Source organism: Pinus tabuliformis, chromosome 2_2 (assembly GCF_031772625.1).
Source record: "Pinus tabuliformis cultivar Carrire ecotype Pingquan chromosome 2_2, CPIR1, whole genome shotgun sequence".
NCBI lineage: Eukaryota > Viridiplantae > Streptophyta > Pinopsida > Pinales > Pinaceae > Pinus > Pinus tabuliformis.
Window position 1 is genome coordinate 813,090,972 of NC_142300.1, and position 65,101 is coordinate 813,156,072.

Below are 65,101 nucleotides of genomic sequence, written 5' to 3' on the forward strand. Positions count from 1 at the left end.
ATCTGTTTAGGATCTCTTAGATCCTTGATTACAACATCATGAGGTGAAAATTCAACAATTTTACCTTCACCTGAATGAGTTATCTGATATACAGATAGAAGGTTGCAGGATAAGGTTGGAACACATAATACATCATTAAACTGACCATTGTCTAGATGAACAGTTCCAGTCCCTACAACATTAAGAGATCTATCATCACCAACATATATATTTTTGGTGTTACAATCATTTAAAGAAGAAAACATGGCTTGGTTTTTGGCCATGTGATAAGAGGCTCCAGAATCAATGAGCCACTCATGAGAAGGAGAAGAAGAAGATACATTTAATGCATAACCAGACTGAGATGATTGACAACGACATGCAGAAAGTGCCATTCCGGAAGTTGAAGTTGAAGTAGGCTCCACATGGATGTTATGTTTCTTCATTGCGGCTTCCAAGGCTTCCATCTTCTTAAAGCATTTAGATTCTAAGTGGCCATCTCGATTACAAAAGTTACAATGTCTATCAGTCTTCTTCCATTTGTTTTTATTGGTCTTATCATTTTGCTGAAATGATTTTCATTTTGAGGCTGAGTTGGTTTAGGACCATTCTTTTGAGGATATGACTTCTTAGGATTCTTTGAATTTGGTTGCTGCTGGGCGGCTAACGCTTTCGTGGAAGAGTTTCCAAGATTAAGAAGACCAAGGTGTAAGAGTTTTTCTTGTTCTCTTATTAAGGAATCACAAAAGGAGTCAAAGGAAGGGGCCTTGTAGTCTTTTCCTTGACAAATGAAAGCTTCTCTTGTAGAATGGAAAGTGGAAACAAATACAGAGTAGGCTGGTCCCAACTTAGTAAGGATGGAATAAATAAGGTTACCATCTTCTTTCTTAACCTTAACACCTTCCAAGAGATATCTAAGGGTCTTGAATTTGGACAAGAAATCTTCAATGCAAGAAAAATTATTAGGATCAAAAGTAAGCAACTCATTTTCAAGTTGATGGGCTCTAATTTCATTTTTAATCCCAAAAACTTTAGCGATTTTTTCCAATGCTTCATGAGGAGTCTCAAGTTCTGCAATATGGAATCTAAGATCAGGAGAAATAGACATCCCTATCAAACCACGTGCTTGATCTTGTCTATTTTCCCATTTTGCAGCCTTGTCTTCATCTTTTGGTTTCTTCTCTTGGTCTGTGGCTATTCTGTAGAGACCTTTACTTCTAAGTAAATCTTCCATGTAGGCTATCCATTGGAAGTAGTTAGTGCTGCAAGAATGACTTGGCATGGACTTTCCATTTTTTTTTTTTTTAAACTGAAGCTGAAGATGCTGAAAGTAAGTGTTCCAATGGATAGATCTCGAAAAATTAGGCTGTTTTAAAAAAACGGCTCTGAAAAAGGCTTCTGGATGAAGAAGTTATGGCTTTTTGAAAAAAAATTGTTGAAGTTGCCGGCAAAGTGCGCGAATGAAAAAAATCCGCCCCCACAAAATGGAGACTTGAACCCAAGACCTCTACTCTCTTAAAATAGCTTTGAACCAATTGATCTATACAAAAAATTTGAGAGAGAGAGAGAGAGAAAGGGGGGGGGGCCTCGGTTTGCGTGCTTGCCTTGAGCTCTTTTTCCCTACAAAACACAAAACACAAAACCCAACACGAATATGCAAAGAAAAACGAACCTTGCGGCTCGAAGTTAGCTTTAGCCAAAAAACTAGATATTTTTAAAAAAAATCTCAAAGTTAGCTTTAGCCGAAAAACTAAATATTTTTCTCAATGTTTCTGATTTTCCGAGATCACACTAAGGTGCAGGGAAAAGAGCATACGCATGAGAAAAATCCTTCCTTTCTGTTTCTGATTTGCCCAGATCGCACAGAGTCGCAGGGCAAAGAGCATACGCAGAAATGAAAGGTATAGATCCGGTTAAAAAAAAGGTAAATAAACCGAAACCGAAATAAGCAGAGAGAAAATAACAGTAAACTGCAAAAACACTGTATACCTCCCAATCTGAAAAATGACGCAGCTAGGGCTACCGGAAACCTTTTCGCGTGAAACGAAAGGGGTTCCTCACTGGAACAGATGCTCCGAACGGAACAGAGCAGTCCTCTCGGCCCGAAAGCAGTCAGAAACAACAGATCTAGGAAACGACAGCCGCATGCAGTTCTACCGACTTCAGATTTGGATCACCAACGGACGCGGCCCTCAAATAGCTCTAATACCATGTAGGAATTTACAGGGTAAGTTCCTCAGAAAGAACACCAAAAGGACACTGCTCACAACCAGATCACAGATCAATACACCAGTATTTTTGACGTGGTTAAAACCCTCAAAGAGGGAAACAGTCCACGGCCTGCGCCAACGTGGCTACTACAGGCAATTTATTAATCAAAGAATGAAAATTTACATAAGCTTCTCTCATGCACGGATTACTCGAACAATGACCCTCCATGCGCTTTAAATAGAACTCATGGACCAATCGGGTGTCAAGCCACGGATCAAGTGTCGGTAATACCGAGGAGAGAATGAACCGTCGGATCACTACATATCGTGACCGTCGGTTTGTAAGTTACAATATGTACAACACACTTTACCTAACTCTAAACTAGACCAAGTTGTACTTAACTATTTCCTATGTGTCGGAATATCCTAACAATGTGGAAGTTTGTTTGTACATTTTTTGAAAGAATGAAAAGTTGATTTTGGAGGAGAAATTAGATGGGTATGTGTGAAATTGATTATATACAACCGCTATTTAATTCCCAACGATTGTGTGATTTTATGCTTTGATCTAAATTTTAATTTCCAGATTAATTAAATTCAGATATTTACTTGTTTAATTGAGATCTTAAGGATGTCAATCATATAGCTAGGATCATTCCCATGTAATGCTATATCTATGTTTCAAATTCAAACATGCTACCCTTCCATCTCCATCATTTTGGTATTAAAGCAACTTGATCTTCAGAGAAGAAGATGGCCTAGAGAGGAGAGCAATTGCAACAAATTTACAACTAAAAGCTTGGCCGCCAAAAATGAGTTAGTTCAAGAGAAAAACCAAAGAGGGAAACGGAGTCAGTTCAAGAGAAACCAAAGAGGGAAACATGGCCTTGGGTCTATTAGTGCATTTTAAACATCTTTAAGAGAGAAATCTGTTGAGAAGCCAACAAGAGATTATTGAGATAAATTTAAATTGCAAAGCAAGAATTCATTTGCTTCACTAATCCTTGCAATGTCTTTAAGAGCATTAAAATGCACTAAGGTGCATACAAGCATCTAAGAAAATCAAGTCGGCCAAAGACATCCAAATGGAGAGGAACGATTGGTGATGTGTTCCGTGTTTGCTTCCGAAAGTTAAAAACAGTGAAGAAGAAGCAAGTAAACCAAGAAGAGAAGAAGTGGATCATCGAAGAGATACATGCTATTATGCAACTAATCAAAGAGTGTGAGGAAAGAAAAAAAAGAAAAGTGGAGGTCCAAGTCATGAAAAGAAAAATAAGGGCTTTATAGAAGAAAGAAAGACAATGAATTGAAACGAGGGAGATTTCAGGGGCGGTTTTAGTTGTGGAGGTTCTTTGCAGCTTAAAAGAATGTGAACACTCGAGGAAGAGTGCATAAATACTAAGAATGTCTATGTTTTTTCCAGCATGTAAGAAGAGGCTAAGAGAATTTGAGCATGTAGAAATGTGAGGGGAAGAATGATGTTGCAAATTGCATCCTAGAAAAGTTTGTGGAAACTTTGGTGATGAGCACTGGAGAAGAGAATAAGCTTGCAACTAAAGACCTCTTAAATGAGAAGATCAGAGAGGATAAAATTGCTTCAGATAAGGCTGATTTGCAGGTTGAAGAAAAGAAATGCTTAGGAGAAGCGGGGAATGAGATCTCTCTTGGATATGGAAGAAAGAGACATCATTCACAACAATAGTGAACAAGGGACCATCACAAAGAAGATTGTCATAGAAACCAAGGTGAAACTTTAGTTAGGTATGGTGAGATTTAACTTCATATGAAGGAGTTCAGTTGCTGAGGTGAACACAGTTTTGGAATCAAAAGTAAATGCCATAGCACTTCATGTACTTGATAGATCATACCAAGTGGATTAAGATAGCCCAACATTGCTTGATGGAGATGAACAACATATGGAGAGACTGAAATATTGGACGTGGACATTCAGAGTGCATGAGTGGGGCACTGTTGAGAGTGAATCATGGTTAGATAGGTGGAGAAAGCGGAGGAAAACAGAGCACATTGACTACTAACCAGCTTATAGTCACAATTGAGAGATAACCGCAAAAGAAAATCAACACATGTTTCAGTATTCCAACAAATATAACTAAACAGTTCATTCTGCAACATGTAGTGCATATTTACAGATTTTCAAATAATATGTTAACTATTAGTAACAAATGCAACTTTAATGGACAAGAGGAGCTCACAACTGGAAAATGTGAAAAAAAATATCATAAAATGACGTTCATTGAAGCCTAAAACTGCAAAAATCATGATATTTTTTAATGGATACCTCATTAAAGCAAACATGTGTATCTTTTGAATTTCAGATATGGCTTACAATATTCACATAGTTAACCTATCTCATATTAGCTTCTGTAGCTTGTATATTCATCCACAAATATGGAGCTACGGCATTGCATTACATTATTCAAATATGTGTACTTTCGTGAACTTCAGATCTGGCTACATCATGCAGAAGCCTCCTCATAAGTTGCCGCGGGTTCTCTATTGCCATACCACATTACGTTACTCAAATAAAACATAAGAACTGATTCATAAAGACATATTTTTCATAACAAAAATCCAGATGTCTAACCTAGTCTGTATGTGCAGTAGAATTTTTATAACCAAAGATTAGTCTAAAATACCTGCCCCATCCCTACATTAAGGCTGCAACATTGGGCTTAAGACTTGTGGCTAGGTCTTCAAAGCTTCTTGCTAATGGCACTTCATCAAGACTATGTTGAAATGTTCCATTGCCAATATTAGCCATTTCGATGAGGATATTGGTCGTAGCTTCAGTTCCAAACATTATGGTATGAAGAATCATCCTCGGCTCTTGTTGTTTCATTTTGTTGACATAATATAGAGGATCCCCTCCCCCACCATTATCTCCATCACTCAAAAACACAATCATCGGTCTTTTGTGATCAGTTGTAGGATCTTTTGAGGCTTTAATCATCACCCTTTCAGCCAATTCCAACCCAGATGAATAAGTAGTTCCTCCATCTGCATCATAAGGAAGAAGCAAATGAACAACTTCCTCCCTCATCTCTTTCATCTCTACAGCAATAAATGCACTGCAGTCAAAGAGAATCACTGATACTGAATCATCAGATACTGTCCTCAGACGAGTTCTTATAAACCTTATTATTGCCTCGTATACACAACCAAGCCTACAATCATGCAAAGGAGAAAACATGGACATTGTTGGCTTAATATCTAGACTACCCATGGACCCCGATTTATCAATGACAAAAATGACATGATGGGGAACATTCTTGGAATGATCACAGCCAAAATAGTGCCCATCATCTGTTATATAGCCTGCAGAACTGACACTAAATCCAGTTCTTTTGATGGGAGAATGCCAAAGTTTCTCAGTGCAATAAGATTTCTGAGCTGCACCAGACTTTTTGTCTTGAAGATCTTCATGCTCCTCTGATCTGCAATAGTGATTGCAGAGGCCAAACTCAGTCTGCTCTTCCTCTGTGCAGGGATCAACGAATCTAATATACTTCCAATATGTTTCATGGCTCATCTCATCCTTGGGTACATCCAGGTCAGGACCATATTTCCTAGTCTCATGCCTGGAGCCATCGTAGAGCTTGCTGGTGCAGTTTTGTGGGCATGGGATCAAGTGAATGTGGCCCCTGCCTTGTTTTTTACAATGCATATTGCACATTTCTGCCAGCCCTGTTTCTCCCCATGCATATTTTCTGTCATCAATATCAATCTCCTCTGTTTCTGAAATAAATTTGGCATTTCTCATATTACCATGCACTGTGTTATGCAAACCAGGGTGATCGATTGGAAGTTGGCAAAAATAGCCACAACTATGGCATCTTGTCTCACAATAATGTATAGCATCCTCCTTAGTTGTATGAACATGGGGTCCTTCATGGCTCCTCTTAAAGGCTGGTATTGGGACACAACAATCCTTTCGTAGACCATTCTGCTCTGATACATGCTCATACTTGAAAGACCCTCTGCAGCCTTGGAACTGCCTTGTTTGGTGAACTAATTCAGTAAAAATCTCACATATTCCAGGCACCTTGCATTTATCAAGGCACACATGCTCATTCCCACACAGATGTTCTGCATCACGATTGAGGTCATGAAAATGGTCCTTGTGACCACATGTCCTCGTACATCCTTTCATGAGGCATGGGGCTTGACAGTATCTTTCATGGCAAGCATGCTTATCATGATCCCCAAACTGAATTGGGACAACACACTGATTTTCGCAACTGGGAAGAGAACATTTTTTCTTGCACATGTGTTGAGGAGAATTGCACTTGTGTCGACCCTCATGCCCAAGCTTAATAGAACAAGATTTATTACAGCTGGATGACTTCTGAAACAAGTCACAAACTTGCCCACAGGTGTGGTTTCCCATTTTACAGTCATGGGGGCCTTCATGGCCTGCCAAATCTTTGCATTCCTCAACTGAATTCCCTGCTTCCTCCATGGTGCAGAAGGTACATTTTTCTGAACATACATGGCTACCCATGCAAGAATGAGAGCAGACATGACCTTTTTCATGCACACATCTCCAAAAGCATTTGGAGCATTTACATCCGCAAACAGACAGCCTTTGCTTCATTTCTGCAATACCCGCAGCAGCCTCTAACTGTAATTTTTGCACCTCATCCGAACCGAAAAATTCCACTGTGTTTGACGTCAACCATTGGTCAACTCGCTTTCGCCTTCGATCTGCCACTGCACCCAAAAATCTTTCGAAAACGGAGTGCCACCATTCACCATCATTTCCTTTTCTCGGCACAACAGTTTCTAATCTTGACCTGAGCTCAGATAAAATGTTTCCAGTAACGGCCGTCGGTTCTTGTGAAGGTGCCAATTCTAAGCCAGTATCAGGGAAATCATTTAATGTGAACTCCTCAACAGCAACTGGAAAATCTGAAACTTCTTGCTGCGTATCCAAATTAACTAGCATTTGAATTGCCCCTGTAGTAAAAAGGCATCCTCTATCTATAACAGACTTTAGATTTCTCCTTAGTATGTCCACCCTGAGGGCTACACGTTTACTATTTACAGAAGCCCAGTCTTTAGCTGCAATCTAAGCAATTACTAGCTTCACATCATTCAAGAAAGCGATACTGTTGTGATAGCATGAATTCATCTCTTCTACTGTACATGCGATCTCCCTTAAACTTTCTGGTACTCAGGTCGATTATATGGAGGCATTGCAGCTATTTCAACCTTTCCGCCATACATTTTTGAGAGAAAGTTTTCATGAGTTTTGGAACATATTTTGGAAAATTTTTCTTCGAATTCATGTTTCAAATCATCCACATCCGAACTGTCCACGTCCTTGATGGCAATATAGAAAATTCCCTTGAAGAGCTTTTTGTCCTTGTCCTGCTTAACAAGGCTGATCCCATTCTGGAAGCGGTCAAAGACTACTTCTGTCTCTTTGTCCAAATGGAAGTCCTGTTACATAGGAGTATTATGCGAGTTTTTAAAAGCATTCGAAAACAACTCCAACAAAATTCAATTTCAACCAGGAGGGATTAAGTGGAGATCATTGAGCCCAACAATTCAAATTTCAGATATATTATTTAAGATATTAGCAGCCAATTGATTTATTTTTGCATTCACAGAAATCCCTTTTTATTATCCCAATTCAGAGACATGATTTTAGAAGGAAAAGATATGGGTGAGCTTCATAAATTTATATGTTTCTCATATCATTTCAACTTCCTATCTTCTAAATCCAAGACTCTTGCAATTGGGAGATCTGGAAGAAGTTGAGACTTTCCTTTTAAATCTATTTGGTATTAGAGAACTACAAATACGTACTATTGAAATCCTACCTTTTAAACAAGAAGATTAAGCAAAAATGTGTTTTATTGGAGCGAACTATACAATATAGAAAACATAACATAGCTAAAATGGAAAACTCATCCACACAAAAAGCCTTTTTGACCTTACACAGAATTAACATTAAAGAGTTGCAAAATCCTATCTCCATTGAAGATCACCACAAATTAAACAATTGTCTTCAGGATTCAGGATTCAACATGGAAAGAATACAGATGGACTTATGATATACCTAGCAAGAACCTCTATCTCCTCCTGCACACAGTATTGACTCCCACCGTGTTCAGTGGTCTTCTTCAAATGTTTAAATGGGTTGCCAAGCTATGGTCTTCTTCAAATACAGAGTTTAAATGGGTTGCCGAACTAAACAAAGTTTGGTCTCACAAGATTTTATACAAATCATATGTGATTGATTTTGCATCAAATACCACCTCCAAAAACTTAGTTCACAAAGAGTAGATTCACCAATGATAAATGCCCTACGATTCAAATTGATGACTATCAAATATATATTTTGAAATGTCAGTTTCCTAATCAATATTATGATACAATTCACTAGAATTTTGCATTAATATTTCAATAGAATTTTGCATTTGCATTCACCAAAGCCCATCTTGATGACGGGCATCAACTTACTCTCTTGTTTTCTATTTTTTTACTGTCAGTAAAAATTCAGATGTTACTCAGACAGAATGGCTTTGGACAACATTCTCAACATCTTTTGGTTATATATTTCTCTAATGAAATAGTGCATCGTAGTCTGACTTGACAAACCTATCAATGCAGGTTGAATGAGCAAGTTTCCAACCTTGCCAGATGTTTTTAGGTTGTCTCCCACTCAAAATGTATAAAATGTATACTCTTTGAGGAAAATGAGGATTACAACCCAAACAGAATTTACAAGTAAACCATTATGCCACCATAATCACCTCTAAGGCTTTATATTTTGACGCGAGTACTTACAAGTAATGGTCCCATACATAAAGCCAGATGTTAATCCCGATTACAGTGTAACCTCATATTCCATATTCAATAAGAAACTTATTATCTTGACTTATAGATGATAACATCAAATTTTTATTCTCTTGACTTATGAATGATAACATTAAAATTTAATTTGTTACTATTCTTTTAATTTGAAAATTACACTGTAAATTTCTTTGTAAATGGTCTTAGTGTCATCTTCTTAAAAAGTCTAATCAAATACGGTACCTGACCAAACAGTTTATTAATTAAAGAAGGGAAACAGATTTCAATTATATTGCAGCGATTATCTCAATGAAACGGAAATAATCTATTACACCATATTTTACTTTTATACATATGCTTCCATTTGTAATTTTTTTTTTTAATCAAAAACACTTCAAAAGAATTTAAGAACCTACCTTCTTGTTGAAGATTGTTAAATTGCTTATGGCTGCATTAAGAACAGATAGTAGCATATCTTCTTGTTCTGTCCGCTCAAAGCTACCCAGTCCTTCAAAGTCCAGCATGACATAAATGCGTTTCTCTGCTGCTCTCACAGTCATCCACACTCCATCGGTACACCTTCCACCTGCAACATCCAAAAGAGACCCTGACAAGTGGTTTAACAAATAAGATTTCCCGCTCCTTTGTTTTCCCATGGATGATATGACCATAATCTCGCCCTCCCAGTTACTAAGAACTGTGTCATAAATGCCAAAAGTTATCAAATTTGTCAGAGATAAACTGTCTGTATAACTCAGTTCCGGTGGCATCTGAAACCCATCCTTGAGAGCAAGCAGTCCATTGTTTTCTGCTCGGGCTATTTGGATAGGAACAAGGCACGCAAGCCTGCGAATCCATGTTCCCATAGCCTTGGTTACCAAGTCCGTTAGATCAACTGAACCCCCAGATATCCATGGTTCAAATCTTTTCACATCAATTCGAATCTCTGTATTTGAGAAATCTTTACCTTTTTCCTTCTCCAGTTTTTGAAGAAGAGTTTTCAAGGCATTTTTACAGTCATCTTCATTACATTTTGTATCAATGTCTTTGGTGCTTAATATTACATTGATAAAAACAGTCTTCTTAACTTCACCGAAGAGAGCGGGACTGGTTGCAAACTTATCGAAAATATGGTATATATACTCTAATTGGGGACAAGATCCAGAAATTCTTCTTTCTTCGGGCACTTGAACTACCTTGTTTTCTGTACTTTCTATTGCTTGCAATTGGACAACTTCCTTTGCTGAAATAGTTTTCAATATGTGGGAAGAAATGCTATGAGGAACTGATGCACTGAAGAAAACAAGATGACTCTGTGATCCAAAATTTACAATCTTCACTTGAAGCTCTCCCAAATCTCTGATTCTTTTGTTTAGGGGAATGGTCCTCAAGTAGCTCATGACATCAGCCAAGACATATATCTCCACCACGACAGAAAAGTCAATAGCTTCTACTACTTCGTCATTGTTGTCTGACTTGCTAAAGGCAAGTAAAAATGATCCATCCACAGAAACAAGAGCTACTGAAGCAGGTGAAGGAAGAATTAGTAGCCTAGGTTTCATCATCGGCTGCTGATGGAGTTCCACCACCCTGACCCTGTTTGTATCATCAATCAGAATCAATTCCCTTTTACCTGGTATCAGATGCATCCACGTTAAGATTCCCATGCCAGAAAATTTATGGAGATCCACATCTACCCCTGTCCAATCTAGTTTGCGGAAAGAATCATCAAACTTGTGTACTGCAACCTTAGAGGTTAGCTTATCATATAAGGCTACAAATCGAGTGCCTTCATCAAAAGACAATAAATCGTAACCCCTCCTGAATCTTCGAATAGGATTTATGCCATCTAACCTTGAACCCATGCGCGAGCAGCTATAAACATACAGACATGGATCAGCCAAATTCTTAATGAACGCAAACAAGAGCCCGGACTTGAGGGCCACCAATTGTAGTATTCGTTCTATCTCAGGGTCAAGGGTAACTAACTCAAATAGATTAGTGCACGTAGGAGTGATCCGATACTCGGCATTTCGGCTTAACTCTTCCAAATCATTTTTCCTTGGCATCAGCTCAGAAATCTTCCATGCAGTGCTCGGTTTCTCAAGTCTTTCAATTGAAACCTTCAGAACAACCTGTTCATAGTAAGTATACCAGACACTCTGAATTTCACAACCCTCGATGGACCTGCAAACAGGTTTGCCTGTGATCACCGACATGTCCCGCTTCATTTCTGAGAGGAATGCGTCTTCCTCCCTATGCAGGTTTTCCTGTAGCAGATTCACAGTTTCGTTGCCTTCAGATTCGAACTTCTTTTGAAGAGTACTCCGCAACTCTTTCCAAACCATGGCTTCAATGTTTTTTACGAATTCTTCTCTGGATGTCTTATAAAGATGTGAAATTACTGTTCCGGCCTGTTTATGAGATCGGAGTGTCACCCACGTCGCTTGATCAAGAGGAGCTCCAACTGTTGACACGAATTGTTTGAAAAGCTTGCAAATCCCATCTGGTAGTTCGTGCTCAACACTCTTTAAGTTCTCTGTTGTCAAAATATTTTCAATGAGAGGCTTTTCAACTGAAGGCATATGTTCGTCACTAGCTTCTTTGGCAAGCAGAAATGCTACAAAACCGATGTTTCTACCCAAACACCGCAATTTCTTAGGAATCAGAGACTTCACCCAATTTTGAATAACGATGGAACTGTCATTGACAACTTCAACGGTTCCCTCTACGCTCCCTTTAGTAGCTTTAGTACTCAATTTTACCCGGTCACCTGAAAATGAAAATGACGCCACAGTTGTTCCTTCGTTGAATTGCAGTAGCGTGACCTTCAATGTCTCCTTTGGATGTGAACATTTCAAAATTAGTTCTCTTCCATATCTAACAGGCCCACTTTCATTCTGGGGCCCTTCAATCTTATAAATATGACCAGCATGATAATCACCAGTAAATTTAACCTCCGATCCAAAAAAGACGAGCTTCTTATCACAATCCTTGCCTGCTAAGATCTTACTCAACTCGCTGTGCAGTTGATCAAACCTATCAATGGAACCAGAGCCACGTAATTCTTCATGATGTTGGGAGGACGCAGTCCCAAGTGGGTCAAAAGATTGTGCTCCATTAAAGTATTCTGGTAGAATTTTCAGAAAGCAGGCAACGACACTCTCCTGAATTGCTCCCATAGAGAACTCGGCAGAAGCGCCTACTCGGGCTTCCGCCATGGAAGCGTTGAGAGTTTTCATGAAATTGCAGTATTCATAAAGTCTTGGAAATTTACCATGTTGCAGCAAAGAGACGAAATCCTTATTGCTCATTTTGCAGAAGTTCAAATCACCGTCCTTCAACCAGCTGTCGATTTGACCACGAAGTTGATGAGTTCCTTTCAGAGTTTTCCACTCGGGCCTTGTAGAAACTCTTGAAGGCCTGTAATCTACAATCAAGAAAGCACATCGATTATAACCATCACAGAATACAACATTACTTGGAGCTACGGGAGGCGCCGAAGCCGTTTTCTTGAATTGCCTATCAATGGCAACATTAAATCCATCAGAAAGCCTGACATCGTTCTCAGCCTTCAGGAGGAAGCAAGACTTGATACAGCGATTCGAACGTACCAAAACCTCAACCACACCCAGCGCGGACGACGAACTACGTTACTGTTCGGTATATAACATAAAGGAGCTTTAGTTACAGAGTTACGGATCCAGCTGTCCATTGAACTTCGGTACTGTGAAGCGTTTGGGAATTTTTCGCGTACCTCATATCACCTCTATTACTTTAATGATTCCAACGAGCCATCGTTTTTGGCCGGGAAATTAGGGAAGAAATGGTGGTGATTTTTGGTTACTGGGATAAAATTGTGGACTCGGTTGACAACGCTTTAATGATTTTGTCCAGTTTATATTTTTGGCTTACTGAAGCTATAATTTTGTTAAAAAAAAATGGGCTGTAATGAGTTTATAATTTTGGGAAATAATGGAAATTTTAGTATGGTTTTAAGAGAATTAGATAGAAATTTTTGGAAATTTTAGTTATTATGTAATAATTAGTATTAAAAATATATTAAATCTATTTTCACTATTAAAAAAATTCAAATACGCTTAAAATTAAATTTCTCAAAAATTCAAACATAAATCTAATTAATAAAGTGAAATTCTAACCTCATTGCCCAAAGTCATATCTTTGGTTCCTTGCAGCGTTCCTTCTCTCGAACTTAAGTGTGGACCGGAAAAGAATTTCTTTTAAGAAAGACTCTAGCAGAAGAGTAAGGATTCGTAATTGAGTTGTTTATTTAAGTATTTAATAAAATTTAGTTTTTTTTTTATGATATTTATTTGATTATATGGAAAATTTATTTAATTGTGTTGAGAGGTGATCTATCCAGTATAATAGAGATATTATAATGTGATGTTTCTTAAAAATTTTTGATTAAACAAAAACAAGGGTTACATAGCAACTAGTACCTGCTGTTTAGTTTAAATATAGTTTAATTAAGTTAAAAAACAATAAACACAAAAATAAAACAACTAATAAAATTTAAGAAATATGATTAACTAATATTGTTTATATTAACATATATATACTTTAATATATATATTTATTATATATGTGTATTTTTTTTATTTTTTATTAATATATATTTTTTTATAATTAAATTTATTACAATATGTTTTTAATATAATAATAAGTCACCATAAATTGAAAATATGGAGAAAAAATTGTAATTCATGGAAATGGAAATAATAAAAATAAGAAAGTTAAATAAAAATAAAATAAAATAAAAAAAGAAAAAAGAAAAATTAGTAACTAAAAAAAATGGACTAAACAACCTATAATAAGACATCAACCAATCACCTTACAAATAAATAAATTTAGATAATAATAAAAAATAAGGAAAATTGAATTTCTAATGTTAAACTATGGATAAACAATCTAAATTTTTGCTCAAAAGAAAACTAACATGTAGTCAAAGGCAAAACTGAAAATACCATGTTCTACAGGTATAATAAAAATAATTTCATGTTAAAATAAATAAAAATAACTTTATGTTATTATTGTTTTAATTATTTTTTATGTTATTATTATTTTAATTATTTTTTGTTGAGTAGTTTAGGTAAACTTGACTTGGTCAAGTTACTAGTGGCTTTTGAGCTCTAAGTTTATGAGAACCCATGATATTGACCCATGGTATTAGTGTGGAATATAGTATGTTTAAAGAGGGAAATTAAACTAGTTTAGATTCATCTTAACTCTTTATCTACCAAGCCTAGAGAGAGATCAAGTCTCTTGAGATGTGAAAAGAGATTTGATCCTTCTCTATGCTTGGTAAATTAAGATGGATCTAGGTTGGTTTGAGTTTCCACAAATTTTATTAATCCTTGCCCAAGACAGGGAAGTATAGTAATACATTCATATTTAAATTTTACATTAATTATGTTTCATTAAAAAAAAATTGTCGACCAAATGAATTTTATTAACTTTTCAAAATGTTATAACAAATTTGCTTGAATTCCACGTCACTCCTACCGAATTTGTTGGCCAGGAGAGAGATACAAAAAATTATAGCAAAATTCCAAAATTTACATCGAACCCTGAAATAAAATGCAAAAAGCACCCAAAACATAAGGAGAATACAAATGTTGTGCACCGCCATCACAAATTTTGAGGAGGTATTAGTGTCTGGCCAGCTTTAGGAATGTCTAGGGGTTGAGGATCCCTGTGAACATGGAACTCTAGGTAATCAATCCGGACCTCAATCTGATCTAGTCGTTCATTAGTTCGTCTTTGGCTCCATTTAAGTGAGGATGACCTGTCAAGGATTTCCCATTGATTGTGTTACAAATCATTAAGGAACATTATTACTTCATTTCAGTCTTCATGCCTTTGTTGCCCCATTTCCACTAGGAGTGCATTCACATTCCAAATCTACATGTCCAAAGAGTCTAGGGAAGGTGGCACGACCACATGATTGGATGACAGAACACGATCATGGACCAAATCTCCCTCAAACGCAACTTCGTCACCTCCATCACCCTTCATCTCCCCACATGGCCTCCACATCCCACCAAATGCCCACAAGGCCCCCCTTTATGTCAGGCATGCCCCCGTTGCATTAACATTTTTCCGAGCAACACAAACTGCCAATATTAGCTATGCACACCAATCTAAGAGTTGTGAACCAACAATAGAGCCCCACTTCTAAGCTCAACAATATCAAAGCCACCAAGCACCATGCACACCTCCACCAAGGTCACCAAAAGAACATACCCTAAAGCCCAAGGGCACTCCTTGGGAATAGAACCCCCAACAACCAAAGGTCTAAGCGCCCTGGAACAACAACAAATGACCTCTCCCCCCGCCCTGAGGCAACGTAGAGACAAAATTACACTATAGATTCGATGATGAACAAAATGAGCCCCATTGAATTATGCACGACGCGTAAAGGAACAAACATAAAAAGAACAGACACTCACCACATTTAAACTACCAAAGTCAAAGAAGCCGGACCAGAGAGCTTACCAGACTATCAGAAGAAAAACCTCAACCCCTCTTGATTTTCGCAATGACACGATGCAAAAGAATGCTCTTCCTCTTAGCTCCTAACCAATAGCAGGGAAATTCACCAGCCTTCTACTCACCAAGATCCCAAACCCTACGAATTTGCACCCCTTAGCAACCACAACACAAATCCCTCCAACTTGCAATGTCCTTGCACTCAGAAAAGACTAGTTTGGTAAGCATGCACATGTTTGTGACCTGTGCATACTCGACGTTACCTTTTCCACCCTCACTATCGCCCATAACCACAGATAACCATTGCCAAAGTCAAACCACCATACAGACTATAAACCCCGCGCTATGTCTCTTAAACTTTCCACGCACCTTACGCCACTTGCATGTTATGAGTACCATATGTCAAGTTATGAACATGTGGGACGATCAGGACCGATCCCAACCTCATCCATACCACCACGCTTATCCACCCCATCAGAGTATGTTTCATTAATTATATTTTAATTGTAAATATTTACTTATTTGTTAATTTAAAGCATTAAATAAACAATTTTTTTTTCTTTTTTATGAGTTTTATTTTTACAATGTTTTTCCCATGGAAAAATCATATTTTTCATTAAATTAGAAAATTACATGCTGAAAATGGTTGATAGCATATGACGTATCAGTGGTCTGGCCACTATCTGTGCTATTTTGTCTCAAAAAATGTGTCAATCCCATCTAAGGGAGACAGTTATAAATATTTACATATGAAAAGTTCAGTAATATATATACATAAGAATATGCTATAATTCAAAAATTTACATCAAAATTGTGCCAAAAAATACTCATAAATTAGGGCCCCTGGCCCTGTCAATATTGCTCATCCATGAATGGGCGATGGTAGTAGCTATAAGTGTCCAAATCCTGCTCTTCTTGGATCAACCATACCCCCTTTGGTTGGTGTGAGGCCTCCTTGGATAGCATGTCGGAAACATAGTTGTGCTCCCTGTATATATGATGCCAAGAAATAGTGTCAAAATGTGTTCTCAATCTCAATGCATCATCCAGTATGTGATAGAGTGTGTGTGCGTGACAAACAGTTTGTTGATTAAGCCATTTAATAATGATATGCAAGTCACCAAATATCTGCAATTTGCTACATCCTTTGACAAGAGCAAAGTATAATAAGTGGCAGAGGGATATTAATTCTGCAAAGTTATTTGTCCCTCCCCCCAATCCCATTTGAATCTTGAAAATGTGGGAGTGTGTGATATGAAGGAGTATGCCTCCTCCACAACCATGTTGTTGTGTCGAACCATCAAAATAAGCCTAAGGGATGTCATAATCTATGTTTTCTACAAAGATGTTGTGAGCAAGTGGTTCTCGGGTTTCCTCCAATAAACAATGGTATGTTGTGATGAGGTGAGAAATGGCATGAGCCCAACATGGTGCAGTGTCTATGAATATTATCTTGTTCCACTATAGCCAGATACACCAACTAACCATAACAAGCATGTTCCGACACCTTTGAGTGTGAGCATTTGTCCACCATTGGTGCCATGCCACCTGAATATTGGACCCTGCCAATTGTTCTGTATCTAAAGTTGTGCAGTGAACTCATCTAAAGTTTTGCAGTGAACTCGACCTATATGGAAATAGTGGTAGTGCAATTTAGGAATAGATTCTCACATGTTTCCAATTCCTCTTTGCATAAAACGCACCATGATGGGCCATGAAAGGTTTGTTTTTGTAAATTCTCTACAGTAGGAACCTTATTTCGGAGGATGCACCACATAAACAGATTTGATCAGGGTGCGACCTTCAGCTTCCATAGTATAAACCACCACCATTCCAAAGCGAAGGGTCTGTGATCTGCAGTAATATGGAGGTATCCGTATTTGGGAGAGTATTTCCCATTTGGTGAGTATGACCAATTTAGTTCATAATCCATCTCAGTTACCCGAACATGTGATTCCTTCAATGCTATAATATAGTTCTGCCAATTGTCAATCCAATGTGGGGGAATGCCCAATGTATTAGAACTTTTTCATGTCTACCGGAACATATCAGTGTGTTCCGGTCTACGATTTGTGCCAAATTGGTGTATCCTGTATCTGAAAGATGTTGTATCAACCCTTGTGGTAGTAGGTGAGCATTCCCACATACTATGCAAGGGTCAATTCCTATCCTGTCTGAACTTCCATTGCCAATCTTCCACGTCAATCCATCCCTCACGTAGTCCAATGTATTGAGGAATGCCCTCTAGACTGTTGATATGTTGGTCATGTCCCATGTAGGAAGCCTGATCCAGTCAAGTAGTTGTAGGGGAGAGATGTATTTTTGATAAATAACATCTGCCCAAAGATTCTTTGATGATAGAACATTCCATCCCATCTTTGTTGCTAGAGCACATGCAAAGGAATCTAGATTTTTCAATCCCCATCCCCCCCATTTCTTAGGAATTGTGATTTTATCCCAGCTAGCCCAGGCAAATATGTGACCTTCTTGTTTGCCCCTCCAAAGAAATCTACAGCATAGTTGTTGTATTCTTCTAATAATACCCTTCGGGATCCAGGCCAATGACATCCAGTAAACCGGGGTGGCCTCTAGGACTGATTTGATGAGTATCAGTCTCCCCACCCTGGACAACCACCTGTGATGCCATATATTTAATCTTCTTTCAATTTTGGCCACCAACCATACCCAGTCTACAATCTGGTAGTTGGATGGTTTTAACCTGTAGCCTAGATATTTGAGGCCCTCCTCAATCTGTAAAGTGATAAATGGGAAGTACTGTAGTGCCATATGAATCTCATATGGATTACAACCAAAGGATGATAGAGTGGATTTATGGTTGTTGCATTGCATACCAGTAGCGTAACAGAATAATCAAAAGGCGGCTGCAAAAGTAGTGGAATCCCCCAATGTTCCATTCAGAAATATGAGAATGTCATCCACGAATAGAAAGTGGGTGAGAGTGCAATTGTTTATGATCTTGATACCCATCTGTATTCCCTGCAATCGATCTGCCGAGATGAGTCTGCTTAGGCCTTCCATGATTAATAGAAATAGAAGGGGAGAGAGGGGGCATCCTTGTCTCAGACCTCTTTCTACATGGAAAAAGGATGATGTTGATCCATTGATCAACACACTATAGGATACATTGGATATGCAACACATAATCCATTGTATGAATGATAGAGGAAATCCAAGATGGGTAAATAACATTCGAATATAGAGCCAGCTAGTTTGGTCAAAGGCTTTTGCCAAGTAAATCTTGAGAATCGTGCCTTTGAGGTTCTTGGATTTGATGGAATGGAGGGCTTCTTATTGTCTAGTCAATTTAACGTCTTAAATTGCTCTACATAAATTATCAATCCGGGTATTGTAAACTGATGAAGTGTGGTGCACCATATGTGCTTAGTTAACCTTTCTCTTACTTCGTCGTTTTATAGTTTATGTTGTTTTTGGGGTTTTGTTCTTGTTGCTTTTCTAAAGTGTTTAATGCAACTTAAAACATGTTATTGATGGAGTTAATATTTAAACAAAAGTGTAAATATACAACTAGTTCAATCGAAATAAAATGCAATAATCAAATAATGAGAGAATGACTATGAGACCCAGTATCCTTGCTGCTTCAGCAAAAGGACAAGACGATTCTATCACGTCATTAGTTCATTAAAAGGCTATGTGCATCACTAATCTACAATCAACTTGAAAGCAATTTATGTACAACTAATATACATGAGAAAAATGCAAAACAACAATAATAAAAAACCTTTGTTATGTACAGTTAATATACATGGTGAAATAAAATGCAAAATTAAATGACAACTATACAAGGCAGGGGCCCTCTACCACCTATGAAATCAAATGCTTAAAGGAAAATAAAGACATCAAATAAAGGACTAATGACATCGGCCCAGTATCTCTGCTGCTGATTTAAAATGAAAATGAAATCTATATTAAATTCAATTAAAAGTGAGAACAACTATCTCACACTATTTTAACTCTTCAACTTAATCTAAGCAATGTGAAATCTAAGTGACACTACATAAAGGAGACAAATCACACTACTTTAACCTTTTCTTAACCTTTTTGCCTTTCAGCTAGATTTATCATGTGAGAACAGTTATGAACAAGTCAGCAATGTGAGTCTTAAAGCAAACTAAACCAAGCTGTACTAAGTGATATTTTGGCTCCAATAAAGTTATTAGATTATGGAAAAAGAACCATCAATAGATGAACAACTTGATATCTAAGAGCAGAAAGTAAAGTGCAAGTTAAAGAAATGATACTAATGAAAATCAAACTGCAGAAAAATAGAGGTCAGCAACATAGACAAGATGATCACACATGCCACTAGTCATGAAATCAAAGCAAAATTGAACACACTTGCATGAATTTAAAATTGCATGAATGAAAAATCTAATCTACCTTACATTCTACAAAGCAATATTTACAAAATGAAATCTACTCTACCTTACATCCTAATATGCTCCATGACATCTACTTCACATCTCCTTCCATGTTGAGAACATCAAAGCTTTATTCAATTTCTTCAAAAGTACAAAGTACAACAAAGTTCTCCAAAGCTTTCAAAAGCCATCAAGGAAGAACTACAAACTTAAGAACTAGGGACTAAAAAGACTAACAAATGAAGGAGAGAGATCTCCTATTTATACAAAAAGATGAAAGTCATCTCATTAATGATAGTCCATGAATCTCTCCCTCTACCTCTAGAGTCCTAATCAAAATAGGAACTGATAAGACACATGTCTTTTTAGAGTTACAATACAATTAGGAGATGTGACACATATCCTCATGATCCCATGATTCTTTCCAACCAAATTCGAATTTGGCCTTAGAGTGCCACATAAGGGTCTTCTAGAAGCCTCCTTTCAACCTACACATGTCAACAATCTCAACCCATTTGTTAGGTATAAGCATATGCACATTATTTTCTAATGTTTAACCACAAATTCACTTAAAAGGCTTAGAAATAATAAAGATTGGAAAAACATAAAGGTGGTCCAATGATAATGAAAGTGGGATGAATGTGGTGACATAGTAGTGAAATGGAGATGAAATGGAGGTGATATAATGGACATAATAGTGAAAGTGTAATGGAAATGAATGACATTTTCAAGGTTCAACATACCCCCCAACTGAAGCTATTGCATGTCCTCATGCAATATATATTACATTAACTCTTTTGATCCTTGAGCTTTGGCTTAACTTTGCATGATATCATTTGATAACTTCATATTTCTGCAAAGTGTTTTACTTGAATTGCAACATGGTTGGTTCTTGTGTTACAACCATTTTTTCTTTGTTGTTTCCTTCTACTTTGATCTTTGAACTTTGCATAATGATATTTTGATTATTGTTGCAAAGTATATATTTATTGGATTGCATGATGGTTGGTTCTTGTGTGACAACCATGATTTTGTTTGTATCCAATTTATCCTTTAAGCACTTTTTCAAAAGTCATTGTATGCTCATAATAGCAATGTAATAATTAGTATATGTTGGAAGTATGTGAGCTCCTGAATATGATATGGACATGGCAAGATATGAATATGAATGTATTCCCCCCCCCAACTGATAGTATTGGCAATTTTATGAAATGAGGAAGAGAAATGTTTTTCCAACAATTATCATTCTAGCTTTTTATGGAATTCTATGGTCAAAAGTTAGAAAATGTCGTACCGTCACTTACCCTTTGGAATGGATGAGTTGTATGTGTAGTGGCTGAAAATTTCTGATCATATTCTTCTTCAAGTGGCTGAACAAGAGGAGTCATGGATAGAGAGATAAGATGACTTTTTATTGCTTCTACTAAAACTTGTTGAATCTGCTCCAAAATGCTGAAAACAATAGTCTTCATGTCTTCAAAACTCATTGGCACAATTCATACTATGTGAAAAGATGTTCTGATGTCGAACATAGTAGGAAATTGTTGGCTTAGTGGCCATTAATGGATGCCACTAGTCAACACGAGAACTCTCACCATTGATGACAATGAGAGCCAAGATGCCCAAACACATCTTGCTAGGTACGAATGAATTTGTTGATGTCGAGTCACCTAGAAGATCTAACGAACAAGGGACATTACTGTATTCCCATTGTTTGTCAGCATGAGGACTTGCCATTAAGGCATGCAAGCCTCAAGGTGTTTTTACAAAGAAATTAGACTCAAAGGACTATGGACTCAATAATTTGCATTGAAGCAGGGCTTATTTGCGGAATGAAAATGACAAGGAATGGAAAATGAAAATGGAAGATGGCAATGGAGAGTAGAAATGGCAATGGGCAATAAGCATATGAATGAGCCTCTTGCTTTTATTTGTGGGTTATGAATGGACAAAAAGAGATGGAAAGTGTATGTGAATGTAAGTGGAAAGTATGGAGTGGAATAAGGTGAATGGTTTATTATGAAGTATGGATGTGATGGAGACAATAGTATCTGAAAGTTTTTCAAGTGTTTGGATCTGATTTTGCATCAGCATATTTCCTCTTTGTTGTTGATCATCCTCTTATGAAACAAATTGGTCTCTTAGAGAGACACCATTCTCTTGTAGTCATTTGTCCTTCCTCCTAGAACCTGCAAAAAAAACTAATACTTCTTCTGCAATGGAATGTAAGATTATCAAAGGAGAGAGATGGCCAATCTCTCTAGTTATGATATTTACACAAAAAAAACTAAGAATTTGTATTAGTGAAACAAGTTCTCAAAGGAAAAATCAAAAGAATTTATACCTGATTTGGAATTAGTGCCTTAAGTTGATGTTGCTTCTTTTTAGCAATTTATTTCATTATTTGTCATTTCAAACTCAAATTATTGATTTCTCATTGTGTAGATCTTGTTGAGATCTTTCCAATGGTACTTAAATCATCAAAATCTGATTTTGTATGAAAAAGTTAGGCTGATTTGAACAATGAGGTTTTTCTGGCTGCGGAATCAGAGAACAGCTGCGGAATTGGACTTTAGCTGCGGAATGTGCACAGTTTCTGTAGCTAAAAATCTTGAATAAAAAGTTAGCCATTCATCTTTCATCATCAATCCAAAATTAATCAATACCTTCAGAAAAGTGAGCAAATAACTTATTCATTTCATTGATTCAAAATTATTATTTTTTCTTGACATGCAGCGACTTAGTGTGGCGACTTTGTGATAACACTCAACTTGACTTCCTTTTGACCGGGGTCTTTTTCATCAAATTTGACCAAATGAATAGGACACCATCCATGTACTGACATTCCCCTAGCTACCCATGTGACTTGTTTTGCTTGATGACACCTGCAACCTAGAGTTTAACAAAACAGCTGCGGAAAGTTGGGCTAGCTGTGGAAAGTTGTGCTAGCTGTGGAAAGTTAAGCTAACTGAAACAGTCAACCATCAGTTTTACGCACATTTTGGATTTTTTTTTTTTTTTTTTTAGCAAATAAAATTCAAGTCAAATCACAGATTGAATTCAAGTCAAATCACAGATTGCATCGAAGACGGGTCAATTGTTTGAAATTAAAACAAACATACCAACTGAGGCATTCAGTCCCTTAAAACACTATCCAATGCACGCAGAAGGGATTCATCTGTAATCCTCCACCTTTCATCACCTTCAGCATTTCTATCACCGGTTTAATGTTTTGCATTCGACTTTAGGGAGCAACAAGAATAAGCAGTCTGCATCAGTGAATCGTACATCCTTCCAACCCTTCAAGAGGCAACTACAACCTGAAGAAAGTTTCCAAAGTAAAATGGTAATAACCTGGACTGCTCTATTGCTCCTCCTTTGGTGAAGTAAAGGCATTATGGACATGGGCTTTTTCGTCAGTAATATTGATGCAAGATTAATTTAGTAGGATAGCCCTAACAGGTTTCCCATATGTAGCAGAGCCATAACCACAAAATTCATGTGAAGTGGCTATAAGATGGTTACAAATGACGGCATGTCTTTCCGTGGACCTGCTACAGTGCGATAAGCATAAAGTCTCTCAACAAGAGAATCATTGCATTCATTTTCTCTGATTATTTCAACATTAAGTCCAGGCATCTTCTTGGCCAGCTCTGTGCATCCCTGTAGAGTAAGTCTGCAATCAGAAATCCACTGATGAACTGTGTTTTGGCTCTTCGCTGATCAGAAAGATTCAATTTATAAGTTGCTCCACTTCTGTTCCATTTCTTCCCAACATTTAACCGGAAGTATCGAAACATGTACAGATGGGTGGCAGCGTCCTTGATGGGATTTAATGACAGAGAGTCGTGTTCAATTGGAACACGTCCCTAAATAGGTTTGAATTGAATAAGATGGAAGGCGTGTAATTGGTTTTAGATACCAGCATGCAGTTGATCCCAATTAGAATTCCTTCCCTCAGGCACGCAGAGTTGAATCACGCATTCAAACTATCAGTTAATCAATTCAAATCCAGTTTTTTTCACGCGGCAGCAAAAAAGAGGCTCCAAAGAACCGAAGATTTCTCCCAGACCGCCACAAATTTCTTCAAACGGTTTCTGGGTTATCTAATTAACCCACCTGGAAAAAAAACCCATGTTTTAGTTTTTTAAAATTCGTCTCCATTTGGGCAAATCGAACGTTTGAAGTTTGACGTTTTTTCTGTGTTTACGTTTTTTCCTGAGTTAACAATTCTCTGTTCTGCATTCTTTCTGAGTTGATGTTTTTATTGCTGCATTCATTTTTCTTGTTTGATCTACTGTTCTGCAGGTGTATTACACAGGTTCAAAAATTACAAGAAGCTCAAAATCATCATCAATTATATACGATATGTATGAAGAGAATAGAGAAGCGCTGCACATGAAACTGATAGGAAGGAGGCAAGTATTAACACTCCAAAGTCCTTAGGGTCTGAGACAATCATTCCCATGACATAACCCAACAAGTCCATGCATGATTGAAGAGAGTTTTGAACACCACCTACAACACCACGATCTGATTCAGGGACAGAATCCTGCATTTCTTGTACCACAGCAAGATCAAACATCCATAGTCCCAAGCGAGATGCAGCCACTCCTCCCATTAACATCCAATATGATAGTTATTGCTTTTGAACCCAAATTGAAGCCACACATGGCAACAAAATCCACCACTTGGAATACCTCTCCATTCTAAGGCTGCTGTCATCAAGGTACCAAAACTTAAGACTGTGAAGTACAGCAGAGCCAAAGAAAAACCTGCAGGTGCCACATCTTGCTGCATGTATACCAACCATCCTTATGATATAAACTCACTTCTATATGCATTTTTTCTCTAAATTTTTGAATTTTTATATTGCTTAGTCATACCTGCATTTTCATTTTATCGCACTAACATCTTGACTGTAAATGTGAAAAACAGAGTGGTGGCTGCGGAAACTGATTACAGCTGCGGAAACCAGTGTCAGCTGCGGAAACTTGGCACAACAACCACTTAGATAAAGGGAGATAGTTAGGCAATCCTAATGGAAATGATCATGGGGAAATAACTTTTATTGATGAAATGGATGGCATGGAGTGAAAATGGAAATGAAATGAAGTTTTTTTTTTTTTTCTTCTTCTTTTTTTTTTTTTTTCTTTTTTTTTCTTGAATCACTTGAAGTGATGAAGTTTATTTTGTCTCCTATTTTTTTTTTTTAACAATTCTTTTTCTGATCCTCCAGATCACACAAAGTGCAGGAGGAGAACATACTAAAAAATTATTATTTTTCTTCTTTTACTTAACAATCCTTTTTCTGATCCTCTAGATCACACAAAGTGCAAGAGGAGAGCATACTCAAGAATTATTATTATTATTATTATATATATATATATATATATATATATATATATATTTTTTTTTTTTTTTTTTTTTTTTTTCAGATGTAAGAAATAAGGTCTCCTAATTACACTTCCCCGGCAACGGCGCCAAAATGTCTAGTCAATTTAACGTCTTAAATTTCTCTACATAAATTATCAATCCGGGTATCGTAAACTGATGAAGTGTGGTGCACCATATGTGCTTAGTTAACCTTTCTCTTACTTCGTCATTTTATAGTTTATGTTGTTTTGGGGTTTTGTTCTTGTTGCTTTTCTAAAGTGTTTAATGCAACTTAAAACATGTTATTGATGGAGTTAGTATTTAAACAAAAGTGTAAATATACAACTAGTTCAATCGAAATAAAATGCAATAATCAAATAATGAGAGAATGACTATGAGACCCAGTATCCTTGCTGCTTTAGCAAAAGGACAAGACGATTCTATCACATCATTAGTTCATTAAAATGCTATGTGCATCACTAATCTACAATCAACTTGAAAGCAATTTATGTACAGCTAATATACATGAGAAAAATGCAAAACAACAATAATCAAAAAGCTTTGTTATGTACAGCTAATATACATGGTGAAATAAAATGCAAAATTAAATGACAACTATACAAGGCAGGGGCCCTTTACCACCTATGAAATCAAATGCTTAAAGGAAAATAAAGACATCAAATAAATGACTAATGACATCGGTCCAATATCTCTGCTGTTGATTTAAAATGAAAATATAATCTATATTAAATTCAATTAAAAGTGAGAACAACTATCTCACACTATTTTAACTCTTCAACTTAATCTAAGCAATGTGAAATCTAAGTGACACTACATAAAGGAGACAAATCACACTACTTTAACCTTTTCTTAACCTTTTTGCCTTTCAGCTAGATTTATCATGTGAGAACAGTTATGAACAAGTCAGCAATGTGAGTCTTAAAGCAAACTAAACCAAGTTGTACTAAGTGATATTTTGGCTCCAATAAATTTATTTGATTATGGAAAAAGAACCATCAATAGATGAACAACTTGATATCTAAGAGTAGAAAGTAAAGTGCAAGTTAAAGAAATGATACTAATGAAAATCAAACTGCAGAAAAATAGAGGTCAGCAACATAGACAAGATGATCACACATGCCACTAGTCATGAAATCAAAGCAAAATTGAACACACTTGCATGAATTTAAAATTGCATGAATGAAAAATCTAATCTACCTTACATTCTACAAAGCAATATTTACAAAATGAAATCTACTCTACCTTACATCCTAATATGCTCCATGACATCTACTTCACATCTCCTTCCATGTTGAGAACATCAAATCTTTATTCAATTTTTTCAAAAGTACAAAGTACAACAAAGTTCTCCAAAGCTTTCAAAAGCCATCAAGGAAGAACTACAAACTTAAGAACTAGGGACTAAAAAGACTAACAAATGAAGGAGAGAAATCTCCTATTTATACAAAAAGATGAGAGTCATCTCATTAATGATAGTCCATGAATCTCTCCCTCTACCTCTAGAGTCCTAATCAAAATAGGAACTGATACGACACATGTCTTTTTAGAGTTACAATACAATTAGGAGATGTGACACATATCCTCATGATCCCATGATTCTTTCCAACCAAATTCGAATTTGGCCTTAGAGTGCCACATAAGGGTCTTCTAGAAGCCTCCTTTCAACCTACACATGTCAACAATCTCAACCCATTTGTTAGGTATAAGCATATGCACATTATTTTCTAATGTTTAACCACAAATTCACTTAAAAGGCTTAGAAATAATAAAGATTGGAAAAACATAAAGGTGGCCCAATGATAATGAAAGTGGGATGAATGTGGTGACATAGTAGTGAAATGGAGATGAAATGGAGGTGATATAATGGACATAATAGTGAAAGTGTAATGGAAATGAATGACATTTTCAAGGCTCAACATACCCCCCAACTGAAGCTATTGCATGTCCTCATGCAATATATATTACATTAACTCTTTTGATCCTTGAGCTTTGGCTTAACTTTGCATGATATCATTTGATAACTTCATATTTCTGCAAAGTGTTTTACTTGAATTGCAACATGGTTGGTTCTTGTGTTACAACCATTTTTTCTTTGTTGTTGCCTTCTACTTTGATCTTTGAACTTTGCATAATGATATTGTGATTATTGTTGCAAGGTATATCTTTATTGGATTGCATGATGGTTGGTTCTTGTGTGACAACCATGATTTTGTTTGTATCCAATTTATCCTTTAAACACTTTTTCAAAAGCCATTGTATGCTCATAATAGCAATGTAATAATTAATATATGTTGGAAGTATGTGAGCTCCTGAATATGATACGGACATGGCAAGATATGAATATGAATGTATTCCCCCCCCCCCCCAACTGATGGTATTGGCAATTTTATGAAATGAGGAAGAGAAATGTTTTTCCAACAATTATCATTCTAGCTTTTTATGGAATTCTATGGTCAAAAGTTAGAAAATGTCGTACTTTCACTTACCCTTTGGAATGGATGAGTTGTATGTGTAGTGGCTGAAAACTTCTGATCATATTCTTCTTCAAGTGGCTGAACAAGAGGAGTCATGGATAGAGAGATAAGATGACTTTTTATTGCTTCTACTAAAACTTGTTGAATCTGCTCCAAAATGCTGAAAATAATAGTCTTCATGTCTTCAAAACTCATTGGCACATTTCCTACTATGTGAAAAGATGTTCTGATGTCAAACATAGTAGGAAATTGTTGGCTTAGTGGCCATTAATGGATGCCACTAGTCAACACGAGAACTCTCACCATTGATGACAATGAGAGTCAAGATGCCCAAACACATCTTGCTAGGTACGAATGAATTTGCTGATGTCGAGTCACCTAGAAGATCTAACGAACAAGGGACATTAATGTATTCCCATTGTTTGTCAGCATGAGGACTTGCCATTAAGGCATGCAAGCCTCAAGGTGTTTTTACAAAGAAATTAGACTCAAAGGACTATGGACTCAATAATTTGCATTGAAGCAGGGCTTATTTGCGGAATGAAAATGACAAGGAATGGAAAATGAAAATGGAAGATGGCAATGGAGAGTAGAAATGGCAATGGGCAATAAGCATATGAATGAGCCTCTTGCTTTTATTTGTGGGTTATGAATGGACAAAAAGAGATGGAAAGTGTATGTGAATGTAAGTGGAAAGTATGGAGTGGAATAAAGTGAATGGTTTATTATGAAGTATGGATGTGATGGATGGATGTGATGGAGACAATAGTATCTGAAAGTTTTTCAAGTGTTTGGATCTGATTTTGCATCATCATATTTCCTCTTTGTTGTTGATCATCCTCTTATGAAACAAATTGGTCTCTTAGAGAGACACCATTCTCTTGTAGTCATTTGTCCTTCCTCCTAGAACCTGCAAAAAAAACTAATACTTCTTCCGCAATGGAATGTAAGATTATCAAAGGAGAGAGATGGCCAATCTCTCTAGTTATGATATTTACACAAAAAAAACTAAGAATTTGTATTAGTGAAACAAGTTCTCAAAGGAAAAATCAAAAGAATTTATACCTGATTTGGAATTAGTGCCTCAAGTTGATGTTGCTTCTTTTCAGCAATTTATTTCATTATTTGCCATTTCAAACTCAAATGATTTATTTCTCATTGTGTAGGTCTTGTTGAGATCTTTCCAATGGTACTTAAGTCATCAAAATCTGATTTTGTATGAAAAAGTTAGGCTGATTTGAACAATGAGGTTTTTCTGGCTGCGGAATCAGAGAACAACTGCGGAATTGGACTTTAGCTGCGGAATGTGCACAGTTTCTGTAGCTAAAAATCTTGAATAAAAAGTTAGCCATTCATCTTTCATCATCAATCCAAAATTAATCAATACCTTCAGAAAAGTGAGCAAATAACTTATTCATTTCATTGATTCAAAATTATTATTTTTTCTTGACATGCAGCGACTTAGTGTGGCGACTCAGTGTGGCGACTTTGTGATAACACTCAACTTGACTTCCTTTTGACCAGGGTCTTTTTCATCAAATTTGACCAAATGAATAGGACACCATCCATGTACTGACATTCCCCTAGCTACCCATGTGACTTGTTTTGCTTGATGACACCTGCAACCTAGAGTTTAACAAAACAGCTACGGAAAGTTGGGCTAGCTGCGGAAAGTTGTGCTAGCTGCGGAAAGTTAAGCTAACTGAAACAGTCAACCATCAGTTTTACGCATATTTTGGATTTTTTTTTTTTTTTTAGCAAATAAAATTCAAGTCAAATCACAGATTGAATTCAAGTCAAATCACAGATTGCATCGAAGACGGGTCAATTGTTTGAAATTAAAACAAACAGACCAACTGAGGCATTCAGTCCCTTAAAACACTATCCAATGCACGCAGAAGGGATTCATCTGTAATCCTCTACCTTTCATCACCTTCAGCATTTCTATCACCGGTTTATTGTTTGGCATTCGACTTTAGGGAGCAACAAGAATAAGCAGTCTGCATCAGTGAATCGTACATCCTTCCAACCCTTCAAGAGGCAACTACAACCTGAAGAAAGTTTCTGCTTGAAAGTAGTCAAATTTAGTAACTTCTGCTAGAATGTAATCCTGTTGATACAGGGCCCATAGACATTTATAATCCTCAACTCCCTTCCAACTTCCGCTGAGTATATATCATCACCTATGAACCCTTCCCCTCCCCAGGTGTTCAATAATCTTATGGACTTGGGATCATGTCCCGATATCAAACCACCAGAATGCCCACGTGCATCCAGTGCAATGAAATGCCATCCAGGAGAGATGGCCTCAAGTATGGGAATAGTTTGTAAGCCTGTCACAAGTGTTTCCTGAAGAAATATAATGTTTACCACTTCCAATTCCATCATCCGACAGAGGGTTAGTTTCTTAGCAGGGCCAGCCAATCCCCGATAGTTGTATGAGATCCACTTCATGGGGGACCAGGGGGGAGGGAGTTCAATGCTCTAAGGACCTTGTCAATGGGTTGTTGCCAACCTAGTGCCACATCCAGTCCAGCCTGGAAAATGGCTTTGGACATGTTGGAGTGTCTACCCCTGGAAGACTTGGATTGTGGAGGCAAGGAGGTAATACCAATTCCACTACTGTCCCCCGGGGTTAAGCGGGTCAAAGACCTAAGATTATAATTGTGACCCTTACTAGATTCAGTGGATGGCTTCGCGGGGGAGAGTGGAGTTTTATTTTTACATTATTTTAAGGGGGAAAAGAATAAACCATTAAATAAATATATTTTTTTAAATTTTTTTATGAAATATTATAATTTTATTTTTTTATGTTATTTTATGAGAGAAAGAATTAAAATTCCAGTGCAAAGCTTAAGAAAAAAAACCCAAAACTTAAAAGTAATAAATAAATAACACTATTACATAGGAAATGTTAATTTTATTTTTTCAATGTAAAATTTATAGTCTTCTTAGTTTTATATATATATATATATATATATATATGAGTATATGATATATATTTACTTTAATTTTTTATAATATTAAGAACTAATATATAAATATATTTTTCTATTAAAAATATTTATAAAATATTAGGCAAATAATTTTTAATATACTCTATTACTATAGCGTCAATACCTAATCAACTTTTTAGAAGATGTAAATGGTTCAATTCTCATTTACAAAGTCTATGAGAAAATAATGTTTTTCTTATTTTAGTTATCTTCTAACAACAAATATTTGGTTAGTCATATTATGTTTAACTATTCATTATGTATTTTCTAACTTCTTTGATAAGGACTAAAGTGACATACAATACTTCTTATTATTAATAACTTTTTGTCTTTTATTTATTAATATTAAATATCTTATTTTAAAAATATATTAGAAATAATAGAATAATAATTTTAAAATATAATTTAGCAACTTTTAATTTTTGCACGAGAGTATGGTAGTGATGTTGTAATGTAATGATTAACAATTTGACTTGGTCCAAATAAAATAGTATTAAAACTAGACTTAAAATAAAATTGAAGTAAAATAGTTAGTTTAATTGCGAAAGAGGCTCTCCACCCGAGTATGATAGAGATGTTGTAATGTAATGTTCAACATTTTGATTAGGTCAAAATAAAAATAAAATAAAATTGAGATAAAATAACTGTGTAAGTATTGGTGTCCTTTTTATAGTATTTATTGTTGGTTTATTCTTCATTAGAGTTTATGTTGTTGATCCTTCATGTTTTCTTAAGTATTTTATCATCTTATTCGTTCTTAACTCCTTTTAGTATTTTTATTATTGGTTTAATGAGTTTTCTTTGAATATATATATATATATATATATTTCTTTTGACTTGTGTATATTTTTGTTTTATTTTGTTTATTGTGCATTAATTATTTTTATTTTATTTCTATTATTATTATTTTTTTATCTTGTCTCGATTAGGGGTCTTGACTCCTTTTTATAATTTTTGACTTCCCTCCTTGTTTGGAGTTTGACTTTGATTTTTTTTATTTTTTTTTACTAATTCCCATTAATAGATTTTTTTAATAATATTTGATTTTAATAAGTTAATTTAAAAATTATTTTTCAAAAACTAGGTTAATATAGTCATTACTTCATAATATTTGTTTTTAATAAATTAATATCATAATTTAAATATTATGTTTCAAAAACTAGCCATTTAATATAGCCCTTACTTAATAACATTTGTTTAAATATTAATAATAATAATAATAATAATAAATTAATATCATAATTTAAATATTATTGTTCAAAAATAGTCGTTATTTGAAATTTTGGTCTCTACATTGCTTTCTATTTAAGCCTTTGCCATGGTTTGCCTCTTCACCTGGTCCTTATGATGAAGCACACTTGTTGGTTCAAAATGTGTCGGCCAAAATGTGATTTCTACCAAAAGACTTTTCGTAATAAAATATATAGTTTAATGTTAGATCTAAGACTTTTGTGTTCCATATTAATTTACCATTGTTGTTTTTGTGTTATGTAAAAGTTTTGACTCCAAGTTTTCACAACCCATGGTTTTTACCCATGATATTATTATCTTAGGTAACTTATTTAAAGTCATAAAATCTCTATCAATTTTACACACTTAAAGAGATGTGAATCGTTTTGTCTAAGAGCTATATATAAGCACAAATAATTCACATAGATTCATAAATTGGCATAAGACGCCAAAATGTGATTTCTATCGAAAGAATTTTCTTAATAAAATATCTAGTTTAATGTTAGATCTAAGACTATTGTGATCCATATTAATTTACCATTGCAGTTTTTGTGTTATGTAAAAGTTTTGACTCCAAGTTTTCACAACCCATGGTTTTTACCCATGATATTATTATCTTAGGTAACTTATTTAAAGTCATAAAATCCCTATCAATTTAACACACGTAAAGAGATTTGAATCGTTTTGTCTAAGAGCTATATATAAGCACAAATAATTCATGTAGATTCATAAATTGACTTAAGACATTCACTTATCAACCGACTATTATTGATAAAGGTAATTCGGAATCATATTTTTTGAAATACATTTTGCTTTATTAGTGAATAATTAATTATCTCTTATGTAAATATAAAATTTCAAACTAGAAATTTCTCTTTTTATTGTTATCCTCTAGCATGAAAATGTCTATTTGTGTATGGGTTTCCATTACACCTCTCATTTTCTTTTACCTTGGTCTGATTCCACTAAGATCCATTACATGTTTGCCCAATCTAAATCCATGATCAATAACAACAGTAATGTGATTATCTTGATTGGTGTTGGCGTGATTCCACTGAGATCCATTACATGTTTACCCAATCTAAATCCATGATTGAGTCGAGAGGCTCATTCTACAGCCCAATATGATGTGTAACCTTGTTTGTCTATCATCAAAGTTAAAATTTTGCTCATGTCGGCCCAAAAAAAAATAAAAATAATTAAATAACTATACAAAATATTTAAATAATGTCGATTCATAAGAAAAAATTGCACGTGAAGAAATTGGATCCCTCTTGGCTCATGTAAGATCCACATTTAAGATGGATCTATGTTGGTCAATAACAACAGTAATGTGATTGTCTTGAGTGGCATTGGCCTGATTCCACTGAGATCCATTACATGTTTGCCCAATCCAAATCCATGGTTGAGCCGAGAGGCTCATTCTATAACCCATTATGATGTGTAACCTTGTTCGTCTGTCATCAAAGTTGAAATTTTGCTCATGTCGGCCCAAAAATAAATAAAAATAAAAATAAATAACTATACAAAATATTTAAATAATGTCGGTTCATAAAAAAAATGCACGTGAAGAAATTGGATCCCTCTCGGCTCATGTATGATCCACATTTAAGATGGATCTATGTTGATCAATAACAACATTAATGTGATTGTCTTGAATGGCGTTGGCGTATCCCTCTTCATTCAACAACTTAGTTGCCATGTTGGTCATTTAATCTCTCCTCCTTTCAAAGGATTGTCATAGAGATATGAAAATAAAATGGTATTTGTAGTATCATGTATGAAATTTAGTTTACCTATACTTTATAGCCCTTTTCTAGGTAACGGTTTGGTTTAGGAAGTTCCAGATAGCCTTCCTATAGAAGTAATGGGTCTTAAGTTGTCAATGAAATCCAATGCTAGTGACATGACTGTTACAAATAGTCTATTGAGAAATGAAAGAGATGACACCAGTGCTATTGGAATAGGTCTTGGAAAAGTTTCCATTTGTCCTAGTGAGAAAAATCTTGGTAATGTGCTTATTCAAGAAGTTCCAGATAATCCTTTGCTAGGTAATCGGTTGGTTTATCGTTTTCTAGGTAATGGGTTGGTTTAAGAAGTTCCAGATATCCCTTCTGTAGAAGAATCAGGTCATGAGTTTTCAATGGAAGCTAATGCCACTAACATGGTTGTTGTAGTGTTTTGTTGAGAAATGAACTAGAGGACTCTGATGTCGATGGAAAAGGCCTTGGAAAATTTTTCATTTGTCCCATTGAAAAATATCTTTGCAAGATTAACTTGATACATATGAATAAAGAGATATATATGATAAGATTAAATATTATTTAAATGCAGGATTTATCCATCGAAGAACAATGTCATTTGACTCAACTTAAGGATTAGCATGTTACAACCTACACAAAAGTGGAGATGATATTACACAAGGTTTAACAAATAAATTGAGGAAAAAAGTACGGATTTTTGCAAAAACATTTTAGGGAAAGCAACTAATAATTGTAGCAATATTGTAGTGAATGCAGGAGGACATGAATGCTTGAAGTTTTTATCATTCAACATGTTTTGAAGTTTGGTTGGGTCATCTGCCATTAGGGGAATTTTGAGGTCTAAAATGAGACTCCTAAGAGAAGTGTACAACTAAAATAAACTTTATAAGAACCAACATGATTCAAGATGATGAAGTCAACCATGGGGGATAATTCACCATTTTTGGAGTAAAAAAATAAAAAGATTAAAAAATAATAAAATAATAAAACTACTTTTTCAACTCTTATTTTCAACTTATCTCCCTAAGGTTTTACTCAAATTTTGAGTGGGAGTACTCGTTGGATGAAAACTTTAATTCCCCATCCAAGGAGTACCCATATTGCATACTTTCGATGGAATCGGCTACACGAAAAATGAAAAATGTGATTGCAGGGTCCATTGAAAGTATGCAACATGGGTACTCCTTGGATGGGGAATCAAATTTTGCATCCAACGAGTGTTGCCACTCAAAATTTGAGTAAACCCATAGGGAGATAAGTTGAAAATATGAGTTGAAAAAATAATTTTTATTTTTTCCCCCTAAAATTTGATAATGTAATATAATCTTATTTTATTATTTTCACTATTATTTTATAATTTCCTTAGGAGGCCATATTAGACCTCAAAACTCCCCAAATGAAGGCTTCCATAACAAAGGAGTGAATGCTAAAATTTGAAGAGGGCAAGGTCAACATCTCCAGTGGACATAAGTGCCACTGGTCCATCAAGAGGTGAGGAGAATAGAGTGTTTCATATGCCAAAAGACATGGATTTTATGATGAGAAATACATGAATCATTTGTTTTCTCATAGAAACAAAGGGATTCCCAAGGTAACATGGGAGCTCATGATTATGTTTTAGTGATTTCCAGTCAAGATGAGGCCACTAAGGGCTAGCTTGAAACCTTGCACAATGCCCCTAACAAAAAACTTACAGATGTTGACATTGATTTTATCGATATAATTCTTCTAAGTAGTGGCAAGTTTTTTTCTAGAAACATGGGTGGGGTGAAAGAAGAGGGAGGTATGAAGCTGCAACATTACTCATGGCCTAAATATGAGAATATAAGTTCTCAGGTGCAACAACAATTTCACTCTATTGGTTGATCAAGGTTATGGAAAACTGAGGCATGTTCAAATGTTTTAGACTATAAGACATTTATAAGGCTGTCAAATGGTAGAATTGAATTTATGCCTAGTGTTGGGCAGCGGATCCCCCCATAGCATGTTTTTGGGGCTTGAAGCCCGAATTTTGGTCAAGTGTGATGTAAAGACCCCGCGAAATGCGGGCGCAGAGCGCGAGAGTCTAGGGTTGTCTGCCTTAAGATAATGTAATTTAATGTAAAGTGTGTCGGCCTACCCATGGTCCGCGGACCATGGGATTGTATAAATAGAGTGAACCTCTAAGTGTAAAGGAAGTTTTTAAGTTGTTGATAAGTAATAGAGAGATGAAAAGGCATGGTTAGAAGTTAGAAGTAGATCTGAAGGTATTGCGTCGTAGTGATAGGTAGAGGCTCTACAGCTAAGTGCTCAGAGGCCTAGTAGAGTCCGTAGCTGAGTGCGTGGACCTTTGCAGTTGGGTGCGCAGGGCTGAGTCGGGATTGTACTTGGATAGAGAATTAATAAAAGATAAGTTGATTCTGAAATATTGTGTGTCTATGCTTCTGTTATATTTATGCATCTCTTTACAGTGTTATGATTGCACACACTTGTTATGAATATTGAATGATTAATGAGACTATTGAGCCCACACAGTTAAGATCTATAATAATAGCACGATAAGAATGAAGGATCTAGACAACACCTCTCCGCGCTCTTTACAGAGCTGCGCGGGAATAGTTGCACAAGCTGCGAAGGACAGACGACTTGCGCGGAGCCGTGCAAGTGCACATGTTCGGTTCATGAACTTCCTATATTTCATCAAGGACATCCCTAGGGTGCAGAAACCTGGTTCCAACACCATCCCATACTACCTCGGGTGAGACTTCAGTCCGCGCACCACGGATTGTTGCCGAAAGGGCTAGTAGTTTCGAGATTTGTTTGGCTAAATCACTTTTGAACCTGGGTCAGGCCCTAACAAGCCAACAAATGGTTCCATTGCCGGGACCGGGATCTACCTAAGGGATGTCTAATGTTGTGCCACTAGAACCCAATAAAGAAGGAAGAGCTTGCTCGGGTCTCTTCGAGAAGTGCGGTCAGTTTGATAAGGAAACACATTCCGCAGTTACCAACACCACCCACGCCACCACCCGCTTCACCTCCCTCGCCTCCATCTCCACCCACTCCACCTCCACCAACCCCGCAGTTCAGTATGGCGAGCACGATCAAGCTACCCATATTCAGAGGAGTAGAGAACGAGGATCCAGACCAGTTCTGGTTTGTGGTAAGAGCAGTGTGAGAAGCGCAAGGGGTCACAAACGACAACATTAAGAAGGCTACATTGGTGAGCGCGCTGCAAGATTGCGCGTTGACATGGTATATCAAGCACTCCAATGATCACCCAAATGCAAGAATAGCAAAGATCCAGAATACGCTAAAAAAGAGAATTTAGCCGGCCAAAATCAGAGACACAGTCAATCATCGGATTTAAAGAGATCGTGATGCTTCCAGGCGAGACCCCCTAGGATCTAGATCGGCGACTGAAGAGCATGATCTGCGAGGCTAATATGACGCTCACGGATGCACAACATCGCGCCTAGTTTGTGGCATCTCTGACATTGCACCTGAGGATGGCGTTGTCGCAACAGAAACTTTCTACCCAGGCCGAAGCATTGGAAATAGCGATGAGATTGCATGAGACACCAATACAAGATCTGGGGCTAAGAGTTCAAAAAATCCACGTGCAACTACAAAATCTCTGCCTGGAAATGTAGAACTTGAAGCAAGATAGGGCACCGTGGCCTGAGGCACGCGAGGAAGTATGGTGCATAAAATGCAAGGGCCAGGGCCATGACAAGGATCACTGTCCAGTATTCGCAAACTATTTGGCAGGAGGGGGCCAGTGTCGTTGAGACCAAAGGCACAGGCAGGGCCGAGTGCGACACTTGCATTATGGTGCACGAATTGTTAGATAGGAGGAAAGCACACGACGAATAATTGTCATTTGCTGCAAAAGTATACATCGACACCCCAGCAACTGTTTTGTAATTTATGTAGGTCGGTGGGCCACGACGAGCGTACTTGTCGTAGCTATGAGTTAATGATGGATCGGACCCCAGCTTATCGGATGCAGACAGAAACGCGAGCCATCGACCCAACGGCAGGGATGGCGCGCCCTGGATTTCAAGGGCAAGGTCGAGGAAGAGGAGGAATGGGCCCAGGAAGGGGCCGTAGACAGTTAATTTGTTACAATTGCGGAGGACCCGAGCACTATGCCCGCTATTGTACCAACCCGACGAGAGTATCTTGTTCATATTGTGCTCAGTTTGATCATGAAATGGCAGATTGCCCGACGTTGATCGCACAGATGGGCGAGAAAGGGGTACTCCAGCCTCCTCTGACTCAAAATATTCAAATGATGAGGTATGAACCGCGCGAAGAAGACCCAAATGTGAACATGGTGCTTAGAAGCGGTGCGACCACAGGGGAGGATAAGGGGAAGCAGCCCGAGGAAGATGCATGGGTTCGTAAGGCTCTTATAAATGAACCTGAGTTTGACTTAGAATGCGCAAAGGATACGTTCATGGAAGCTAAGAAGAGCTTCGCAAAGGCCTGCACTTCAAGTAGTAAGGATAAACCAAAGCCAGGGATGGATCCTTCTATGATTACTACCTTTTTGGAGACATGCATGAAACTGTTGCGCAACAATTAGGCAGTTAAGGGACTACAGGAGTTGATTACTAGGTGCGCAAGGTCAGGGGAGCCACGCGTAGTCTGGAAATTGGGGAAGCATACATTGCGCACTGGGAGGGAAATGAGATTGACGACGCAGATTGGCGATATGAAATGGATCAGGTAATCCTAGACCTGGGTTCAGACACGAATGTATTGCCGAAGCAGACATGGGAACGCATGGGCAGGCCCACGTTATAATAGTCCCCTATTCAATTATGAATGGCGAACGAACAAAAGATTTTGCCCATGGGGAGGTTGCGAGGGGTAACAGTTGATATCGAAGGCGCGAGTACGCATACGGACTTTGAAGTGATAGAGATTGTTGATGACAACAATCCTTATCCCGCATTGCTAGGAATAGACTGGGCCACTGATATGAATGGAGTCATCAACCTGAAGAAGCGGAAGATGATATTCGAGAAAAAGTTCCTACGCGTAGTAGTTCCGTTAGACCCAGCTGAAGGAGCGCGTTACACTGAACCTGTGCGCGATGATGAAAGTGACGATGAGCTGGACTGTATTTACCAGATAACCACGTGAGACCAGGATCAGGTGAACCCGACTGTAGATGGGAGAATCTCATGGGAGCGCGACAGTTCCTGTACTTCGGATTCAGACGAAGAAGTAGAACGCTGGCAGAACTGGCTGCACGAAGTGACAACACTAAATTGCAACATGATGATTAGATCACTGTGTTGCGTGACAACCGAGGAAAGGGAATTTCCAACCTATGATGGGGTGACAGCAGTGGATGAATTCCTGGACAAATTTGAAAGCGCAGTACCGGAACAGTAGCGATACGGTGCGATGGAATGGGCGCTTCATGGAACCCTCGCACAATGGTGGGGTACACATAAGAAGACCATTGGGAACTAGCGTGAATGTAGAAGATGGATGCGCTTGTAGTTTGGAAGCCCCCAATATCAAACAAGAGCCGAGCAGCCAGGACAAAGCAGCTTACGCACCCACCTGTGTCGATGGGTGCAGACATGTGCTGTGCAAGCACATCCCATACTAAGGACTGAAAATCAGAACCAGATGCGGCGACGAACACCACAAATATTCCACGATGGAGCATTCAGAAAGCTATGCGGAATCATGAACAGAGTTCACCAGGCGAGACGAACTAACTGGGACCTGCGTGTACCAGTGGTTTGATGGGCCTATAGGGCCATAAGGAAAAACCAGAGCACGGAAATGACCCCAACACCGACGAGAAGAGATGAATCTTCAGTTAGCTTTTGTATCTCTCCAGTTTGTTCATTGGAATGATGAATCTTGGTTTCTCTGTCGCACATGGTAAACATTTTCCTTTGCTGCCTTCTTGCCATCGCACCCTGAGGACAGGTCCTAACATTTTCTTGGTATCTCCTACTAGTTTTGGATTACTTGTATTCTGGCGGGAATCCCTTGTTTCCGTATCTCAATAGGAGGGGATCTCTCCCCCCCTTCCTCCTTTGTCATTGCAACCTGGTTATCGGCCTCCTGGTTTGCAGCTTTACAGATGTCATCAGATTTTTGGGTCATAGTTCAGTTTAGCTCATGGTTGTCGCACCATTAGGGTTGCAGAGCTCTCCTTTGTTTACTTCATGAAATTTGATATAATTGGTCAAAGAAGTTTAGGAAGAAAAGCTAAAGGAGCATTTATTACACAATAATACATTTTTGAAAAAACAAGATCTCCAAACAATGGGATTCATTAGTTTTTCTTTTTTGTATATAACATTCAACCACCCCCTACACCTCTTATGTGGGATAAGAGTGAACAAATGGGAAGGAGTATAGAAACCTCTATGATATAACGATTTTTTTATGGATAGTTGTTTAAAATCTAATGAAATGGGGAAGCTAATGGGAGTATTCATTGCTCTTGGAAAAGATACCATTATGTTAAATGTTAGGGAGAGTAGGTATTAAATTATATCTCCTTAATGTTGGTGTGATTAGGTATAAATATATAGATCCTTAAAACATCTCGTATTGTCAATTAGTATAAAGGTACATATTGAATTAAATTATTATTGTCCAAAATGTTTATGATTTATTACATGTGTACTAAGATAACAAGAAACCAACATGAATAACTAGGAAAATGAACTACAGTTAGAAATAAGTATGGAGGGTGGATAGAAATGTCTTCCATTTAAGTTCATCCAAGTCACTAGGATTCATAGGGGCTATTTTAATCTCCATGTCATGCATTCATTTAAAAAATTGGAATTACAATTAGTAGGCCATGTTCTCATTTGCATGTCCTTTTTTAGCAAGTTAGAAACTGGTGTCCAACTCATTCTTGTTGCATCACAATGCAAGTTATTGAGTAGGGTTTTAGGTGATCTTATTAATGGTTATGTGCAATTAATGTGAAAATTTAACATAGTAGATACCCTCTATTTATGGATTCTTAGTTGAAAGGTTCTTAGGTGGCATGGTAGGACATTTCTCATTTTTGTTTCAAAGGAAAATCTCATAAGGAAACCTAAGAGATGATTCCCAATATTAGTCGATTAAATCCCTAGAAAACCATCGATGTAGACTAGTGTGCCTTACATAAGGGGATTCTAACCAAACACTTGCCAGCATGGAACTAGCGGAATGTCTAATAATATTGGTGACAACTAGTAAAGCTAATCCCTTGGGATAGGACGACATTATTTCTATCCGTTGAATTTCCATAATAAACTAGTTGCTCATTACTTATGATTAAAGAAGAAAATTAAAAATTTAATTTGTTGCCAATTTATTTCACTCTATATTTTAAATGTATGAACTATATAAATGAGGCTAGAGGTGGAGTTCACACACTACACTAATTGAGAATGACCTATTTAAGTCAATGCAAACTTTGTAAGCCAACTAAATTCACTTTTTTAGATCCAAATCATGATCATATCTAAAAGATGCATTTTATAAATATAAGTCATATTGATATTGTTTGTCTATAGCAAGTTATTATTTGAAAAATAATACTTCCTTCAATTATTAATAATATTATTGAATGTTAATCAAAACATTTTTTAAAAGAAAAGTTAGATCTAGAAGCACAGGCATGACTAGTTCAATATCAAAATCTCTCACTACATTGGTAAAAACTAAACTTTTATCAGAATACTTAAGAATTCCTTTGAATACATCATACACATACAAGGGAGTATCATGGTCATACACCTCTTTAAGCTAATAAGACATCAATTATAACTTGTTGATAATGTGTATGGCGATTCCCCAAGGTTGCAAGTAGCAAAGGCCTACAAGTTAGTAACCTTGAGCCTACAAGATACTCATAATAAGGGGTTGTTGGTTAAGGAACATATACTTCATCACTCTAGAGCTACCATTATCACCACCTTTGAGCAACCCATATTTTATATGCACATTGATCAGTAGCCATGAACTTGATGAAATATCCACAATAAAAACAGTATAAGGAAATCCATAAATTAATTAATCCATTTCAAATAGATTGATCACATAGGTGGTTCTACCCTAAATATCATTGCAAACAAATAAATATAAATGCTACTAACAAAAGACCTTTTGGAATAACTCATTTTCTTGAAATATATAAGAGATCAATGTGCTTTCATCATTGCAAGGTCTTGAAATGGACGTTAGAGTCCACTCACATGTAAAACCACAACCACAAACTACTTTCATAGTAGCCCCTTGAATATACAAACAACCATGATATAATTGTTGAAAATAGCAACAAGAAATGCTATAAATAACATTTCAGGTACCAGTGTTGGATATGGAAACAAGGAATGATAAAATGGAAATGATAAAAATAGCATTGCTATAAATAGCATTTCGGGATACATTCCAATTTTAGTTAGTCCCTGAACTAAAATTGAGAATTAAAATTCGAATTTGATCTTAGCAGTTGTTTGTAAAATAATTAATTAATTCATCTTGAGTTAATTAGTTGTAGAAAATCAAACATGAATTTTATGTGAAGACATGCAATAGTTTCCCCTTTGAATGAGGAAGTTATCCCTTGATTAAAGGAGATCAGGATGAGTTGTACTTTGAGTTGTAATTAGTTAGCTCAGCTAATTGAGTTAAGTCCAGTTAGATTAGTTCCAACAGTTTGTTGAATTAATTGTGAGTTCAGTTAGTTAATGCATGTATGCATGTAACTACTGTACTTCAGATAACTGAATATTCTCTCATAAATAACTCATGCATGTCAGTTCAGTCAGAGACCCAGTTGAAGTCAGAGGAAGGGACAATGTACTATCAGTTCGAGGAATTTTCCTATATAGGAAAGTCATCCATGCAGAAAGAATTATCTCCTTCAGGATTGCACAGTTATTTCAGAGGTCAGTGTTGTGTGTGAGGTGAGAATCACACAGGTTACAGCTGGAGGACCCAGGAGAAACTGCGCAAGGAAATAGGAGGCATGGAGGATTGAAGGAAGGCATATGTGTTGTCTATTCTATCTATGAGCAACAGTGAGGAGTTGTACTGAGAGCTGGATAGCTTGAGAGCTAAAGCTTTGTGTAATCCTAAGATATTTCCACTTGTATGATAATACAGATAGCGGGGTTTTTAGCTGAGGCTTTCCCCATAGTATTCTTCTGTGTTTTATGTGTATGATTTCTTCTTCTCTGTTATATGTGTTCTGATTGATCTAGCTCAAATTGATTAAGCTTCCACAATTTTGTTTGTATAAGTAGATCAAGTATTTTGCTTTAGTTTATTGCATTATCTGGTGATCTATAGTGGGAAATTTCTACATAGTATCAGAGCAAAGGTGATTAGAGCGGAGAACAGTATACAAAGAAGGGAGAATTTAGAAGTTTGAAGTTATTGATTGTAGGTACATAATCGATTTCTTATCACATCTCAAAGTTCACCAATGGCGTTCAATGGCTTGAGACTCGAGTATGCCCTGGATGGCAGCTCGAATTACATAGCCTGGAAGGATTGCATGGAAGCGGTATTAGAGGACAACGGTTTGAAGGACTTCATTGATTAAGAAGTCCCCAAGCCAGCAGCAGCTAATGCCCAAGAATTGGCGGAATGGAAGAAATGTGTGGCGAGAGCGAGGATAATTCTTCTGGAGGGAGTTCAAGACCATATTGTCTCGAGTCTCCATGGGAAGGAGACACCGTTTTCAATGTGGAAGACATTGAAGGATCTATATCAGAATAGCAGTGATCAGAGGAAGTTGGCGCTGAAGGACAAGCTTCGGAAAATCAAGTGTGAAAAGGATGACACGATCTATACATATCTGAACAAGCTCACCACCTGCAAAGATGAGCTTGGAAGTGTAGGAATCACGATAGTAGATGATGACATGGTGAATCTTTCTCTCCTCGGTCTTCCTAAGGGTTGACATAGCTACTAGGACTCAGTGAATGGAAGAGAGAAACTGCCAGATTGGGAATGACTGTGGTCGGATTTGATGCAGGAGGAGATCAAGAGAAGCACCAGAGATGGTTCTTCATCCAAGGAGGATGAAGAAAATCTGGCCTTAGCAAGTAAGGCAAGGAAAGGGAAGGAGAAGGATTCTCATCCCAAATCGAGTTCTTCTCATGGAGGGAAGAAGATTAACAAATCTAAAGTGAGATGCTTTAATTGTAATGAGGTGGGCCATTATGCAACTAATTTTCCATTGAAGAAATCCAAGAAGGGATCCTCGGAAGGATCTGAAGGTGAGGCATTGGCCTCTCAGTTTGAATTGGATTTTACCCTCATCGCATGCATGGTTTTATCGATGATGGGTTGTGGTTGGTATCTTGACAGTGGAGCCTCATTCCACATGACCGATGATAAAATTTTATTCAGTGCCTTGGAGGAGAAAGACCTCAAGATACTCATAGAGATGGGTAATGATAAGTATAGTGTTTTAGGAGTGGGCACGGTTTCTTTTTAGAGGGAGAATGGAGCTCGCATCACCATGGCAAATGTGAAGTATGTTCCAGGACTGAAGAAGAACTTGGTATTGATCACGACGCTAGAGGACAAAGGCTATGACGTAGTCTTCAGGAAGGGAAAGGTTTTCCTTAGACATATTCTTGAGGTTTAAGATGCATCCAAAGCATTGAGAAGCAAGGAAAATGTTGGAGACTTGGTGGTTGAGAGGGAGAGCACATTACTTCTCAACATGCAGCCTCAGAAGAAGTCTCAGACAATTGTGGAGGAGCCACGATTGGTGAAGCAGCTTCAGGAGGTTGTGGAGCAGCCACAACTGGAGAAGCATAGAGGAGACTGAGTGGAGGAATCCACTCATGCAGAGACCTCCGGCGGGGGGGAATTTCGAGCCAAGTGGGCAGAGGGATCACATGCAGCCATACCTCTAGGTGTGAGGTGGGGCAATGTGACGAGATAGTCCCAAGAAGGCTGAAATAGGGGCAGGATCCTTGAGGTAGCCAACCTCTTTGATTAGACCTTGCTACGGGAGCCCCGACGAGGAGTAGCAAGACTGGCTGAGTGGGTAGAAACAGATGCGGATGGAGCGGTAGAGGGAGCTTCAGTATCAGAGGGTGTTTCTAGCCCAACAGGGAGGTCAGTTACTTCTCAGTAACTGAGTTGCAGTGCAGTAGTGGGCAGCACGATGCAACATAATGAGAGGAGGTGCAGTGCAGATGTAGTGCTGGGAGATAGGACTAGTAGCAACATGGATGCAATAGCAGGAATCAGTGTGATTGATGCAGTCATAGATCAAAGTGATAGAGGCTAGAGTAGTCAGATACTAAAGAGCACAGAGGTGCAGATTTTTCAGTCGACAGAGGCAATAACAGTCAGAGACTTTGATGACAGAGGCATCATTCTAATTCAGGTTGGATATTTTTTTGTTTCTAGAATTGTTCGAGCAACAACACTAGGGAGAAGTGTTGCATGTAGAACATTCCAAAGGTTCAGGATCGGGTACGAGTTGAATGCCTTTCTTGTTGAGAGGGAGTGTTGAAAATAGCAACAAGAAATGCTAAAAACGGAAATGCTATAAATAGCATTGCTATAAATAACATTTCAAGTACTAGTGTTGGATATGGCAACAAGGAATGATAAAATGGAAATGCTAAAAATAACATTGCTATAAATAGCATTTCGGGATACATTCAAATTTTAGTTAGTCCCTAAACTAAAATTGAGAAGTAAAATTCGAATTTGATCTTAGCAGTTGTTTGTAAAATAATTAATTAATTCATCTTGAGTTAATTAGTTGTAGAAAATCAAATATGAAGTTTATGTGAAGACATGCAACAGTTTCCCCTTTGATTGAGGAAGTTATCCCTTGATTAAAGGATATCAGGATGAGTTATATTTTGAGTTGTAATTAGTTAGCTCAGTTAACTGAGTTAAGTCCAGTTAGATTAGTTCCAATAGTTTGTTGAACTGATTGTGAGTTCAGTTAGTTAATGCATGCATGCATGTAACTATTGTACTTCAGATAACTGAATATTCTCTCATAAATAACTCATGCATGTCAGTTCAGTCAGAGACCTAGTTGAGATCAGAGAAAGGGACAATGTACTATTAGTTGGATAAATTTTCCTATATAGGAAAGTCATCCATGCAGAAGGAATTATCTCCTTCAGGATTGTGCAGTTATTTTAGAGGTCAGTGTTGTGTGTGAGGTGAGAATCACACGGGTTGCAGCCGGAGGACCCAGGAGAAACTGCGCAAGGAAATAGAAGGCTTGGAGGACTGAAGGAAGGCATATGTGTTGTCTATTTTGTCTATGAGCAGCAGTGAGGGATTGTATTGAGAGCTGGATAGCTTGAGAGCTAAAGCTTTATGTAATCCTGAGATATTTCCACTTGTATGATAATACAGATAGCGGGGTTTTTAGCTGAGGTTTTCCCCAGAGAATTCTTCTGTGTTTCATGTGTATGATTTGTTCTTCTCTGTTATATGTGTTCCGATTGATCTAGCTCAAATTGATTAAGCTTCCGCAAGTTTGTTTGTAAAAGTAGATCAAGTATTTTGCTTTAGTATATTGCATTATCTGGTGATCTATAGTGGGAAATTTCTACAATAATTTCCATATTAGCGTGACAAAGTCACACACAAAACACACTTCATCCTAGAAATTCTTTGAAGTCATCTCAACTCCACTCTTTACCCAAGCACAACCATGACCTCAGTTTATCTAGCTTGGAATTATAAGTTTATTTTTCCTTGTGGAGAAGCCCTTGTGAGGTTTAACGTTGGGTATGCATAAGTAAGATGGAGGTTGTGAATGCCTCTCCTCATTCCCATCTCTTATCTATTTGATTACTTGCTTATGCATATATTTTTTGGTCACCTTCTTTATAATAGGTTATAAGAAATAAATTTTGAAAGGCCTTTTGACAATAAAGTGGCATTTAAACACCAAAATTGATGGTTATAACTTGTACTTATTATTGTTTGAGGTTAACATATTGAAGGCATAAAATAATTACAATTATTTTTTAATTCATAATTAATTTTTCAACATTATAGACTCATAGAAAAAATAAATATTCTCTAACTTATGATATTTACAAAATAAAGATTGTCCTAATTATGATACTTGATTAAGATATTTATATAAGATGTATAAGAAGAAGCTTTACAACTTGGAAACCAAGAAGTTCCCAAAAATTGCTTCTAATTCTAGCCAAAATCCTCACCTTCGACTCAAGTGGGGTTGGCATAAGCATGCCCAGGCATGGCTCAATTATTGGAGGGTGAATGAGGAGTTCATCTTGGAGAATAGAGATAATATTAAAAATACTATCACTTCCAAATTTAAGGACAAATTATGGGATGATAAGGAGCTTGAGGGGAAAATGAAGCTAAGGTACTATAAAGAGGTGATCAACCACTCTCTAGCTAACAAAATTTTCTTTTTGTCTTGACTAGTGCTAAAAAGAAAATGAACATTGTGAAGATAATAACTAACTCCCACGAGCTTCGAAGTGAAACTGGGTGTTGGTATATCCCCAAAACACCGGAAGAAAGAATTTGTCAATTGTGCGACACTAAGAGAATTGATGATGAAAAACACTTTCTCTTGGATTGTCCGACCCTCACTCACATCCGTTCTCATTTTCAAAACATTTGCCAGACTTCCAACCTTCTTGACTTGTTCAACCAAGATAACTATAGTGATCTTAGAACGCTCGTCTCCCTTCTATTTGCTTATAGAAATAAAATTTTGAAAAGTCTCAACTAATTTCTTTTCTTAAGGTCCATCTCAATGGACATTCTTCATCATCATCATCATCCAATGAATAATAATTTGAGTAACTATAGAAATAATCCAATAAATAATAATTTATGAGTGGATACATTTAGTAACCCTATCAATCATATTTTAGCTCAATCAATACCAATACAAAGTTCTTTCATGAATAAGTGTTCAGTGCATTTATAATGTTGATATTAACATGAAGTACAGTGCTCTTGAATGTAGATATAAGTAGCATAAAATAAGTTGAAAAATTATTTTATATCCAAAATAAAGCTTTGTATAATATATTTTAATTATATATATATATATAACTTAATTTATTCATACATCAATATAAACTATAATATATTATTATCATAAAAATATATTAAATATTTTCCATATAATAAAAAAAATAAACTATGTTAAATTATTTTTATAAAAATAACATTGAAAAGTTATTAAAACAATATTAATTACCTAACCTACCAAACATTTAGAACTAAACTCTTTCTTGAAATGATATAATCAAAGATATTCAAAGGAATGGAGATTCTGATCTTATGATTGAGAAAATTAATTTAAATGAGATTTTAAAGTTCGTAATTTCTTATCTATAATATCTCAAGGGCACTCGATTTAAATTCAAGTGGGAGAAACAAAAAACTATAACATGTTCAGCCATCATTCTCAGTTCAAACTGATTTTACTTTGTTCATCTCTCAGTTCAAATTGATTTAACTTGGTTCTTGGAATTTCAAAAATCCTGACAGCTCAGCATTCAAAAAAGCATGAACGTTGGAAAAAGATGACATTGGGCAGTCTATATATATATAGAGGGGACGGTCCAATTCCATAAGTTTATTTTGATTTTCTCTATCTCCTCTCTCATGCGGTGGTAGTATGGGGTGTTATGATTGAATGTGGAGCGCTCATTTGTTTTTGTTTCTGTCTATGTTTATGGTATTCTCTGTGCGTTTCTGCTGCGTATGCTGTTGTGTATTATGATTGAATGTTGGAGCGCTCTTTTGTTTTGGTTTGTGTGTATGTTTATGGTCTTCTTTGTGCGTTTCTGCTGTGTATGCTGGTGTTCTTTGTGTATAGTCTTATTTGTGTGTTTCTGCTGTGTATGATGTTGTTCTTGTTATGTTTATGTGTGTTCTATATGTAAATTAACCACCGAGTGCAGAGGAGAAGGACATATTTATTTGGGTGAATCAAATTGGGCGACACAAATTCCTCTTCTCCATGGATGGATGAGGTGAGAGATGAAGAAATCTGTGCTGTAGTTTTTTGATATATGAGCAGCAATCGGACTCTTTAATTTCTTTGGTTTTGGTTTTAACAATTATCGGAATCTTTAATTTCTTTGGTTTTGGTTTTAACAATTCATTGGTTATTTTTAAATGTTTCTGCACTAATTCTTCTTTGTTTGTTTGTTTTTAGTTTTTTCCTTCCAGCTTTGAGGGCAGAGCGCTGGGTGCATGAGTGAATACTTTTACAAAATCATATGTGCAAGGTACCTACCTTGGGCTTGTTATTTGTGATTTTCTGTGGATTTGATTTCTTTATAAACAACGATTGCAATGTCTCTCTGATCTCTTTATGAATAACAATTGCGCTCTGTTTCTGGTTAATTAATTATTTTCAAAATTTCTAGGCTAGGATGCTCTGTTTATTAATTTCTACCTGGCTTTCAACGAATTTGGGAGTATATAGCGTCTGTAGACCGTGTGCAAAGGGCCGAATGATCACTGCTACAATGGAGCAATATTTTTTTAAGGTACCTTCTGGATATTATCAATTTATCAGAGAGAATTTTTGAAATTGAAAAATGCAATAGCTCTTTTAAATTTCTGTTAAGTAAACATAGAAACGGTGATAAAGATTAGATAAAATGATTTGAATTCTTTTTGAAATCATAAATAAATTTCGATTTAGTGCGTGATTTCGCCCTGAGGCTCTCTACTTAAAAGAGATCTGCAGGCTCCTTGAAAGAAACTAGAAGTCAAATTAATTAAACCCTGTTTTGTTGTCTTGGAATTTAAGAAACGACCCGGACTACTCTGATCAAATTAAATAAACCCTGTTTTGACGTCTTGGAATTCAAAAAACGAGCCGCACGACTCTGATAGATGATATTTAAATTTAATCAAACGAATTACAAGTCTGGTTATCCTCATTCCAAATAAAATAAAATCGATTTTCGTAGATTAGGGTTGGTCTATTTAGACGTGTGTAATTAAAAGAATCCTAAATGAGAAATGAAATCGAAATGTAAGACTCTGAATCGACTGCTCAGGGACAAACAAATTATGTATGAGATAATATTTCTATTGCTGGGTCCATTGTACCTGGGCGTCATTCAGATTTGTCAAGATTCCAAAGTCCAATTTAAATTCGATTCAATGTGAGGAGAAGTTTCGGTAAATTTTGCGTAGCAAATTGAGGGATGGAGAAGAATAAGGTTGCAGCCAAATCCTCATACTTCGACAGAGAAACAACTCTGAGTGTTTGATTTATATTTCTTTGAGTATTTAACTTCTAGTCCTGTGTAAATAGTATTTGGATTTTTGAATTAAACCCTTACAGCAGCGTACCAGTGCTAGCCTGCTAGGTTCCATAGTTTTTATAATATGCTTATGATTAAAGAAGCTCTCTGTCTTTATGGTGTGATAATAGAACCCGCGAGTATGAGAAATTGGAGTCGAACCCGCGATCACGTTGTTAAAACCCTCAATCACGTGCCTTAATCGAGTAGGATCTTTATCATGTGAATATCCTTATGGTTGTATAGAACTGACCTTAAAATAGTGGCCCCTGCTGATTTTATTTGACGCGGATGGTGGGGCCCGATCACCACTCACACCTGTAGCTTTGTCTCGCTGGTTGTGGTGATCAAACTCACGTCGCTGGATTAGAAGTTAGAAGGCCGAAATCTTTGTCTCGTTGGTTGTAGTAATCAGACTCACATTGTTGGATTCGAAGTTAGAATCAAACCCAACCAGATTGTTAGAAGCCACGCGGTCAACCAGTCAAAATAATAAGCACGTGGTAAGATTTTTTGTGTTGTCATAAAACGGGAGACAGACATATGTTCCCGAATGTGGATGGTGAGCCAGATCACCACGTATTCTGACAAATGTGTATGGGACCAATCACCACCATACACATTAGTAGAGGTATAGTTGTGCTATTTGTGTTTCATTAGTAGAGGTATAGTTGTGCTATTTGTGTTTCATTAGTACAGGTATAGCTGTGTTTCTTTATTTGTTAGTAAAAAAATCGTGTAAACACATTTTATTACTTTATATGCCAAAAAAACTTTACATGCCAAATAACTATAAAATGAAAACGACAAAAAAACCATGCTAGGAATACAACCAGAACGATAGCAAAAAAACCATGCCAGGAATACAACCAGAACAACCAGAACTATAGCTAAAAATACCATGGAATAAAAAAAAAACCAAGAGCCCACGAGGAGGTAGCCCAAGCCTTCGCATGAGCGTTAGCATGCCATTTGCATTTGAATATGATTCGTTTCCCCTCTTTGAAGTGGCAAAATGAGACATAAATACTATCCACCCATGCATTCATTGCCAATATTTGCAATCACTCATTAATTTTAATACTCACTTCAAAACCCAGTGTTCTTATATATTAAATAAATTTTAATATTGCAATCACTAATTAATTTTAATACTCACTTCAAAACCCAGTATTATTATATATTAAATAAATTTTAATATATTAAAATTCACTTAAATATAACTTATTATCAGAATGTTTTATATTTAAATAAGTATGTTGCAGCTATAAAATTTTATATGACATTGAATTGAGTTCTCAATTAATTTAATATTAATAAGTATTAGAAATTATAATTTAATTAAATATATTTCAAAAAAATTGAAGTAAAAATGGAACTTACTTTTGTAGTATAGTTAGTTTTATATTATTAAATTTAAATAAAGAAAGAGTGAAATATTGGAATTAAAAATTGTTTTATAATTTTCATTTTTATATTTAAAATTAAGTTGAATTCTAATTTATATTATGTAAGTATTTTATTTTAAAATTTTATCTATTTACGTTAGTGTTTTTAGGTATTGGAACACACTCTTTTTCTTTCTTTCTTTTTTATTTTATTGAAGTTGTGGTTGTATAGAATTGACCTAATGGTCACCCATTTTCCAAATTTGTTGTTGTATGCCATGGGGATATCTATTTTCATTGTTTAGCTAACATAGATAGCTCAATAGGTCATCTACATTGAGTGCTAATAACATAGGTAGCTCAATTGGTCATTCTACATTGAGTTCTAGTAAATATTAGGTTGGTGGTTTTACTTTATAGGAGTGATGTGTGATTTGCCAAAATGTTATTTTTGGGTGAATCATTTCTATAGTTTTCTCCCCAAGGAGTGAGTTTCATATATTCTCCTCATAAGGTGGGATTTCCAATGAAGACAAGAAACTAGGCAAAGCTAAGTATTCATAGTATTCTCCTCAGTGCTAATAACATAGGTAGCTCAATTGGTCATTCTACATTGAGTTCTAGTAAATATTAGGTTGGTGATTTGACTTTATAGGAGTGAAGTATGATTTGCCAAAATGCTATTTTTGGGTGATTCATTTCTATAGTTTTCTCCCCCAAGGAGTGAGTTTCATGTATTCTCCTCATAAGGTGGGATTTCCAATGAAGACAAGCAACTAGCAAAGCTAAGTATTCGATCAACATGGATAGTGGATTGTATTTAACATAACGTGCTTCATCCAAGGAGATTCAGGTGGATACCTAGCATAGAACTAGAGAAATTCCCAACAACAGTGACGACAAAGGTTGAATCAACTATTTGAGCTTATTGATACACAATCTATTCATGATACATTGATATCAATAACTATTGATATGATGTATTAATAACTAATAGTTATTATCAAACTCACAAACTGCTAACCTCTAATCCATAAACCCTAATGATGAACTCACTAAACCCCTTACTTCTAAACCCCTAACCCATTAAATCCATCACCCCAATACCCAAACTCACAACTCTCTAATCGACTAAACCTATATAGTACCTATCTCAAATCCTCAATACAGTAACCTCTATGAGTCTATCCTCCAATCCCTAATCCCCACTAACCCTTGAACTCTTAACCATAAACCGCTAACCACTAATCCATGAAACCCTTTACCCACTAACCCTATAAGCCCCTAGCTCCTTAACCCACTAACCTATCACAACCCTTGAAGGGTGGAGTACTAGAACACAAAAGAGTTAATGATATGATCATGTAAACTTTCACAATTTCATAATTGTGAATAATTTTTCGATTTAAAATTATGTTAGAATTTAGAAATTATAGGAATTTCTTTAAATTCTAACATAGTGTAACACAAAAGAGTTAATGATATGATCATGTAAACTTTCACAATTTCATAATTGTGAATAATTTTTCGATTTAAAATTATGTTAGAATTTAGAAATTATATGAATTTCTTTAAATTCTAACATAGTGTTGAATCAAAAATTCTCCACAATTAAGGGTGAAGAGTTTCAATTCCCATTTGCAAATGTAATTTAAAGAGAAATTCCAGCTTCAAGTTTGAGGTTGGTCAATATATGAATCTTTTTATGTTAAATTTTGGAGAAGGTCAATGTTTGAATCTTTTTGTGTTTTGTTTGGAGACAAACATGTTCCTAGTGCTATTCAAAATCACCTTCCCTTATCATCAATATCACTTTTCTTCCTTTTCAATATCATTGTCTCTATACTTATTTGAAATCATATATGTTGTAGTAGTATGATTTTTGTGGTGTTAGATAATAATATAGTAAGTTAATAAGTTTACAAACTTAACTTCTATTTAGTAGTTTTTAATTTTTAATTTTATTTATTATTTTATTTATATATATATATTATATATATATATTATATATATATTTATTTATTTATTTTATTATTTATTTTTATTATTTATTATTATTATTATTTTTATTATTATTTATTTTTTTTTTTTTATTTATTTATTTATTTATTTTTTTTTCTGAGAATTTATTAAGAATTCTCTAAAAGTTATAATTATGCATAATCAAAGGAATTTTGACTACAAAACTTTATCTTTGAAAATTTTAAAGAATCCAAATTGCTGAAAAAAAAAGGAAGAATATGGCCAAAAAAGGGCAAAACTTTAACTCATAAAAAAAGGATTTCAAAAACTAAGTTTGCTCACTTTCAAAAACTGCTATGTAAAATTGTAGAAGCTTTTATTTAGACAACGGGATGAAAAGGCGAAATTTCACTATAAGATTTGAAGGCAGAGTCAATTCATGTAAGTGTGAGGGATATTGACTTATTAAGTTTCTATGACATTTGTGGTGTAAGATTTGAAGGCAGAGTCAATTCATGTAAGTGTGAGGGAGATTGACTTATTAAGTTTCTATGAAATTGATGGTGTGGTCCAGTTATGACTCGCACATGTTCAGTGCCTTTTAGTTTCATATTAGTTTGATCAAGTAACCTTTTATTCACTTAACACAAATTTCTTTGATGCTACTTTTATTTTCTTGCATTGGAAAAACACCAACTCATGATTACAATGCTGCTACATGTTCATTTGGCACCATACTTTTAGCTATGGGTTAATTTTAATATCAATTTAAAAATCCTAGAAATAATTTTAATACCAACATAAAATATATTATTGTTATTATTATTGTGATAATCGAGTCCAAAAGAGTAAGTATATAAATACATAATTTTTATATACTTTAATTTGAAATAAAGCTATTTCCATAGATCATATCAAGGATGGGTTGTTACTTCAGTAGATTAAGGAGCTTGGGAAAGTAGCATACACTTGTTTTTTTCCTTTCTCGTGAGGAAAAGGTAAAAGTGCCTAGTTGTCCAGCAAGGGCACAAAACGAAGTATATTAAAGGGGAGGTAACTTTCACTCTTGTCAAATGGCTAGTCTTTTTTTTTTTTTTTTTTGTAGTGGGGTTGTAGTTAACCATCTGGAAGCAATTTTAAGTCTTATTTAAAGATTAAAGGGTGATTTTTGCTCAAAACATATTTTCCTTAAAATTTAGCATATTGATAGGTCATTGTTGAAGCTACTTACCTCATGGTCATGTGTGCTTTCAAAAAACAACCTATCTTGGCCCCATACATAAATCTAGGACACTGCTTTGCTTGATTTTAGCTTGAGGTCATACCCAAGATCTTTCATACACTTTGTCTTCTTTTGAGGTCATTTTCCTAGTAAATTATTGAATATGAATATTGAAGGGTGAAATTCCAAAATTATAAATTGATAGTTTTGAAGGGTTTTTGGGTGCCTAGTACACATAATTATCTAAAACATTATTCTTGTTCGAAGTTGTAGTTGTGTAGGATTCAATGAAGATCGTTGTTTTCCTTATTTAGCTACCATATGTTGCTTGCTTGGCCAATCTACCTTGATTGCTAGCAAGTATTGGGTTGGTGGTTGAACTCCTTATGCACCAACTTTTGAATTGGTCATAGTTTTATCTTTGGGGAAGCTAGTTATGTAGTTCACTTGCTCAAGGAGTAAGGGGTTTCATTATCTTCTCCATGGGTGTAGGATTTCCATTGTCGTAAGATCACATATGAAAGACAAGTTTCAGTCCATGCAGACAACTGGTTGTATCCGACATGGATGATGATCTCGTATAATTATTTTGTGAAATGTGGACAATGAGCTTAATTTATTTCAACGTTGTTGACATTAGCATCGGTGAAATTTCAGCAAGGATCTAGAAAAGAAATGAATCGTAAAAATCGAGAAAATATTGGTAAAAATTGGCAAACATCGACAAAATTAAAAATATACTAAAATATTCATTTTTTTTCAAAATTTTTAATATCTAAAGCAACTACAATGTCAAATAAATGCATTGCCACATAAATATGAAAACAATATAATATATAAGATGTCTAGTGCTATATCACACATCAATAGTGAATCATGTCCTAAATCCCGAGTCCTGACTCAACCTAAAAATATCAACTAAAAATATAATAAATGTCTCTCATCATCATGAGTCATATACAATGAAACTAGATACATAAACTAGTGATTTCCTCTACCCCTTTTAGGAGAAAAGGAAATGGATTTTTCTCTAGAGGAAGAAATCCCTATGGCTAGTGTTAGACTATGATTTCCTCTAGAAGAAGAAATTGGAGGTAGCCTTTGACATCCTCTACTAGTGCCCATGCTATTGCTAAGTCCAACTCACTTTATCTCAGTCCTAGAAGGTGGTGGTGTCACCTCCTCCTCCACCTCTCTCTTCCTTGATACCTCCTTTGGTGCCTCCTCCTCTAACCAATCAAGGAATAATTCCATGACAGACCTATTTGTCTCAACTCTCCATGCTATAGTGGTGTCAATCCCATTCAAAGAGATGGCATCCACGTCACATGTTTTTTGAAGTTTCCTCACCCACAATTAGAAATTGTAGTAGATGTATACCAAGCCATTAAGGAACTGAGACTCCAACTCATATTAGGGCCATAAATTATAAATTAATAATTATAATACATGTTATAATTAGAGAGTGGCGTGGCATAAAATAATAAATTATAATTTACAATTTTATAACGAATTCAAAATTTAGTTTGAATTTTTTTAACCAATTGCACTTATTAGTGTGTATTTTTTCAAATACGCTCTTATTTTGCGCACATCTAGATGAGCTACATGTTTGGATGAGCACTTGAATGATAATATTTTGGAGATTGGGTACTCTTGTACCACAGATTATCCACCAAGCATTTATAACAAATAAGAGAAACATAAGAAAATAACTTTGAAATTTGAAAGTTGAAGCAAACTATGAAGAAACAATGAAATTTGAAAAAAAATGAATCTTACCTTGCATCTTCGTCTTCTTATCCTAGAGATCCATGTCAAACACAAATGTTCCACTTATCATCCTATATACCTCCATTTCTTTAGAAATCTTCGCACATTCTTGTGAAGATGGATGACACCATCCTTGGAACACAAGTGACGAATCCATCCATCACCTTAGCATCAAATCTGAAACCATATGAGTAAGAAAATGTGGCGTTCAGGTAGATCTCTCCATCATGAAGGGGGCAATGGAGTGTATTGTTTTATCTCTCGTCAAACACTCTCGGTATCAGTATTGTTATTCAAACCCATCACTCCATTATCATATAATAGGTATGGATGGCTTCTTTGGCCCTATCCATAGCCTCATACAAGTAGCTCATTGCATGATTGTTTCCATTAACTGGGTGAAGGCTTCGGTACTTCGCAACACCATGCATACCTTAACCCCAACATACCTCTTATTCCCAACACACCACCTAGATCCACTAGTCCTATGTTCTTGACATTTGGAGCTGGTGGGAAGCAAGGGCAGGAGGATTTGCCTATGGGGGACTACTTGGAGTATCATTCCTGTGGAGCCAAGTTCAGGGAAGCTATCACTTTCAGGGACTTTTGCAAGCTAAAGGGAAATAATAGGCCCAAGGGACAGAGTGGGGGAAACTATACACAGGTGACAGATTTGCAACGTACTATGGGGAGACTGTTTTTCCCATCTTTTGATGGCTCTTCTAAGAGCTCATCTAGATCGTGGGTAGAGAAGTTGGATGTCTACTTCCAGCTAAACCAGATGAAGAAGGGGGAGGCAATAAAAATTGCCGCTACATTTGGAGGGGGAAGCCCATGATTGGTGGTTCCATGGGCTAACCACAATGGGACATGCCAGAGTGATATCCGACGAGGATTTTACCAGGAGAGTGTTGGAACGCTTTGAGAGGAAAGATACAGAGGAGCACTTTTGGGAGCTGACAAGGCTCAAGCAGACTGGGAGCACTGAGACTTACATCTCAGAGTTTCTAATTTTGTCAGTGATTGTCCCAGATCTATCGGATTCCACAAGGGTCTTCATGTTTATAGAGGGGCTAGCAGAGCCACTGAAGGGACTGGTGAAGTCCAACATACCCACGACCTTGCAAGATGCAGTGGGGAGGGCCAGAGATTTGCTGGTTTCCCTATCGAGGGTTAGAGCACCACTACCACCTACACAGGGCTTCCAGCCTATGTTGCATGAAACTTCAAAGAACCCGGCATTTCGGGCCGTACCCGTACCCGAAACTCTGAAACTTGGCAGAAACTCGACCATCATGTAATCATCTATTAGAGTTAATATAGATTTGTTTTTCCTTTTAAATTGTCATCTATGGGTCTTATTCCCTTTTTTCTTACAAGATAATGTGTTATTCACTTATTTATTTATATATATATTTTTAAATATACGTATATGACATTTCGGCTGACGTTTCAGTCAACGTTTCCATTTTTGGGACGTGACGTTTCTAAACGTCCCCGTTTCGAAAACTCCGAAACGTTTCGACGTTTCATGCAACTTAGATTCCAGCAGAGGGGAAGAGACACCAGTGCTCCACCACCGAGAGACAACCAGGGGCATGGACAGTTGGATGAGGAGACCATGGGGTCCAAGGCATAGATGCGCAGTGGGAAAGGCCCACTACATTGAGATATTCTCTGACAGTGATGTGAAGGATGATGCGGATTTCGAGATGGGTGGAGATGATGATGCAGTGCAGGCAGAGAGGGGGCGACCACCACCACCCCCACCAGGGGGAACTCCTTTTGCTCCATTAAGAGGTGTCCTTGCATCTCTACATCAGGTACCCAAGTTTTTGACTATGAGGATCGGGGGCACCATGTAGGGGCAACGTGTCTCAGTTTTAGTAGATAGTTGGGCTACCCACAATTTCATTGATGCACATATGGTCCTAAGGAGGGGTATCACAATCGAGGAGTTTGAAGGTTTTTCGGTTCTAGTGCCAAGTGACAGAACCATGCAGTGCACACGCTACATTCTAGCTTTGATAGTGACCATGGGGAACTACTCAGTGACAGATCACTTCTTTGTGGTGGATGTGTTGGACACCAATGTGGTGATGGGTGTCCAGTGGCTCTAATCGCTTGGTAGAGTCACTACTGATTGGAGTTCATAGAGCCAGATGAAAACCCAGTTTTGCTACGGGTTATGCACTCTTACCCTCCACAGACTATTTCAGCCCATAGGATGGAGGCGGATGTGAGACACGAGGACATTGAGTGGGCTGTGGAGTTGAGGATTTCAGAGGCTAGGGACCAGCCCAAGCCACCACACCCAGATATACAGGCCATTTTGGACAGGTACCTAGTAGTGTTTGGAGACATACCGCTGGGTCAACCACCTAACTGGGGGTTTGAACATACCATTGAGCTGGAATTGGGGTACAGGGGTATAAAGGACTTGTAGGTTAGGCTTTTTTATGTACAGTTACAAAGCAATACAACCTAGGCATACAAGGGGAAAGAAAAGGTTTGTTATAAGGATATAATCCACAACAGAATTCACAAACTTTCTAGTGACCCTAAGTTGAATCCTTAGTGTAGAATTAGGGTTTTTATAGCCATATAATTTCCTAGGTATGATGAGATCAACCCTAAGGAGGGGCTTCCAATAATGAAAATTCTGAGGTTGTGATATTTTCGGGATCAACAAGGTTGAATGACCTCCAATCAGCCCTAACCTCATGCCCTTGTTGAATTTTTCCTCAAACCCTAACCCTAGTGGCTTGCCTTGAAGGGCCAAAACTTTAGGAGAAGGGTAAAAAGAAGAAATTTTATGATTTTTGACCATCGATATGGCTGCCAGTCCCTTCTATCTACTTGGGTGATGGAGGCTTAAAGGAATTTAACCATGGAAATATCAAATCCTTCAAGGGAGTAAGGGAAAAAACCCTAGGTTTTCACTTACTAACCCTAAATATCACTTTAAGCAGGGATAAATTTACTGGAGGAAATCTCTCTAGGAGGTTATCTATGGAAGTTTGTGGATACAAATACAAGCATGAAAAAAATAACCAAGTATTTCATATAAGCATAAGCATTTAGACATGGAACATAGAAAAACCTAGCAACATTACATGCAATAATCTTGAAAGATATTCAATAATAAGGTACTCACAATATATCCTAGAAACAAGTCTTCTTTCTGCCAAAATGACATCTCCACAACAAGCACTAGTTTCCAGTAGCCAAATATCCAAAAAAGATCACATCTACACAAAGTAGGGTAAGTACAAAAAGCTAGGCCGAAATCTCTAAGGGATGCCAAGCTCTCCACAAGTGATGATGACCTAATGAGTGAGGTGACTCTCTATTTATACGAGGTCTACCTCACTTAAGTTTTAACTAAAATCTCCTACACATGTTTGATTTTTGCATGGAAAAAAAGTAAATTAGTGTTACAAGCCAATCCACTAGCTCTACGACATAATTTGCCATTATAAGCCCACACGAATGAGTTGTAGGGCTAAAAATGTGATTATTTCATGCCCCTTTTGAGCTCCAAATTCTCCATCAAGAAAAATTCAAGGGTGAAAATGTCTTGAAGCATTATGATCATCTCCATTTGAGATGTGTAAAATGAGGAACACTACATATAACATGTTCATTAGCAATACATGGAATATGCCAATGAACATCCTCCTTCCAAGGTGCTCAGTTATAGATGAAACAAATGTGATACGACCTCTAAAAGAGTACTCTAGAGCCAATACAAATTGAACAAATGTGTAGATAAACTACTCTCATTAGAATGCCTCAAGACCCATTGAAGTGGTCAATAGGTAAACTATCAAAAGGGAAGCAACTCTATGAAAGCATGCACAAGTAACATGGCCAACATCCATGCAAATATTCAAGATCAACCTGTAAGCCTCTAACATGTGTGATGAAAATAAAAAACATGCAATCATCCCTAGAATGAATGAATCCATAAGGATAAATGGGTCAATGTGCTCCAAATGCAACTTGCTTGCATAATGTTTTCAATTATGGTATAAACCTCATGCAACATGAGGGTTAACACTTTGTATTATTCACATTTGTTCGCACATCTAAGAGGGAATGCTCTCTTCTGTAATAGGTCTTTGTAATGTCCCAAATGCATAAAATTTGGAACAAGCACTCCACAAAAGATTCTATTCATTTAATAAAAGATTGCCATGTAAAAATAAAGACAAACAGAGCACTGCAATCCATAACACAAGAAAATTCTCAGCTTTATTATATTAGATAAATTGGGGTTTTACATGCACTTACAACCCCAAGGAGATGAGATGAAAAGAGGGCCTCAAATAGATCTACAATAATGCCACATATCGGCCTCCAAACAAACTGAAAATCAATATACTGCAACGTGTGAACCTTGAATGGATCCACTGAGGGAAGAGATGGGTGCTCGCCCACTCTCACTGAATCACCTGAGGGTTTCCGTCTGGGGCTACTGCTGAAGTATAGAACTCGGTTCTCAAACCTCTCCACAAAATAATACACAAATCGAAGATCCAATATGTCTCCAACTGATTTCCTCCTCCCCTTTTCTAGATCTGATGTATGGTTCTCCAAGCCTCTAGAAGCATCATATTTTATTATTTTATTATTATTCTAGAATCTCCTCCATTGAATTTATCTTAAGTGACCTTTAATTTTACTTTATTTCACTTAATTCATTTTTGGCCCTTTTTCTCCAATTAATTATTTTTCCTTAATTAAATGACTAATTAAAGTCATTTTTAACTAAGGAAAATGGAAAATCGCACACTGTTACAGTTGGCCACTAGGGCCAAACTCCATGTGGGTCATCTTATTTATGGAAGCTGATATTTTTCTTGGATCCCTCTCATCGAGAGGTGTAGGATTGATCTAAAGAAAATCTGATTCCGATAAGTATTCATGGAGTTATGAATTTATTTGTGTTATAAGACAATTTGTCAAGGTTGGCCAACAACCAAATAATCCCCACATGTGCTAAACATATTAGTATAAAAGGAGATGACTTGAGAGTCATTTCACACACACTTCTCTTTTGAATTCTCTCCACTTGTCTTGGGTTTTAGTGTGAGAGAAATCTAGGAGAGGAAGCCCTAGACGTTGGAGGAAAGAAGCCTAAGCATGGAGGCCATAACACAGTCCTATCACCCTAGCCTATAACAGCTCTACACACAACCTAGAGGACGCAGTCATGAAGAGATGCCCTAATCCTCCACAATGTCCTAGCTGCAGTCAAGATGAAGATATATGTTGTCCTAAATATACCAAGGGTGACCTAGCCGCAGGCCTATAGTGCCCTAGCCGCAGGCCTATGGTGCCCTAGCTTCAGGATGGCCGCAAGGTCTAAAAGGAAGGGAGAATAGGGCTTGAACAACATTCAAAAGCGGCGCTGGAAGGAGGACTATTAGGAGAAGGGTAAGCAAAGATTTTGATGAGTTTGAGGCTGATTTTAGGGTATAGTTGCAGCAACTTCATATGCCCTAATCAGAGAGCTGAGATCTCACTAGCAGAGATCTAGGAGGGCTGCAGTCTGCTGTAGGAAAGGAGGCTGAAAGTGTTTATGGATCAGCGTTGAGGAGAAGGTCTCAAGAACAGGCCGAGAGTCTCTTTCTCTAAGAAGCAAATGGGACAGCAGCTATGGCATGATGGAATAGCACAATTGGGACAACAGTTGTGACGGGACAACCATAGTACAATTGGGACAACAACAATACAATTGATGACATAGCAACAAAGGCATGCTAAACATTGGGACAACAGTAGAAATACTAAACAGTGGGACAATGGCATGGTGCTGCAAGGGACAGCAACATGGTAAGTGGTACAACAATGACATGTGGCAGCAAAACAAATAGGATAGCAAGGCTATGATGCTTGGTGGAGCAAGCAAATAGGACAGCAAGGCTATGATGCTTGGTGGAGCAAGCAAATGGGACAGCAAGGCTATGATGCTTGGCGGAGCATGGTACATGGGACAACAAGAAATCATGGAACAACAATGAGATGCAACATGATGGGCACAATGAGGTACAGGATGAGGCAGCATTGGTGAGTGCGGCAAGATGATAAGGTACAACAAGATGTTGCAGTTCATGAAGGTGCAACAGTATGATAATGAGGTCCAACATAGTCATGATGGGTGCAACATGGTGCAACACAGTGAGGCGCAACATGATGATGAGGAGCAACACAATGATAGGTGCAACATGGTGATGGAGTCACCTGGGAGAATCAGTTGAAGCGGTTTGTCCTTGGCTAGCACCACATCTTGTGTCCTCTCGTCTTGGCTTGTATTTTGCGATCTATGTCTATGTTCTATCTGCAATTTACTTTAATGTTGATGTGATTGCTAATCTGGAAAAGATATTGAGCTAACTGTGAAAATTGAAATAAATTGCTCTAAGCATAGAACATACCTAAAATTAACATGGTGTCGGAGCTAAGGTGAAGACAAAGCCCAAGCAAAAGTGAAAGAGCAATCATCGATGACAGTTTGGAAAGGACAATAGGATCAGTGGATTCTTCATCCCTCTTCAAATTCACCAAGGGTGAAGTCGAAGCAAAGAACATTATCAGAATGGCGTAGCGGAAGCTTCTGATGACCTAAAGATCACTTCAATGGGAAGTCCGGATCTAAGGGTGGATGGAAAGTCAGATTACCTTGGGTGTAATAAGTTCAGCCATTATGCGAAGGAGTGTCCGAGGTAGGGACACATCGCTTGATGATGATAACAATCATTCCTGGGACATCTTCAATGATTAGAGGAATGACAGGTAATGCAGGTCATCAAGGAAACGACCGACTCTTCAAAGAAATCAAGGAACCCCAGATATGAAGAATCAAATGTTGTTTCTTATAAGATAAAGAAGCGTTATCTTGTATTGGCCCTCTCCTCCAGACTCTTTGGGAATCTGGCTTATTGATTGTAGTGCTTCAAGGCACTTCAACGGATAGAAGGGTGCTCTCTCTAATTTAGTAGAGATGGAAACAATCGTGGGATTATACTTGGAGTCGATGCCACCTATCCCAGAAAGGGTGTAGGGAATGTTACCCCTCAATTGAATGAGGGTAACTCGATTCATTTACAGAATCTCTTTTATGTACCTGATCGCAAGAAGAACCTAGTGTCCATTTCGACAATGGAAGTCAAAGGTTTCAGGGTGGCATTCATCGATGGAAAGGTACGTGTTTGAAAATAGAATTTTCAAAGATGCTTTTACTCATGGGTTCAGGTTGGCAATTTGTATCAACTTACAGGAAGTCCATTGGGGACCATGTCAGTTGACACATCTCATCTATAGCACTGAAGGTCTACTTTATGGGGCCATACCCGATGTGAGTCAGATGGTGACAAGGATGCCTGAATTCAAAAAGAGCATGAAGGTAGATGTTTGAGATGTACCGAAGGAAAATATTACAATGGGACCATTCCCCTCATGTAGCAGGTCCACTGGTTTGGAACAACTCGAGGAGTTTGAGATTCATGATCGGGAATCTCATGTATGTAGGTGGAAGAAAGCCCTCTATGGCTTGAGGCAAAACACCCCGGGCTTAGTATGAAAGGATTGATAGCTGTTTGATGAAGCTGAGATTAACTAGGAGTGAAGCCGATCCAAACCATAGCTTGAAGGTTGTGGATGATAGACCTCTCATACTAGCACCTTATGAGGAAGACCTTTTTCTGACAAGTACATACCCTCTCATTTGCAAAAGTAAGAGGGAGTTGGATTTTGGATTTGGAATGGTAAACTGCAAGCTCGTGACTACCTCGATGGATCTTAACTTTTAGAAGTTATGTGGTAAGGATACCAGACCTGATTTGGGAAATGCCTATGAGTTTCATAAACTCATTCGCATTGATGTTCTTAGTGAACTCCCGTCCGAATATTATGTTTTTCAGTTAGCATGTTGGGCTCATATATGGTTGAGCCTCACTGGATTGGTGCCAATAATCTTTTGAGATATCTTCGGGGCACAATCTCTCATGGATTGGAATACATTACTGGAAATATGAATTTGCATGATTATTCGAATGCTGACTGGGCAGGCAGTGTGGAGGATCGCAAGAGCACTTCTGAGTGCTGGTTCTCTTTGGGTTCTGCTCGATATCCTGGATGCACAGGAAGAAGAAGTCGGTTGCTGTAAGCACTGCTGAGACCGAATACATAGCTACGAGTATGATCTCATGTGAAGCTGCGTGGTTGTGGAAGTGCTTCAGTGAGCTGTCTGTACACATGATGGATACCACCGTGATCTTCTGTGTCAACTAGGGGGGGATTCGATTGTTAAGGAATCCCTTATTCTATGATTGCTCCAACATATAGACATCAAATACTACCTTATCTGGGATATGGTACGTCGATGAGCGAGGAGGCTCCATTGCATTGAGAATGATGTACAGGTCACAGAAATTCTGTCGAAGCCCTAGGGAAAGGTCAAATTTGTGACTTTCCTAAATGACTTGGAGTCGTTGAGAGACCCTCTTATGAGGGTCTTGTATGATGCATACATTGATCTCTGGCGCTCCGGGGGGCTTGGGGTAATTCTTGGAGCAACAAGCGACCATAGGGCGACTCACCCTCCCCTAATGTTGCGCTGTGTATAGGGTGAATGGTTCAGACTTCCCTAATGACAGGATGAGTGGTTCTCCTT

General features: G+C 36.9%; 1 protein-coding gene and 1 long non-coding RNA gene across 2 annotated transcripts; one reads left to right on the forward strand and one right to left on the reverse strand.

Annotated features, from left to right (window-relative positions):
* Positions 1–7,360: 7,360 nt before the first annotated feature.
* On the reverse strand, positions 7,361–12,208 carry LOC149195435 (uncharacterized). The gene is made up of 2 exons (XM_089405259.1): positions 9,428–12,208; positions 7,361–7,652 (listed from the first exon to the last, which is right to left on the reverse strand). Exons 1-2 carry the CDS (start codon positions 12,191–12,193, stop codon positions 7,368–7,370), a joined length of 3,051 nt encoding a protein of 1,016 aa, XP_089261385.1. The 5' UTR covers positions 12,194–12,208; the 3' UTR covers positions 7,361–7,367.
* A 36,223-nt stretch (positions 12,209–48,431) lies between these two features.
* Positions 48,432–49,312, forward strand: LOC149195436 (uncharacterized). Its single transcript, XR_016255145.1, has 3 exons — positions 48,432–48,786; positions 48,972–49,044; positions 49,186–49,312. It is a non-coding gene; the product is annotated as an uncharacterized LOC149195436 (long non-coding RNA).
* Positions 49,313–65,101: the final 15,789 nt, after the last annotated feature.

What these genes read in the sequence shown, in the direction of transcription:
- LOC149195435 (XM_089405259.1), bottom strand. Translation starts at nt 12,193, where the DNA reads ATGGGAGCAATTCAGGAGAGTGTCGTTGCCTGCTTTCTGAAAATTCTA. An exon ending in TAACAATCTTCAACAAGAAG is followed by an intron (nt 7,653 to 9,427) that starts GTAGGTTCTTAA and finishes CCTATGTAACAG; the next exon opens with GACTTCCATTTGGACAAAGA.